The sequence below is a fragment of the Dendrobates tinctorius genome, unplaced genomic scaffold, assembly GCF_039654945.1.
Source record: "Dendrobates tinctorius isolate UK_male_01 unplaced genomic scaffold, ASM3965494v1 ptg000030l, whole genome shotgun sequence".
Taxonomy (NCBI): Eukaryota; Metazoa; Chordata; class Amphibia; order Anura; family Dendrobatidae; genus Dendrobates; species Dendrobates tinctorius.
Window position 1 is genome coordinate 26752201 of NW_027361698.1, and position 72089 is coordinate 26824289.

At 48.0% G+C, this 72089-nt stretch overlaps 1 protein-coding gene across 1 annotated transcript; it reads right to left on the reverse strand.

The window, feature by feature from the left end:
* Nucleotides 1-26160: 26160 nt before the first annotated feature.
* On the reverse strand, nt 26161-58854 carry OSTC (oligosaccharyltransferase complex non-catalytic subunit). The gene is made up of 5 exons (XM_073571979.1): nt 58701-58854; nt 58470-58627; nt 47188-47281; nt 34086-34283; nt 26161-31110 (listed from the first exon to the last, which is right to left on the reverse strand). The coding sequence occupies exons 2-5, from the start codon at nt 58606-58608 to the stop codon at nt 31092-31094; spliced, it is 450 nt and encodes a 149-aa protein (XP_073428080.1). The 5' UTR covers nt 58609-58627; nt 58701-58854; the 3' UTR covers nt 26161-31091.
* Nucleotides 58855-72089: the final 13235 nt, after the last annotated feature.

Sequence of the window (72089 nt, forward strand, 5' to 3'; positions counted from 1 at the left end):
AGTATGTCATCAATTTCTCTTACATTTAAAAAAAAACCAATAAAAGCTGGTCAATGGATGAGTCTGGTGGACGATTCTCCCCACAGCCGACATGTTACCAGCCCCATAGACTGTAAGGGCCAGTGAGAATACAGACAGCCCCCCTGGTACACACATGTGATGAGCCTTTCCTTCCCAGAGACTTCCTTACACCATTATCGGATCTGATCCAACATTCAGGTTTCGGCTGTACTGTAACTACTGGGGTGCAGTGGTGTTACATCCATAGTGGCGGATGACACGGCCGTGAGTCGTGGGGAGCGTCGGTTCTGTTCCCCATCACCCAACCATCATCACAATCTTACTGTTCCTGTCCCACCATTCAGCCTGCCCCGTGTGGGTCGCCCTCCCAGGGCTCCAGGGCTGTGGGGTACTTGGTACCGGGCTGGTCTCTCAGAGGGAGGTGTCACAGCAGCGGTGACCCGGTCCGTGGCCCTGGGCGCCAATGTAAAAGGGAATTAAGTGATGGAAATAAAGTTTGTGAGTGGATGATTCGTGACGCCACCTGTGGTGTTCGGCAAGGAAGGTGTTAAGCCAACACTGCAAACTGATCCTCTGGGACAGATGGTGTGGTGCAGCAATGATGTTGTAGCCCTCCACAGGCAGGGCTGTAGTCCCAGGGCAGTGAGGATAGGTGTTTAGGAAGAGGGTGCAGTGTCTGGCATAGAGATGTAGCAGTGCTGAAGATGTTGCAGGAAGCAGGCAAGGACACAACAGGGTGCAGTTTCTTTACCTTTACTTTGCTTGGTAAATGCAGTCCAGGGTCCAGATTAGATGGTACAGGAGCTGGTTAGCCTAGAAGCAACTCAGGAATCTCTCTGTGCAGATGGGTTGTGTAGTCTCCTTCCTAGCGCTTACTTGAGGGACATGCAGTACTGTGTTACACTGAAGTTCCTCCTTTTTGTTTCTTTTTAGATCTACCTCGTATGGCAGACAGCTGTAGCCTTCTATCTCTTCTTTTGGCTCACCCGTTGCTGTTGTGCCTCCGAGTCTTAGGTGGGAATAGAGCATTTACAGCTTCCTATTCCTCTGGTTTCTGTTGCAGCAACGTCAGTATCCATACAACCTTGGAGACCAGGCTCCAGATCATGCGCTATCACTAGGAGTGCGCTCTCTATTCTCCACTCAACCTCCAGCCTCTCTCTCCATGTCTACACACGTTGCCCTCCTCACACTAACTCCTAATTTCCCTTCCTGGCCCTCAGAGTGCACTCCTCCCCCAATTCTGGTTCAGAGCTCCCTCTGCTGGCCCGGAGTGGGAACTGTGTCTAGCCAGAAACGTATAAACAATGTTCTGTTGTCTGAACAGCACTCAATAAATCACCAGAGCACTTCAGCTGGATCATTTCTTCTTTAATTACAACTGTGTTGCATGTTATGGTTAACTGCTAGAGAGACCCTTCATTTCTTCCAAGCCTGACATCACCCTCTTTGTAGGAAGGCAATGCCACTGTGGCGACCATACTCCTGGGGGTGCCACATTCCCCCCTAGTGCAATTCAGTACTCCTGGACTGATAAAAAAAAAACATATGAACATGTAAACAAATGAACAATTTAAATGTACAAGATTTAAGAAAAAATTAAAAATTACAAAAACCAAAAGCTCCAAAAATAGTCCTGTGACGATTAGTCCATGTGTCAATGTCCATGGTCCATTCCTGGGCAAATGGTGAACTATGTACAAAAGAAGTTTTTAACCACACCTAGTCTTATGACCCAATTGTCCGTCAAAACAAACTGGAAAATTCAAAAAGGGGATTTCTTACAGTGTCTCTGTAGGCACCAAAACCTAAACGTTACATATATACATACAATTTCACATTTACATGAACGAATTTATACACGATATCTGAGGGGTGGAATACCTTGGGTACTACGGACAGACCTACGTAGCACTGGTGTTTTTGGGGATCTCACTGGTTGTCTGGTGCTAACCACTGGGGTAGTGTGTACTGTACTGGCTACAATACTGGTGGTTCTGCGTAGCACAGGGATACTAGATTTCCTAGGACCACTTCTACCCTCTGTGGGTAAACTGGGTAGTAGCTGTCTGCAAACTCTTAGACTCACCATGGGCATGACAGATTCACCACTGGCAAGGTGAGGATTCTCTGGCTCCACTGCTGGTGTGGCATCTGCTACCTGAACTTCCTGATTTTCAGAGTTCTCTTGAGTCACTTCTTCTTGTACTACCAGTTGGGGAAAGGTCAAAACTGGCACCACTATGGCATTATTGGCTCAAGTCCAATTTGCAGGGAATTCTCCAAGTACAGTGCTGACCTTTTCTTCTTCCTTTATGGGTTGGATGTTGTTTTGCTCTTCCATTCTTTCTTTTAACTGGTCAGGGCACAATTTCAAATGATCCCTTGATTCTGCTGCTGAGGTTTCTCCCCCATCCTTACTGATAAGGCACACCTTGGTGTTATCGACGTTTGATGGTAAGATGGTGTAGGGTTCAGCTTCCCATTGGTCATCTAATTTATGCATCCTCCTCTTCCTTTTTAGGACCTGCTCTCCTGGTGACAAGTGGACTGCAGGTGCATGGTGATTATAGTGCCTTTCTTGTTTTTGTCTTGCCTGAGCTAGACTCTTTTCTACACACTCTTGTACTCTTTGATACTGTTGCTGCCATTCTGTGTCCCAGTCAGCATCTGGTGATGTCACCTCAGGTGTAAGGACTCCCATATCCAAATCAATAGGTAGCTTACCAGGCCTCACTCTCATTAGGTAGGCTGGAGTGCAGTTGGTGGAATTCACAGGAATGTGGTTGTAGAGGTCTACCAGATCTGGCAACTTTTTTGGCCACAGATTCCTCTCTTCCAAAGGCAAGGTCTTCAGTAGGTTGATCACCTGGTGCATCTTTTCACACATGTCATTGGTCTTTGGATAGTACGGTGTTGTCCTGATCTTCTTGCAACCATACAAGTTACAGAATTCCTGGAACACTTCCGCCTCAAAGGCTGGACCTTGATCTGTAAGCACTCGCTCGGGATATCCGTGTGGTCGACAAAAGTGCTGTTGGAATGCTCTGGCTGCTGTCCTGGCTGTTTGATCCTTGACAGGCACGACTACCAGGAATCTCGAGTAGTGGGCAATGATGGTAAGTGTCACAGCGCTGTCCACGCGCGCTGTCCGGCGCGCTACTGCCCCTCGGCGCGTCCCCGCGCTCGGCCTTCGGCTCCCTCTGCGCCGGGTTCCTGCCCACGGCGCTCAGCCTCCTGGGTAGCTGATGCACTAGGCCCCGCCCCCAAGATGGCGGCGCCCACCGCTACATATGGCCGGCGTCAGTCCTGGTAAGACGCCTGAGTATCTCATGCGGTGACGCTGTCCGCAGCTTCGCTCTCTGTGTCCTCAGGCCCCTCTTGTCCTCTGTCCCTTCTGCCTGTTTTACCGTGGTTCCACCTGCCTAACCTCGGTCTGCTTTTCTGTGCTCTGCCCTCCCTGTCTCCCTGGTGCTTTCCCTCCTCTGTCCTGCTACCTACTTCCCTCTCCGTCTCGGTTATTTGCTGTACAGCTTGTATTCATTTGTTTGCTTCTTTACATCTACAGCCTCCGTTCCTGTGCGCCCCTGGGTCCCCGGTTCCGCACCCACTGGGTTACTGCCTCACCTTATACGCTGCCTCCTGTTCTCCTACCTCAGTCGTCCCTTTGGTTCCGGCTGTCGCGGCTCTATCCCCGGGAGGTCTGTCCCTAACACTCCCTGTATAGGGGGTGGTCCTCACCTGGGCACTCGCCTCTGGGGGCTCTGGAGCCGTGACCAAGAGGGTCCACTTCCAGGTACTCCTTTGCTTTTCCGCCACACCGTAACAGCATACTCAGGCCATGGACCCCGCCGGAGCCACGGCCGCTCAGAAGGAGTTAGTCTTTCTTCGGGAGAATCAGACGCGCATGATGTCCTTCATGAAAACCATGGACTCACGTCTGTCCGCTCTCCAGTCCTCTGACCCTGGTAACGCCACCCAGTTGGCTAGTCTACAACAAGAGTTGGCGCAGCAGCGAGACACCCAGTCGCATATCCTCAGCTATATGGCCTTGGTGGACGGTCGGTTGCTCGCCTTGCAGGCGGCCGCATCTGCTCCCCCAGCCACGGGTCCCCATCCTCCTCCGCGGTTAGCAAAACCTCCCCGATATAACGTAGACGCCAAGCTATGCCGGGGCTTTTTGAATCAATGCCGTCTCCATTTTGAGTTGCTGCCCCAGCAGTACCCCTCTGACCGAGCCAAGGTGGCCTTCATCATTTCCCATCTTGAGGGGGACGCGTTGGCTTGGGTCAATCCGATCTGGGAACACGATGACCCGGTAGTTACTCAGCTTTCCGTGTTTTTGGATATGTTTCGTCGAGTTTTTGACGAACCGGGCCGTTTAGCTTCTACCACTGAGGCTTTATTTAGCTTATGTCAAGGTTCTTTAACGGTGGGCCAGTATGCCATCCAGTTTAGGACTCTTTCTTCTGACTTAGGTTGGAATAATGAGGCCTTGATGGGCGCTTTTTGGCGAGGCCTCTCAAGTCGGATAAAAGATGAGCTCGCGGGTCGTGATACCCCTACAGCTCTCGAGGATTTGATCTCTCTAGCGACGCAAATTGACCTCCGCTTTCAGGAGCGTGCCAGGGAGAGAAGGGCTTCTCGTCCACTTTCTTCTATCCGCAGGCCACCCAGTCCTCGACCTAGGAGTCTCCAGTCACCTCCGACACCCGAACCTATGCAGGTGGATCGCCTGAAGCTGTCCGATCAGCGTCGTATTGAAAGGAGCCTCCATGGTCAGTGCTTCTACTGCGGTAGCGGTTCCCACCTCATCCGAACTTGTCCCGAGCGTCCGGAAAACTTCTCCGCCTAGGCCAGGTAAGAGAGGCCTCCCTAGGTGCACATGATACCTCTCTTCCTCTCACTTTGTCCGTCCTCTTGAATGTTGGTGGGCAGCGGGCTTCTCTGGTGGCCTACGTGGACTCGGGTGCCGCCGGGAATTTCATCAGGCTAGAGGAGGTTAATAAGCTGTCAGTTCCCGTCAGGCCCTGGAAAAAACCACAAATTCTCGCCTCTGTAGATGGTCAGCCCCTGCTAGAGACGTTTCGTTAATTACTCATGAAGTGGTATTGCAAGTAGGGGCGCTGCACAAGGAGAGGATCACGTTTTACGTCCTAGCAGGCATTTCTCACCCTATCCTGCTTGGTCTTCCTTGGTTGCGGCTACACGAGCCCATCTTAGATTGGCATAATGGTAACGTCTTGCACTGGGGGGAGTCCTGGCGGTCTCGGTGTCTGCTGCCGGTGCGTCCCGTAGGTGACCCCCGTCCTTTGCCTGTTCCCCCAGGATTGCCTCCGGTGTACCATGATTTTTTGGATGTATTTGACAAGAGGGAGGAGGAGACTCTCCCTCCTCACCGTCCCTACGACTGCCCCATCTAGCTCGTCTCTGGTACTACTCCACCTCGTGGGAGAATTTATCCCCTCTCTCCAGCTGAGACCCAGGCCATGTCTGAATACATCCAGGACAATTTGGCCAGGGGTTTCATTCGGAAATCCTCATCCCCTGCTGGAGCAGGCTTCTTTTTCGTAAAGAAGAAGGATGGGTCCCTGCGGCCATGCATCGATTATCGTGGCTTGAATCGTATCACAGTGAAGAATAAGTATCCACTACCTCTCATCTCTGAACTTTTTGATCGCTTGAAGGGGGCGCAAGTATTTACCAAGCTTGATCTTCGAGGGGCCTACAACCTGGTTCGGATACGCTCTGGGGACGAGTGGAAGACGGCGTTCAACACGCGGGACGGGCACTACGAGTATTTGGTTATGCCCTTTGGACTTTGCAACGCACCCGTGGTGTTCCAAGAACTCGTAAATGATGTCTTCAGAGATCTTCTCTACACCTGTGTCGTAGTCTATCTAGACGACATCTTGGTTTTCTCTTCTGATCTGGCCACACATCGCCGAGACGTCCGTCAAGTCCTTCTACGTCTCAGAGAGAATCATCTCTTTGCCAAGTTAGAGAAATGTCTCTTTGAGCAAAGGTCCTTGCCTTTTCTTGGTTTTATCGTTTCGGACTCGGGTCTGGAGATGGATCCTGCGAAAGTCTCGGCAGTTCTCAATTGGCCACGTCCTTCCGGAGTCAAGGCAATTCAGCGGTTTTTGGGCTTCGCCAATTATTATAGGCAATTTATCCCTCATTTCTCGTCTTTGGCCAAGCCCATCTCGGCTCTTGTCCGCAAAGGGGACGATCCCAACCACTGGCCCTCCGAAGCAGAGGCGGCCTTCGCGGCCCTGAAATCAGAATTCACCAAGTCTCTGGTACTTCATCGCCCAGATGCCAGCAGGTCATTTATCCTCGAGGTGGACGCATCCTCGGTGGGAGCTGGAGCAGTTCTCCTGCAGAAGTCTTCCTCGGGCCGCACCCTTACCTGCGGCTTCTTCTCCAAAGCTTTCTCCGCTCCCCAACGTAACTATGCCATTGGTGATAGAGAACTCTTGGCCAGTAAGATGGCTTTTGAGGAATGGCGTCATCTTCTCGAGGGTGCCCTCAATCCGTTCATCATTTTTACGTATCACAAAAATTTGGCCTTTCTTCAGTCCGCCCAAAGGCTCAACCCTCGACAAGCCAGATGGTCATTATTTTTTGAAAGATTTGACTTTGAACTCCACTTCCGACCCGGGGAGAAAAACATCAAGGCGGACGCTCTTTCACGGTCCTTCCAGTCGGTAGACAAGGAGGAGGGCCCAAACCATATCATTGACCCTGCCAAGGTCCTTACCGTGGCCCCAGTAAGGCTGATCTCCCCACCTTCTGGTAAGACCTTTGTTCGAAGTGGAGATAGATTAAAGGTTCTACGCTGGAGTCACTCTTCAAAATTCTCTGGACATGCCGGAATTAGCAAAACTCTCTCGCTGGTCTCCCACCATTACTGGTGGCCTTCACTTCGTAGAGATGTTCAAGATTTCATCGCCTCTTGTCCCTCTTGCGCCCGGAACAAGGTTCCCCGGCATGCTCCTGCGGATCTTCTGCAGCCATTGCCAATACCTGCAAACCCATGGACTCACATTGCCATGGACTTCGTCACTGACTTGCCTCCTTCGTCCAGATGTACGGTGATATTGGTGGTCGTAGATCGGTTCTCCAAGATGGCCCACTTCATCGCCCTACCTGACCTACCTACCGCTTCCGAGTTGGCAAAGATCTTCGTGCTTCACATTTTTCGCCCGGATTGGGTTTCCTCAACATATTGTCTTGGATCGAGGAGTTCAGTTTACGTCCCGTTTTTGGCGAGCTCTCTGTGGATTACTGAAGATAACGTTAGATTTTTCCTCAGCCTATCACCCCCAGTCGAATGGTCAGGTCGAGCGAGTCAACCAAGCCTTAACATCCTATCTCCGACATTTTTCCAATGCTCACCAAGACGACTGGGCCTCTCTCCTTCCTTGGGCGGAGTTCGCTTACAACAACCATCCTAGTGAAGCCTCCTCCAAATCTCCCTTTTTTGTGGCTTTTGGTCAACACCCAGGCATTCCTCTCCCCGTGCCCCCCACCTCGGGTGTGCCGGCAGCGGATTCCTTGTCCGTGGACTTCTCTCAGATTTGGAGGGAGACCAAAGGGGCCCTTGAGAATGCCAGCCTCAGAATGAAACGTTATGCCGACAAGAGGCGACTAGACGTTCCCCCGTATCGCCCTGGGGATAAGGTTTGGTTATCTTCTCGGTACATCAGGTTAAAAATCCCCTCCTACAAGTTAGGCCCACGTTACATTGGTCCCTTTGAGGTCTTAAGTCGGATCAACAACGTGGCTTACAAGTTGAGGTTACCCGCCTCACTTAAGATTCCCAACACCTTCCATGTGTCTCTCCTTAAACCAGCCGTGTTCAACCACTTCCATCCTGCACCCGCTCTAACCTCCCAACCATGTAGCTCGGATAACACCTTTGAGGTGAGGGATATTTTGGCTAGGAAGACTGTTAGAGGGAGAACTCTGTTTCTGGTTGATTGGAAGGATTTTGGCCCCGAGGAGAGATCATGGGAACCCTCGGAGAATATTGATGCTCCCCACATCATGAGACGGTTCCTCTCCAACATTAGGAGGAGGGGGCATAAAGAGGGGGGTACTGTCACAGCGCTGTCCACGCGTGCTGTCCGGCGCGCTCCTGCCCCTCGGCGCGTCCCCGCGCCCGGCCTTCGGCTCCCTCGGCGCCGGGTTCCTGCCCACGGCGCTCAGCCTCCTGGGTAGCTGACGCGCTAGGCCACGCCCCCAAGATGGCGGCGCCCACCGCTACATATGGCCGGCGTCAGTCCTGGTAAGACGCCTGAGTATCTCATGCGGTGACGCTGTCCGCAGCTTCGCTCTCTGTGTCCTCAGGCCCCTCTTGTCCTCTGTCCCTTCTGCCTGTTTTACCGTGGTTCCACCTGCCTAACCTCGGTCTGCTTTTCTGTGCTCTGCCCTCCCTGTCTCCCTGGTGCTTTCCCTCCTCTGTCCTGCTACCTACTTCCCTCTCCGTCTCGGTTATTTGCTGTACAGCCTGTATTCATTTGTTTGCTTCTTTACATCTACAGCCTCCGTTCCTGTGCGCCCCTGGGTCCCCGGTTCCGCACCCACTGGGTTACTGCCTCACCTTATACGCTGCCTCCTGTTCTCCTACCTCAGTCGTCCCTTTGGTTCCAGCTGTCGCGGCTCTATCCCCGGGAGGTCTGTCCCTAACACTCCCTGTATAGGGGGTGGTCCTCACCTGGGCACTCGCCTCTGGGGGCTCTGGAGTCGTGACCCAGAGGGTCCACTTCCAGGTACTCCTTTGCTTTTCCGCCACACCGTAACAGTAAGAGCATAAATGTAGCCTGAACGGCTTGGGACCAGCTTCACATGGTCCAGGGCGACCAACTCAAGTGGTTGTTTGGTTATTATTGGCTGCAAAGGATCTCGGTGGCTGTTACGGTCCTTTCTGCACAGGTTACGTTGTCCACACTCCCGGCACCAATTTTCAATAGCCTTCCTCATACCAGCCCAGTAGAATCTCTCTCGGAGCAAGGTCTCCAACTTCTTCCATCCGAAGTGTCCAGCTCCATTGTGGTATGTTTCCAAGACCATTGATGCTTCCCTCCTTGGGACTACCACTTGCCAAACCAACTCATGAGTGAGGGCATTGATACTCCTCCGACACAGCTTTCCTTCATAGATGAACAGCCGGCCTCTTTCCTTCCACAACTGCTGGGTTTCTTCAGGAGCATCCAACTCTGGGCATGAGTCAGCTTGTGACAGTAGCTCCTTCACCAGGCAGACTGAGGGGTCGCTATCCTGCGTTACTGCCCAGTCATGATGAGGCAATGGATTTAGGGTGGCCTCTTTCAAGCCAGACCGTCTGTTTCTCACTCCTTGGGCACGTTGGGCCGCAATTGGCCGGTGGAAGGCAGGTAACTCGATTTCTTCAAATGCCTCAGGGTCTTCTCCTGCATCTGGCAGACTAGGCATTCTGGACAGTGCATCAGCATTGGCATTCTTGTGCCCTGCTCGATACTTGATGGTGAATTCATAGTTAGACAGCCGAGCCATCCATCGCTGCTCCAGTGCACCTAGCTTGGCAGTTTCCAAGTGAGTCAAAGAGTTGTTGTCCGTGAAGATGGTAAACTTGGCTGAAGCTAGGTAATGCTTGAATCGTTCAGTCACAGCCCAGAATATGGCGAGGAACTCCAGCTTGAAGGAACTGTAGTTGTCAGGGTTTCTTTCAGTGGGACGAAGCTTCCTGATGGCGTAGGAGATCACTCTTTCTTTGCCATTCTGTACCTGTGACAGTACTGCTCCAAGTCCCACGTTGCTGGCATCAGTATACAACACAAAGGGTTGGTCATAATCTGGGTAAGCCAGAACTTCATCTCCTGTGAGAGCCATCTTCAGTCGAGTGAAGGACCTCTCCAGCTCTTCATTCCATTCGAATGTAGGACTCTGCTTTCTGGCCTTCTTGGGCTGACCCACCAGAAGATTTTGCATAGGAGTGGCTATCTCAGTGAAGCCTTTGATGAACCTTCGGTAGTAGCCTACCGGCCCGAGGAATTGACGTACTGGAGGTTGCTGGGCTTCTGCCAGTCCCGGATGACTGTGACTTTGTCAGGATCCGGTGCCACACCTTCTGCACTCACTACATGACCGAGGTACTGAACCTTGGGCTTCAGGAGGTGGCATTTGGAAGGCTTCACCTTCAGGCCAAAGTTGGACAAGGCTTCAAACACCTCAGCCAGGTGCTTCAGATGGTCTTCATAAGTCTTGGAGAAAACAATGACATCATCAAGGTACAACAGGACTGTCTCGAAGTTCTTGTGCCCAAGACAGCATTCCATTAGCCGTTGGAATGTCCCTGGAGCGGTGCAGAGCCCGAATGGCATGTAGTTGAACTCACAGAGACCCATTGGGGTGGTAAACGCTGTTTTCTCCTTGTCTGCCTCTGCCACGGGAAACTGCCAATACCCACTAGTGAGATCTAAGGTGGAAAAATAGTTAGCAGTTTTAAGTGCAGCTAATGACTCCTCAATTCTGGGTAATGGGTAGGCATCTTTATGTGTAATGCTGGTAATTTTTCTGTAATCAACACACATTCTCACGGTACCATCCTTCTTTTTCACAAAGACTATTGGGGCTGCCCATGGGCTACAACTGTCTCTGATCACCCCAGCCTCTTTCATTTCCCGCAACATACCTTTGGCACATTGATATTGTGTTGGGGGTATAAGCCGGTACCTTTCTTTAATGGGTGGATGATCTCCAGTGGGGATATGGTGTTGAACCCCTTTTGCCTTCCCAAAGTCTAGGGGGTGTTTACTGAATACCCGCTCATACTCCTGAGTCACTCGGTAAACCCCACTCTTTTGGTATGAAGGGGTGGAGTCAGTTCCCACCTGCAGCTGCTGACACCACTCTTCCAGCTGATTAACAGAGCCATTGTCCTCCGCCTGGTCGGATGAGACCAAGGGCTCTGCTGCTCGTATTGCATTGTTACTGACAGTAAGCAGCTTAGCAACTGTGGCATACCGAGGTATTGTGGCCTCCTCCTCCCCACAATTCAAGAGGCGTACAGGTACTCTCCCTTTGCGAACATCAACTACCCCTCTGGCTATCAGGACGGTGGGCCAGCTATCAGAGTTCTACCATTGCTTGGTAATCTTTTCCTCTGAGGCCTATGGCTGCCCGACGCCAAATCAACATTTCACATCTGGGGGGTATTGCAATTGGGAAAGAATCACTCACTCTGACGCTGCCAATTTCTCCGCCAGAGAGTTCTACCTGCTGTCTTTGCATCAGGGCCCTGATCTCCTTATGCAGGACTCGTTGTTCACTGGAACCAGCAGTCTCAGCCACCTGTTGCAACAAGACAATAACCTCGGAAAGACAATTTTCAATCACATTGGTACCAAGAGTCATCATTGGGTTACATTCTCGTCGATCAATATTTACAACTATCAGACCTTGAGATTTTAACTCTACTCGACCCACTTTAACAGAAATTTCTTTACATCCCACTTGTGGTAAAGACTGACCATTACTGGCATCTACTGTGAGTTCATCACTTGGGCCGCGAGTAAGTTCAGAATCAGCCCAATACTGCTTGTAAAGGATATAGGGCATAGTTGTCACCTGGGAGCCAGTGTCCAGCAAAGCGTTCATGGGGATACCGTCAATCACCACTGGGAGGACTGGCCTCCCTCCAACTTACTTGGCTCGCCAGTTCTTTGGGCCTTGTGGTCCTACTCCTGGGGGAAGGCCCTCTGCCCCTGGGGTTGCTCGTTTAAATAACAGAATCTTGAGATGTGGCCTGCCTTGCAGCAGCGACGACAGATGGGACGTCCGTCCTGGTCATAGCAATCGCTGACTCTCCCTCGGCGTGGCGTGGCGGGATCCTCTTCTTCCGTAGCCACTGGACATCCTCTGGACTGGAGGCCAGCTGGATCTTCTCCTTTGAGGACACCTGCATGGACTGCACAGTTTTAGCAAGTGCAGCCATACTTTTGGCCAGCTCTTGGACCTGAAGGCGCAGTTCTGTAGATGGATCATTATCCAGAGTCTGTGCTTCAGCCCCCACAGGGCTGGGAGGGAAAGATGCTGCTTCTTGGTGGTATGTGATCGCTGGGTGCCTAGGGGGCACTGGACAGCTGACATTTGCTTCATGCAGCACCCGGATAGCCCTGTCCTTGAAGTCTGCAAAGTCTAGGTCAGGGTTCTGTATTGCTATGATGCGCAGCTGTGCTCTGTGGGTACTGGATAGGAGGCCCTCAATAAATTGCTCCTTTAACAGTCTGTCTCCATCTTTCACACTGTCTGGGTGAATCTGCTTTATGGCTCGCAGCGCATCCTGCAGGTTAAGAGCATTGTCCCGTATACTGTCCTGCGCTCTCTGCTTACACCCAAAGAATCTCATTTTTATTTCAGCTGCAGTGCGAGTGTCAAAGGTGCTTCTTAGCTTAGCCTTTTAACAGTCTCTTTGTCAGTGTCCTGCCAGGCTTTTACTTCCCTTTGTGCTGCACCAGTTAGCTGCCCAATAAGGATGTTCACTTTTTGGTTTTCAGACAGAGGATACACCTCAAACAAACTGCACAGTCTCTCTTTAAGTTCACTCAGGGTATGTGACTCCCCTGAGTACTGCGGTAGCCAGGCTGCTCCCGGTATATAGGGCATGGACAGCGGCATTATGGGGACTGCTGCGGTGGGCGCTGATTCTTGTGGTGCTCTGGAGGCAGCGCTGGCTGCTGGATTCTGCAGTGCCATTGGAGCCGCAGCTACGCTGGCCCCTGCATCTTGCGGCGCTGTGGGGGGTGCGGTGGCGTCCACCGCTGCATCTGCTCTTGCCTCAGACATTCTCCTCCCCCCAGTAAATGTTTGGCCAGGCCCTGGGTTGCGCTGTCTTACCGGCTGCCGCTCTGCAGGCTGGATGATCGGGCGACGCCGGGACTGCAGGTCTCTGCTTCTCACTTCCCGCGCGCTGGCCTCTTCCCGCGCAGCACTTCACTTTTTCGCGCTTTTTGGCTGGCTCTGCCCACGACGGCCCGCCCCTTTGGCTTCCCACGCGCGCCAAGCGGCTGGGTAATGGCGGCAATTGCGCAGATAGTCTAAGGCACACAACACAGTCTCTGGCACACAGGACCCGGGGACACCAGGCTCTGTAAATCCTGTTTGTGACACCAAAATGGGTCGCCCGCCAGTGCTGTGGGGTACTCGGTACCGGGCCGGTATCTCAGAGGGAAGTGTCACAGTAGCGGTGACCCGGTCACATACAAAAACCCAGGAACACATATACGCAGAAGCGTCTTATAATCCAAGTTATTTTTCTTATATTGTTATTATACATATTGTGAGGCAGTGATCCGTGTTACAGGTAGGGGCTACTGTTTGTTCTCTCTGGGATGCTCACAGAGGGGTATGGAGGTCATGAGGGGGCATTACAGACGCAGGCGTAGCTATGATTGCAATGATGATGCAGTGACTGATGTCACAGGTAGGGGTCACTGTGTATTCTCCCCAGGATGTGCATGGAGGCGTATGAAGGCCGTAGGAGTGCATGGCAGTCACGGGCGTAGCTGAGACTGCAATGCAGACTGATAATAAACCGAAGTGTCAGTCTTGGAAATACTATTGTCCAAGACAGATATAGGGAAAACCTGCTCTGGAATTTTTGAAACTGACTGCGGTATGTTAGTGGAGCAGTCCATTTCATTTCCGGTCCGAGTTTTCCATATGGTTAAAGGCCACAGGATTCTTTGTTAAAATCCCTGCAGGAAAGGGTTTGGGAGTGTCAAGGCCCTGTCACACACTGATTTTGTGACGCCACAGCGATCTCACCAGCGATATCGCTGTGTGTGACATGGATCAGCGACCGACCCCACTGCCGGGTATCGCTGATCGCGCTCCATCATCCTGGGCCATTTTTGGATCGTTGGTCTCCCGCTGGCCAGCACGCATCGCTGCATGTGGCAGCGAGAGACCAGCGATCAGTGACGCTGGACACTGGTTTCCAATGTAAACATCGGGTATCTAAGAGCCGCGTGGCTCTTAGTTACCCGCTGTTTACCTTGGAAACCAGTATGCACGCTGGTTTCCAGGGTAAACAGCGGGTATCCAAGAGACCCGCGGCTCTTGGATACCCGCTGTTTACATTGGAAACCAGCTTGCTCGCTGGTCCCGATCGCTGGAGGGGCTGTCTATGTGACAGCTCACCAGCGATCAGCCTAACGATGTCCCAGTGATCCCATCCATGTCGGATCATTGGTGGGATCGCTGGAACATCGTTATGTGTAACGGGGCCTTCAGGGTCAGATTCAGTGTCCGGCTGGTGTTTGAAGGAGAGCAAGAGGCTCTGCGGAGCTTTGTCGATGTGCGGAGACACAGGACAGAGCAGAGCCAAACAGCGCTGTAGTCACCCACGGGAAATGGTCAGAGGAGGACTAGCGTGTTTAGTGGCCACAAAGCAGTGGAGTAAAGTTTTGAATAAAAGATGTGAGCACAGCTTGCAGCCGCCCACGGAAACTGGACACAGGATAGCCTGGTGTGGTTAGGGACTGTGATTTAAAGTCATGTACTATGTAGTGCTATGAACTGATGAGAACTGAACACTAATGAGATGCACTTGTGTGAATTTGAACTTTAATGCTGTGATGGTAACACATTAAAGAGACGTGTGTTTTAATTTTGGGGGTCACTGCCTCATCACTGTGTATGGTGCTACTGCTGCACTACAATATACATTGTATGTACATAAGTATAGGGATACAGAATTTTATGACATCCCATTCTACATCTATAGGCATTAATTAGGAGTTGGTCCCTTTAGACAAGATTTTGGAAGTGTCTCTGGGATTTTTTGTCCCTGCATTCAAATGAGTATTTGTGACGTCAGACACTGATGCTGGATGGCTGGTCCTGGCTAGCAATCATTATTATAGTACATGCTAACCGTGATGGATGGTATTAAAGTCCGGGCCCTGTGCAGCCAGTCAGTTTCTTCAACACCAAACCTTCCCCCAACCTTGCCTTTATGGACCTTGCTTGGTGCACTGGAGCTTAGAGTTATAGAATCATAGAATACTTGAGTTAGAAGAGATCTCCATCGTGTCCAGCCCCCTGCTCAATGCAGGATTCACTAAACCATCTCAGACAGATTTCTGTCCAGCCTCTGTGTGAAGACTTTCAATGAAGGCGAACTCACCACCTCTCGTGGCTGCCGGTTTCACTCACTGATCATCCTCACCGTCATAAAGTTTTTTATAATATCTAATCTGTATGTTCTCCCTTTCAGTTTCATTCCGTTGCTTGTTGTGTTTCCATGTGTAAATGAGAATAATGATGATCCCACTACACTGTGACATCCCGTCAATTAGTAGACAGCTCTTAAGTCTCCTCTTAGCCTTCCTTTTTATAAGCTAAACATTCCGAGATCATTTAACCGTTCCTCGTAGGACATAGTTTGCAGTCCACTCACCATCCTGGTTGCTCTTCTCTGAACTTGCTCCAGTTTTTAAATGTCTTATTTAAACTGTGGAGCCCAGAATTGGACACAGAATTCCAGCTGAGACCTGACCAAGGAGGAATAGTCAAACTGTGACAGACAATGGCCTTCTCCAAACTGTTCCTACAGTGTTGGAAGCATACATCTGTCCATAATGTATTCTATGTTGCAGAATTAAAGGGGTTGTCACAAAGTTCATTTTAATCATTAAATAATTATAATATAAATTATAATTTCCACAATTGGTTGTGTTTTAAAAAAAAAAAGTTTCTGTGCCGAGATAATCTTATAAGTGTGTCCCTGCCATGTGCTTTGTAATGGCTGTGTCTGACCATGCAGGAACATGGTCTGATCATACCACAGCTCCTTGGCTCCTGAATGAGGATGGGGGACCATTGATACCAGGATAGGGATGGGGGCCATGTATACCAGGATGGGGCCATATATACCAGGATGAGGATGTGGACCATGTATACTAGAATGAGGAAATGGGCCATGTACAGTGGGTATGGAAAATATTCAGACCTTTTTAAATTTTTCAGTATTTGCTTCATTGCAGCTATTTGGTGAATTCAAAAAGTTCATTTTTTCTCATTAATGTACACTCTGCACCCCATCTTGACTGAAAAAAACAGAAATGTAGAAGTTTTTGCAAGTTTATTTTACAAAGAGTGAAAAATTTAAAAGGGTCTGAATACTGTCTGTACCCATTGTATACAAGGATGAGGATGGGACCATGTAGAGCAGGATGGAAGTCCATGAATATTAGGCTGAGGGTGAGGATGTGGCCATGCATACCAGGATGGATGGGGGACCATGTAAACCAGTCTTTTACTAGGCATTGCTCCTACCAGCCAGTTTCCTACTCCACACTGATGAGGGGCAATACCCCGAAAAAGCTGTCTGTGGATGGATACCATGTTTTGGCATAGGTGGTTTCCTTCATAGGAGACTGCCCTTCCCGTGGTTGTTCCTTCCCGGGGAAAGACCTGGCTGGTCATTGCTTGCGTTGAGAAACATGTGATGGTGTCTCCGCGGCTTCTGTTTTGCATGTTTTGCATATTTCCCATAAGGGATGGGGGCAGTGCTCTAGAATCACTGCGTTGAGAAACACGTGATGGTGTCTCCGCAGTGTTGGATGTTGATCTCCATGAGTTCATTCATCCTCATTTTCACAGTCTTTTACTAGGCATTGCTCCTACCAGCCAGTTTCCTACTCCACACTGATGAGGGGCAATACCCCGAAACAGCTGTCTGTGGATGGATACCATGTTTTGGCATAGGTGGTTTCCTTCATTGGAGACTGCCCTTCCCGTGGTTGTTCCTTCCCGGGGAAAGACCTGGCTGGTCATTGCTTGCGTTGAGAAACATGTGATGGTGTCTCCGCGGCTTCTGTTTTGCATGTTTTGCATATTTCCCATAAGGGATGGGGGCAGTGCTCTAGATTCACTGCGTTGAGAAACACGTGATGGTGTCTCTGCAGTGTTGGATGTTGATCTCCATGAGTTCATTCATCCTCATTTTCACTGTAAACCAGAATGGGGATGGGGGCCATGCATACTAGGATGGGGAGGGGGCCACGTATACCAGGATCGGGATGGGGACCATGTTTATGAGGATACTGCTCTGCAATGTGACAAATTTTAAAGGGATAATACTGAAAAGACGTATTAAGAAAGATGGAGAAAAATGTGGGTATTCAAGCTGATATCGGACTCAGCTGCTGCAGCAAATCTGTGTGCCCGCTATTAAAGAAAATGACTGTTCACTGGACCACAACGGGAGGAGAAATATATAGAATAACAACCTCCTCATCTCCCTCAGTGGTGCTTGGGTGGCAGTGGAATGAGGTGGCCAAAGAGCTGATGGATGACTGGGACCACGCTACGCCAGAAAGGACTTTCGTAAGTAAGTTTCTCGCATCTCACACGGTTGTGTGATCCCGGCCTAAAGTGCATTGTTTAACCCTTTTTTTTGTTTTATCCCTCTTCACAGTGTACAAAGTCCGAACCCGTTGGTGTCCAATGAAGGATCGCTTCAACAAGGACCTCAGACAGGAGAACCAGGCTCGCAGTGGTGGTGGTGCAGCAAGGCTCAGGAAATATAAATACCACCATATGCTGGAATTCCTGAGGCCTGTCCTTGCTCAGAGAAAGTATTTTAGTGTTGTTTTCCATTGTGTCGTGTTCCCTAATCTGAATTTTTCTATTCCACAAGAGTTGGCGCTTGTACAATTTATTTTTGTGTGGTAGTAATGTTTGGCTTTTCTTTTCACAGCACCTGGAGCAGGACCCTGGAACTTGGTTCGTCCTCTAGAGCGGTCCTTCAGCGAACAACCTCATAGAATCATAGAATCATAGAATCGTAGAGTTGGAAGGGACCTCCTGGGCCATCTGGTCCAACCCCCTGCTCAAAGCAGGATTCGCTAAATCATCCCAGTCAGATGTCTGTCCAGCCTCTGTTTGAAGACTTCCATTGAAGGAGAACTCACCACTTCTCGTGGCAGCCTGTTCCACTCATTGATCACTCTAACTGTCAAAAAGTTTTTTCTAATATCTAATCTGTGTCTCCTCCCATTCAGTTTCATCCCATTGCCTCTAGTCTTTCCTTGTGCAAATGAGAGTAAAGTTGATCCTTCTACAATGTGACAGCCCTTTAGATATTTGTAGACAGCTATTAAGTCTCCTCTCAGTCTTCTCTTTTGCAAACTAAACATTCCCAAATCCTGCAACCTTTCCTCATAAGACAGGGTTTGCAGACCGGTCACCATTCTGGTCGCTCTTTTCTGAACTTGCTCCAGTTTGTTGATGTCTTTTTTAAAATGTGGTGCCCAAAACTGGACACAATATTCTAGATGAGGTCTGACCAAAGAGGAGTAGAGGGAAATAATGACTTCACGTGATCTAGACTGTATGCTTCTGTTAATACATCCTAGAATTGCATTTGCCTTTTTTGCTGCTGCATCACACTGTTGACTCATATTCAGTCTGTGATCTATTAGTATACCCAAGTCTTTTTCACATGTGCTGTCACTTAGCCCTATTCCTCCCATTCTATATATGCTTTTTTCATTTTTATTGCCCAGATGTAGTACTTTGCATTTCTCCCTGTTAAAAACCATTCTGTTAGTTGCTGCCCACTTCTCCAGTTTATTTAAATCTTTTTTAATAAAAAAAGATTTAAAAAAAAAAGTCCCAGCCATCCACCAGCGACGCAGCAAGTAGGCCGACGTCACAGGCTGAAGAACAGGCAGCTGGTCCATCATGTCTTCCCCTGTCCCAGGCCTCTTCTGCCTCTTTTTTTAATGTTGGCTCTTCCCAACAGCGGCAGAAGGCCTCGGACAGGACACTCATGCCCGAGTTTCTACACTTGAGCTCGGTTTTCCAGGATGGCATGAAGTCGATGATGGGATGGATAGACAGGATAGTGTTAGGAACTATGTTGAGACACTTTTCCAGTCTGTCCACCAGCGCCTTGACCGTCTGGAATCCGACATACAGAGGCCAGCACATCATTTTTTTTTACGGCTATTGAACGGGGCATGACGGAAAACCTTACACCTGAACTTCAGCTGAATGTGATGCAGGCCTGCAATGCTGTATATGTTCAGGCTATGCAGCAGACTCAGTTATACCCAATGGCACCGGTATTTCCCACTGTGCCACCAGTTACCTGGTTCACATCTCTACCGAGTTCTGCTGCATACCCTTGTATGGACACCACCATGCCCAGTCCTGCTGCACTCCACTACAGCGCCTCCACCATGCCGATTGCAGCTGATACTCACTTCACCACCATGCCTAGTCCTGCTCCTGCGCGGATACCCACCGCCACCATCACCCGGAGTCCTGCTCCTGCCCAGCCGTCCACCGCCACCAGCACGCAGGTTCCTGCTACGTCACGGCCGTCCACCAGCTTACAGATTACGAGTCCTGCTTCGTCCACCACGCCTTATCAACCCACTACTCCAAAGAGAAGAAGATCAAGCAGCCATCCAACACATGGGAGACAGAAAAAGAGGAAAAGGGAACAGAGGCGGGACAGGACAGTTGTGCTCCCTCCACCACCCTCACCTCCCAATGTGTCTGTTATGTCCAATTTGTCCCTCCCTTCTAATGTGTCTCTTCTGTCACATGTTTCCACTCCTAATGTATCCACCTCCATCCTTGATCTCCCAGACCCCACACGTCTATTAGACCCTTCCCCTGGAACCCCTTCAGCAGGAGTATCCACCCCAAGCTAATCCTCCTGTCTGCACACCCCCTGGTCCGTAACATTTCCCCCTCATTATGTAAAAAATAATTTTATTTTTTTCTGTAAATAAAAATGTTGCTGTTTGCTCCATATCACTGTTTGTTCTTTGTCTCTTTCGTCGCCGGCAACATACACCGTGCGCCATCAACACTACAAATCGCCGTATACACACACACTGTTTTTTTTCCACCTCATAGCTCCATGAAACAATTTTTTTCTTTTGTTACTGTGTCTGTCATGGAAAAGCTATGAAGTGGAAAAAAACATAGGCCTGATAATTCTCCCCCCCCAAAAAAAAAAAATATAAAACAACACAACTGGTCAGGGGTCTGCAATACTCACCTGCCCATGTGTCAGTACTAATAGGCTGTGTGCCCACGTAGCGTTTTTTAAGCGTTTCTGCAGCGCTTTTAGACAAGCGATTCTGCTGCAGAAACGCTTAAAAAAAGCATCCAATTGATTTTTAATGAAAAATGCAAATGTTGTTCCAATGGAGCATTTTTAACCGCTGCGGAATCGCTTAGCGATTAAAAACGCAGCATGTTCATTAATTTTGCATCAATTATGTGGGCAAAAATGCTTAGGAAAACGCATGCAAAAACGCTTGACAAACGCTTACAAAAGCGCGTCAAAAAACGCATGCGTTTTCCCGGGAGCAGGGTGTGCAATTCTGCTCAGGTTTATTCTGCTTCAGAATCGCTACGTAGGCACATAGCCTAACACTCAGCATGCTGTTTTTTTTTTTTGCATCCTGAGTGCAGTTGTTCTGACACAGGGCTGGTGAGTAAACATATGAGGTAGATTTCCTCCATCATCTCTTCAGTGTGCATTAATCTATTGGACTGTAGATTAATGCAGACTGAAGAGATGATGGAGCTCATGAGAACCAACCATAGCACTGACACATAGAGCAGATGAAGTGTAAAGCATGGGGAAATAAACAAAGTAAACAGGTGTTTTTATGTAACATAAAACATTTAAAATACAGGTAAACATTCAAAGGCCATAACATTACATACAATTTAAACATTAAACCATTGTATCTTGCCATGCCACACGTCCAACCTCAGAAACAAAGTAGTCCGCGAATATATCCCTCATTTCGGCAACTTCCCTTGTTGTCCTCAGAGGGTGATGCTGGTAATCTGGCAATGGGTTAGCAACAGGTTCGTCTAGTTCAAAGGATGGTCGCCAGAGGCATAGCTAGGGTTTCGGTTTAGGGGGGGCGAAACTTCTAAGTGGGCCCCTAACTAGGTAACTTTGATTACAACTCGGTGACGCCCCCTTTTAGTGGATGTAGGAGATGACTGCGCTGTTACTGAAAATAATCCCTATATAAACACCAATATTGATATTACCACCATATGGTCAGTGGTAAATACCAGTCCTACAGAACATATAAGTGATTACTGCACAGTTATAGTTGGTGACTTACCGCTGACGATCTTTCTGATGGAATCGTTCACTTTTCACGTCTTTTCCATCTGGCCCAGACCAACATGACAACTCCTCCAGCCAGGACTAGGCGACAGAGAATACGACGACACGTTTCATGTCTCATATTCCAGCTCCATCACCATCTATCCCCAACCTGCACAAACCCCTCATCCTGCTTATACACCAATACTGAGCCACTGCTGCCATATGTGTCTCTATTACTGCACCTGATACCCCAATACTGAGCCGCTGCTGCCGTATGTGTCCCTATTACTGCACCTGATACCCCAATACTGAGCCGCTGCTGCCGTATGTGTCCCTATTACTACACCTGATACCCCAATGCTGAGCCGCTGCTGCCGTATATGTCCCTATTACTGCACCTGATACCCCAATACTGAGCCGCTGCTGCCGTATGTGTCCCTATTACTGCACCTGATACCCCAATACTGAGCCGCTGCTGCCGTATGTCCCTATTACTACACCTGATACCCCAATGCTGAGCCGCTGCTGCCGTATGTGTCCCTATTACTGCACCTGATACCCCAATGCTGAGCCGCTGCTGCCGTATGTGACCCTATTACTGCACCTGATACCCCAATGCTGAGCCGCTGCTGCCGTATGTGACCCTATCACTGCACCTGATACCCCAATACTGAGCCGCTGCTGCCGTGTGTCCCTATTACTGTACCTGATACCCCAATGCTGAGCCGCTGCTGCCGTATGTGTCCCTATTACTGTACCTGATACCCCAATGCTGAGCCGCTGCTGCCGTATGTGTCCCTATTACTACACCTGATACCCCAATGCTGAGCCGCTGCTGCCGTATGTGTCCCTATTACTGCACCTGATACCCCAATGCTGAGCCGCTGCTGCCGTATGTGACCCTATTACTGCACCTGATACCCCAATGCTGAGCCGCTGCTGCCATATGTGACCCTATTACTGCACCTGATACCCCAATGCTGAGCCACTGCTGCCGTATGTGACCCTATCACTGCACCTGATACCCCAATACTGAGCCGCTGCTGCCGTATGTGTCCCTATTACTGTACCTGATACCCCAATGCTGAGCCGCTGCTGCCGTATGTGTCCCTATTACTGCACCTGATACCCCAATGCTGAGCCGCTGCTGCCGTATGTGTCCCTATTACTGCACTTGATACGGCAGCAGCGGCTCAGCATTGGGGTATGTGTCCCTATTACTGCACCTGATACCTCAATGCTGAGCCGCTGCTGCCATATATGTCCTTATTACTTCACCTGATACCCCAATGATGAGCCGCAGCTGCTGTATGGGTCCCTATTACTGCCCAATACCCCAATACTGAGCCGCTGCTGCTGTATGTGTCCCTATTACTGCACCTGATACCCCAATACTGAGCCGCCGCTGCAGCCGCATGTGTCCCTATTACTGCACTTGATACCCCAATGCTGAGCCACTGCTGCATGTGTCCCTATTACTGCACCTGATACCCCTTATACACACACGGCTCCGCTCCGCACTCCCTATACACCCACGTCTCCACTCCATATACCTTGTACACACGAAGCTCTGGTCCGTACACCTTGTACATACGCAGCTCTGCCCCGTAACCTTGTACACATGCAGCTCTGCTCCGTACACCCCGTACACACATGGCTCTGCTCCGTACACCCCTTACACACACGGTTCTGCTCCGTACACCCCGTACACACACGGCTCCGCTCCGTACACCCCATACACACATGGCTCTGCTTCGTACACCCCATACACACACGGCTCCGCTCTGTACACCTTGTACAAAAACGGCTCCACTGCGTACACCTTGTACACAAATGGCTCCGCTCATCCCTTACACACACGGCTCCGCTCCTCCGTACACCTCATACATGCATATCTCTGCTCCGTACAGACACACACGGCTCCGCTCTGCACACCTCATACACACACAGCTCTGCTACATCCACCCTGTAAACCCCTCCTGACCCCACACAGAAACTTCACCTCATCTAGCCAGCACCATGACAACCAGCACAGCAGTCCTGCAGCCACTGAAGCCCCTGATCATGTGACCCCCTGACTCCGCCTCTACTGTGACCTCATCACAGGTCCTGTGCTCACAGAATAGCCCAGGACGACATTGCTGGCTGAGAGATGGGGGGGCCCACTGCTGGCACGGGGCCCCCCACCACCTTCTCAGGGGCCCATAGCGGCAGCAGACTAGGGAGATCGATTCTCCCTGCTCTGCCGCAGAATAGTGGTGTAGTGTAGTGTAGCTCCGGTGGGCCCCCTCAGAGCACGGGGCCCGGGGCCACTGCCCCCCCCTGCCTCCCTGGTAGCTATGCTACTTATGGTCACTCTTTAGCCATTATGTAGTTGTGGAGAACCACACACGCCTTGGCCACCTCATCGACTGTTTGAATTTTAAGATTAATTGCTGTCCCTAGAATGCGCCATTTTGAGACAAGAATCCCAAAGGCACACTCAACAGTTCTGTGGGCCCTGGTCAGTCAGTAATGAAAAATCCTTTTTGTGTAGTTCAAGTCCTGACTGGATTATGGCTTGAGTAGGTTTCCACACATCTGAAAGGCCTCATCACCTGTTGTGAAGAGGTCATGGGAGGGGGAAATTAAAAGTATTGGTATACAAGCGTTGGCCCATGTCCGAGTTTTAAAGGTCTTGGACTCATTTCCATGGCCAAAAGAACCAATGTCCACGGCAATAAAACTACAGTCTGCAGCTGCAATGGCCATGAGCAATATAGAGAAGTATTTTTTTATCGTTGAAGTACTCGGATCCACTTCGAGAAGGTTTTGTTATCCTAATATGTTTCCCATCCACTGCTCCCACACAGTTGGGGAAATTACAAATTTCCCAGAATTTTTCTGCATTTTCCTGCCATATTTCCATGGTGGGTAGAGGGATAAATTCATGACGATGCACGTCGCACAAAGCCTGGCAAGTGTCCGCAACAATCCCAGGAAGGGTGGAAAGCCCTATCCGGAACTGGAAATGGAGCGATGATAGGTTTTTACAGAGCTCACTGAATAAGGAGTGGTAGGCTTCCCGGCTTTCCCGGACTTCAAGAATGGGGTGTTGCCAGAAGCGCCGACGTCGTCTTCTTCTCCATCTTTCTCTTTCTTGCTCACAAGCAAAGGGAAGAGCCAATTTTATATCTAAATCCAGTTTAAACAAGATACTCTCCTTGGGAATATCCATCTTGACACAGGATACATCCTCAAAATGTGCTGTTTTCAGCTCTACAAGGGTCTATATAACGAAATCCCATAAGACATGCCCATTGGGCGTGGCTTGTGACCCAGAATATGTCATGGTAAAATTTTTCCAAATGGGAAGCATGGGCATAAAAAACGCAAACACATGCAAAAACGCATGGAAATGCATAAAAACGCAACTTTTTTTGACGTCTAGCGAAAGATGACACAGCTAAAAACCGCTGCGTTTTTAGGCGTTTGCATGCGTTTTTGCATGTGTTCATGGTTGCGGACGATACACTGCGGACTCAACCGCAAATGTGAGCCTAGCCATAAACAAAAGAATATAACTCCAAATAAATCAAACTTCTGTGAAATCAAACTGTCCACCTAGGAAGCAACACTGATTGACAATCAATTTCACATGCTGTTGTGCAAATGGAATAGACAACAGATGGAAGTTATTGGCAATTATCAAGACACAATAAAGGAGTGGTTCTGCAGGTGGGGACCACAGACCACATCTCGGTACCAATGCTTTCTGGCTGGTTTTGGTCAGTTTTGAATGTTGGTTGTACTTTCAGTATAGTGTCCAGAGGCTGGAGGCGCTACCAGGAGACAGGCCAGTACACCAGGAGGCGTGGAGGGGGCCGTAGGAGGTGAGCAACACAGCAGCAGGATCGCTACCTCAGCCTTTGTGCGAGGAACAGGAGCACTGCCAGAGCCCTGCAAAATGACCTCCAGCAGGCCACAAATGTGCATGTGTCTGCACAGTTAGAAACCGACTCCATGAGGATGGTCTGAATGCCCGACATCAACAGATGGGGGTTGTGCTCACAGCCCAACACCGTGAAGGACGATTGGCGTTTGCCAGAGAACACAGTGTTTGGCAGATTTGACATTGACACCCTGTGCTCTTCACAGATGAGAGCAGGTTCACACTGAGCACTTTTGATAGGCATGACAGTCTGGAGACACCGCGGAGAATGTTCTCCTGCCTGCAACATCCTGCAGCATGACTGGTTTGGCAGTGGGTCAGTAATAGTGTGAGGAGGCATTTCTTTGAAGTGCACCACAGCCCTCCATGTGCTAGCCAGAGGTACCCTGGCTGCATTAGGCACCATGATGAGATCCTCAGACCCATTTTGAAACCACATGCAGGTGCACTGGGCTCTGGGTTCCTTTTGATGCATGACAATGCTAAACCTCATGTAGCTGAAGTGTCAGCAGTTCCTGCATGATGAAGGCATTGATGCTATAGACTGGCCTGCCCTTTCCCCAGACCTGTATACAATTAAGCACATCTGGGACATCATGTCTCGCTCCATCCACCGTCACGTTGCACCACAGACTGTAAAGGAGTTTGCGGATGCTTTAGTCCAGGTCTCGTAAAAGATCCCTCAGGAGACTTCCGTCACCTCATCAGGAGCATGCCCAGGCATTGTAGGGAGGTCATACAGGCACGTGGAGGCCACACACAATACTGGGCATCATTTTGACTTGTTTTAAGGACATTTCATTCCAGATGGGGTCCTCACACTCTCAACATTCCAATTTAATTTTGTGTGGGACTCCAAATCCAGGCCTCCATTGGTTAATAAATTTGATTTCCATTGATGATTTTTGTGTTATTTTGTTGTCAGCACATTCAACTTTGTACAGAACAATGTATTCAATGAGAATATTTCATTTATTCAGATCTAGGATGTGTTATTTGAGTGTTCCCTTTATTTTTTTGAGCAGTGTATATACAGGTGCATCTCACAAATTTAGGATATCATCAAAAAGTTCATTTATTTCAGTTCTTGAATACAAAAAGTGAAACTCATTATATAGATTCATTGCAAACAGAGGGATCGATTTCAAGTTGTTTTTTTTCTGTTAATGTTGATGATTATGGCTTACAGCCAATGAAAACCCAAAAGTCATTATCTAAGTAAATTAGAATACTTTATAACACTAGCTTGAAAAAATGATTTTAAAATCCTACATGTTGGCCTACTGAAATTTATGTTCAGTAAATGCACTCAATACTTGGTCAGTGCCCCTTTTGTATCAATTACTGCATCAATGCGGTGTGGCATGGAGGCAATCAGCCTGTCACACTACTGAGGTGTTATGGAAGCCCAGGTTGCTTTGATAGCTGCGTTCAGCTTGTCTGCATTGTTGGGTCTGGCGTCTCTCATCTTCCTCTTTACAATACTCCATAGATTCTCTATGGGGTTAAGGTTAGGCGAGTTTGCTGGACAATCAAGCACAGTGATACTGTTGTTTTTAAACCAGGTATTTGTACTTTTGGCAGTGTGGACAGGTGCCAAGTCCTGCTGTAGAATGAAACTTCCAACTGCGAAACCTCGTTGGCAGAGGGAAGCATGAGTTGGCTACAGGACTGTCAAGAGCAAGAGGACATGGTCTTGCCAGTGCTGCCACCTTATTTTCATCCTCATCAGATAAGGAGTTTAATTTGAGAAGTATTTGGACAACATTGAGCAGGCAAAGCGTTGCTACAGGGAAAAAGATTCCACTGCCATAGAAAACAGATTGCCCATATTCCAGCAAAAGTTTTCACTTGGTCCCAATGAAGTAGAAGAGTGCAACCATTCATCAAAACTGACTGTGCATGAGGCAATTCCTTTACACCCTGAAATTGTTAGGGATGTTGCCCATGTGGTTACAGCTTTGCCATCAACCTAAGTTAGTTAGTGTAGAGAGGTTGTTCTCTAATCTTAAAATAATTAGATCAGATTTGAGGTGATCTATGAAGGAGGACCTGATGGAGGAGCTGCTATTTCTCACAACAAATTCATGTTATTCAGTACGTTTTTGTTGAAAACTTTTTTTCCCCCACTTACTGCATAGTCACAGTTTATAAAAGTATTTTGTGTTCTAAAGTTGTATCCCAATAAATATATTTTATGCTCTAAATAGTTTGATTATTGAATTATAATGGTGATTAAAAGCCTGATGTTTAACTGATACATTACTGTAGTTAAATGGTAACATCAGCCATGTATGAGGGAGTCGGAGTCGTGAGTCGGAGTCAGAGAAATTGAGGAGTTGGAGGTTTGGATTACCACCTCCACAGCCTTGTTCACTGTCAAAAAGCTTTTTCTACTATCTAATCTGTATCTTATTTTTCTTAATTTTCCTTTTTAAGTCCAAAAATAATGTTAAAATATGCCTGACCTATGATCCCCCCCACGATTTACTGTTGGAAAACATTGTGTAGTAGCCCATTCCCATTATTAAAAGGATCCTCCAATATTAACCTAATGTATATAGACAGCATAGCTCTATTCTTCTGTGCCAGAGGTCAGGAAAGGAGAAAAATTTGCCCAGCAGGTGACCTGTGAAAGAACATAATGAGCAAAGCTGTAGGATGTAAAAATGAGGAATTTCAGGGCAAACTAATTAGCTGTACCATGCTCTCTTAGCCATGTCATTACCAATAATGGGAAGAAAATTAAATTTTTTACTTTTTCAGCACTTTTCGGAAACTCGTTAAGGTCTGCATAACGCTTGAATATTCCATGACTTGTGCAGTCTGTTGGGGAGCCCTGCTTGTAACTCTTGAGAAGCCTGTACAAGCAGTAATAACAAGCTGTAATAAAACATATAACATTTTATAGATTCTCCAGTTCAAAAGAATAGATTAAAAAAAGTTTCGTGCCACATGGACTTCTTTACCTCCACTGACGTTCCAACCCTGCGGCTTTATTGTCCCTTCCAGTAGCGTAGCTACCGGGGGGGGGGCAGTGGCCCCGGCGCTCTGAGGGGGTCCACTGGAGCTACACTACACTACACCACTATCATGCAGTAGAGCAGGGAGAATCGATCTCCCTACTCTGCTGCCCGGCCGCTATGGGCCCCTGAGAAGGCGATGGGGGCCCCCGATGCCAGCAGTGGGCCCCCCACCTCAGCCAGCAATGTCGTCCTGGGCTATTCTGTGAGCACAGGACCTGTGATGAGGTCACAGGAGGAGCGGAGTCAGGGGTCACATGATCAGGGGCTTCAGTACTCTGCTGTGCTGGTTGTCATGGTGCTGGCTGGATAAGGTGCAGTTTCTGTGTGGGGTCAGGATGGGTTCTGTGTGGGGTCAGGATGGGTTTACAGGGTGGATGTAGCAGAGCTGTGTGTGTATGAGGTGTACAGAGAGGAGCCGTGTGTGTAGGTGTACGGAGCAGAGATATGCATGTATGAGGTGTACGGAGGAGCGGAGCCGTGTGTGTACGGGGTGTAGGGAGCGGAGCAGTGTGTGTACGAGGTGTACGGAGCGGAGCCGTGTGTGTACGGGGTGTACGGAGCGGAGCCGTGTGTGTACGGGGTGTACGGAGCAGAGCCGTGTGTGTACGGAGCAGAGAGGTGTGTACGGGGTGTACGGAGCAGAGCCGTGTGTACGGGGTGTACCGAGCAGAGCTGCATGTGTACAGCGTGTACGGAGCAGAGCAGCGTGTGTACAGCGTGTACGGAGTAGAGCTGCGTGTGTACAAGGTGTACAGAACAGAGCCGTGGGTGTATAGGGAGTGCGGAGCGGAGCCGTGGGTGTATAAGGGGTATCAGGTGCAGTAATAGGGACACATGCAGCAACAGCGGCGGCTCAGTATTGGGGTATCAGGTGCAGTAATAGGGACACATACGGCAGCAGCGGCTCAGCATTGAGGTATCAGGTGCAGTAATAGGGACACATACGGCAGCAGAGGCTCAGCATTGGGGTATCAGGTGCAGTAATAGGGTCACATACGGCAGCCGCGGCTCAGCATTGGGGTATCAGGTGCAGTAATAGGGACACATGCGGCAACAGCGGCGGCTCAGTATTGGGGAATCAGGTGCAGTAATAGGGACACATACGGCAGCAGCGGCTCAGCATTGAGGTATCAGGTGCAGTAATAGGGACACATACGGCAGCAGAGGCTCAGCATTGGGGTATCAGGTGCAGTAATAGGGTCACATACGGCAGCCGCGGCTCAGCATTGGGGTATCAGGTGCAGTAATAGGGACACATACGGCAGCAGCGGCTCAGCATTGGGGTATCAGGTACGGTAATAGGGACACATACGGCAGCAGCGGCTCAGTATTGGGGTATAAGCAGGATGAGGGGTTTGTGCAGATTGGGGATAGATGGTGATGGAGCTGGAATATGAGACGTGAAACATGTTGTTGTATTCTCTGTAGCCGAGTCCTGGCTGGAGGAGTTGTCATGTCGGTTTGGGCCAGATGGAAAAGACGTGAAAAGTGAACGATTCCATCAGAAAGATCATCAGCTGTAAGTCACCAACTATAACTGTGCAGTAATCACTTATATGTTCTGTAGGACTGGTATTTACCACTGACCATATGGTGGTAATATCAATATTGGTGTTTATATAGGGATTATTTTCAGTAACAGCGCAGTCATCTCCTACATCCACTATTAGGGGGCGTCACCGAGTTGTAATCAAAGTTACCTAGTTAGGGGCCCACTCAGAAGTTTCGCCCCCCCCCCCCCCCCCCCAAACCCTAGCTACGCCTCTGGTCCCTTCCTTATGCTCCAATGATCAGGAGGTCACAAAGTGACATCACCTTGACCGATAGACATACAGATTCTTCTGTGCAAAGCTGTTATTCACTCCTGGCACATGTGCAGAACAAGTAATTTGCTTCCAACACATCAACCCTATAAAATCTAGTGACGTCCAAACCCCAAAACAGCAGCAGTGGAAAGAGCACAGTGGTCGAAGTGTCTCCCCTACAACAGCTTTTTCTACTGCACATGACCAAAAAATAGAGCAGGAGTTGCGCAACACTGGTAGACCGGAAACGGTTCTTCAGGAAGTGAGCAAACAGTTGAGGGAAGGTAATAAAAAAAATACAGTCACAAAATCCCTTTAAGCATTTGTTTTTCTACTGGACAACCCCTATATTTCAAGATCTCGACACAAACTCCAATTTGTGCTTACAATGGGGCTACAATATTTGCACGAAAAGAAAAAAATAATCATTTATTATGGGAGAATGGAACTGGAAATGCAGGACCAGCCGATCTGGTAGCAGGCACTTGTCATACTGCATAATAAATGGCTAATGCAATAATGACCGTGGAGCCGTAAGAGGCTGCATGGGTGGGCAAGAGATGGGTAAGAGATGGCTGGTGAGAAAAACTATACATGAAGATTCAAAAAGTATTCAATATAATCTTGCATTTCCTAAAATAACAGAAGAATATACTCTAACATGAATCAGGATGCAGTAAGGCCATGTTCACATTGCATTGTGGTTTTCTATGTAGAACGAAAGCCATTAAACAGTGCCTGAAGACAGATACCATCCGTTCCCAACAGACCGTACTTGCCTTATAATGGGATTCTTTCTGGGAAATATGAGGAAATGTGTAACGGAAGCTCTGAAAGGAGTCTCCAACAAATGTGAACAGAGTCTAAGCTAGAACAAACTGCATGTTCTGGACATATATAATATTATAGTCTCATAAGTAACAATATCCAAAGCTTTTAAACAAAAAAAAACAGTTTAATTCTGAACCAAAGACAAGAAAGATGTGAAAACCCATATAGAAAAATATTTTGTTATTGGCGAACAATGTCCTTGAGGAAAACCCTTCAGCTGTTCATGTATATCCAATTTCTATGTAGTTTTACAGCGTGGAGACTCTTTTCCTTCCATTATTACCGCTTTAAAAACTGCAAATCGAAAGTGCCGACATCACAGGAGTTTAGCCCATGAGGTATCCGCTGCAAGTAAAAAGAAAGCGTGTATCAACGTTTATTGCCAACAATAAATCACACTGTAATGATAACAAATGCCAACTTTACAGAAATCCAATGTATACAGCCATAGTGACTCGTGTAGACTACGGACTGTGGCATGTAAGGGGTTAATGGAGCAACTGCAGAATGTGTGCTAGAAGCACTGATTGAGGGAGACAAGGGATCACCACTGTGGTGAAGATGTACTGCCTCTTCACATACTGACGGAAAATTGCACATTCCAGGAGAAAGTGAAGGGCAGTACAATGATGGGGTTACCAAAAGTTTATTTTAATAGTAGCTAAAACAAAAAAATAAATTGGTATCACCATAACAGCTCTGACCTGCAGAATAAAGTTCACAAGCAACATTAACCACACAGTGGACAAAATAAACAAGTCACATTAAGGGTATGTGCACACGCTGTGGATTCCGCTGCGTTTCCGCAGCGGTTTTGGCCTCTGCGGACCCGCAGCAGTTTTAGCTGCGGTGTACAGTACCATTCAAATGAATGGTAAAAAAAAAAAACCGCTGTGTAGACGTTGCGGAAAAATCTGCGCGGATTTGCTGCGGTTTTGAAACCGCAGAAAGAATCGACATGTCAATTCTTTCTGCGGAATCCGCAGCGGGTTCCTTTCTCCACCATTGTGGAGATGGTGAATCCACAGGACCAAACCGCAGGCAAAACCGCAGGTCTTTTGACCTGCAGTTTATCTGCGGTTTTTGCAAAATCCGTGCGGATTAATCCGCAGCGGATTCCGCAGCGTCTGCACACAGCCTAAGGGTAAGTTCACACTAATGCGCTTTTTCAGCTTTTATTTCTGCATCAAAACCTAATCTCTTGGCAGGAAAGAAGCTGCAGAAAAAAAGGCAGGTTTTCCTTGTTTTTTCTGGCTGCGGTTTGGTCATGCTAGATTTGTCTCTTGTGCATGTTGATAAAGTTTAGTATTAAACTGGTAAGAACAAATATATTAAACTGATAAGAACAGATAAAGTTTAGTATTGAAAAAAAAAGTTATATTCCAAAGAATGAGGTTTTGGCACAAAAAAAATATTGCAAAAATGATACCTGTGTTTTTTCGCCACCCATTCAAGTCAATGGGTGAAAAACGCTGAAAGAATTGACATGCTCTATTGTCTAAAAAAACATGCAAGAGTAGTACAACCCTGCATAGACTGCCATTGTGACGCAGTTAAAAGGACCCTGTTTTTTTATGTTTCAACTAAGACCTGCACCTGCCTGTGCTACATTTCATAAAGTGGTATAAAACCTCCTGACTACCTCTGTATACCCCACAAAAACCTTTTGAAACCCTCCTGCGTACTATGTATATTCTGCTGGTTTGTTAAGCATCCTGGCTGAGCATTCTATCCCTCCTCCCAGCTTCTGATCGACGAGGATGACACCTAGTGAGCCATCCATCCTCATAGCCGGGTGAAATCTCATGCCTGGGCTAACATCGTTGGCTTGCGCCTGCGCAGTTTGCCCTGCCTTACTGTGGGCAGAACCTAAAATATAAGGGAACGTGCACTCTTATGCTTTATGCTCTGGCAACAGTAGGGCAGAGCGAAGTGCGCAGACGCGAGCCGACAATGTCTCTGCACAGGTGCAGAATTACGACCAGCTAAGTGGATGACAAAGGAGGCGCCATCCACTTCAATTAGAGCAAGAAGACGGCGATCAGAAGCTGGCAGGAGGAAAAGACACCTAATGGACCTAACCGGCAGGATTTACATAGAGCTTCAAAAAGTTTTTGGGGGGTATGCAGGAGGGAGTAAGCGGATTATATACCGCTTTATGCAATGCAGCACAGGTGCTGATTAACGTGCTAATCTTAGTTCAGATATGAAATCTGATGACAGGTTCCCTTTAAGTGACTACTACAGTTGTGGCCAAAAGTTTCAGACTGACATAAATTTCACAAAGTTTGTTGCTTGAGTGTTATGATATTTTAATAAAATATTTATATGGTTACTGAAGTACAATTCTAAGCATTTCATAGGTTTTTAAACTTTTATTGACATAACACATCAAGTTCATGTAAAGACTCAATATTTACAGAGTGGACCCTTATTTTTTTAAGACTTCTGCAATTCCTCCTGGCAGGCTAGATATCGGCTTCTCGGCCAAACCCTAGCGACAACCTATTCTTGTCTTGTCAGTGTTTGGAGTTTATCACTATTTTTGAGTTTTTGTTTGTCCACCCGCATTCTGAGGATGGATCACAAGTTCTCAGTGGGATTGAGATTTCCTATCCATGGACGTAACATTTCAATGTTTTGCTCATCGAGTCACTTAGTTTCCATTTGTGAAATGGTGCTCCATCTCAGTGGAAAAATGCATTGTTCCTTATCAAATTGTTCCTGGACCGTTGGGAGAAGTTGCTCGTAGAGGATTTTTAGATTCTTTTTCATTCAGATCAGTGTTCTTAGGAGCATGTGGTCATGTACAATCCTTGTTTCAGTATGATGGAACTCCATGTCAGAACGCAAAGATAATAATGTGAATTGGTGAACAAAGATTTTGCATCAACGAACAGAAAACCCTCCAGATCTTCATCCCATTGAGAACCAGTGATCAGTCCTCAAAATGCAGGGGACAAAATCACAAAAATTGTGATAAATTCCAAATCACTGAATGGGTGACCATCATTCAGGTTGGGGCCCAGACATCTAGCATGCCAGGGGGAATTGCAGAAGTCTTGTAAATGAAGGGTCAACACTGTAAATACTCAGTCTTTACATAACCTTCATGTATGTCAATAACAGTTTAAAAACTTCTGAAATGAAACATCTGACAATGAAGCAGCAAACTTTCTGAAAACCAAAATTTGTGTCAGTCTCAAAACTCGTGGCCACGACTGTAGCTGCAGCACATGTACAGGCGACGTACTGATTTTTGAATAGTATAACCCTTTAAATGCCAATTAATTTTTAATTAAAAAATGACTGCTACTTACGGCAATTTCATCCTCATGAAGACTCTGGCCATGAAAAAGCTCAGGAGAACACAGACAAACCCAATAAAAAGCAGAAGGAATCTGTTCAGCTTGGGAATATTCGGTGCATTGGACCTATCAAGGATTATAAAGCCTAAACCTCCCATTGTAAAAAGGAAGCTCGAAGCCAGGCCTTCCATTATATATTGGCCATTTACCCTGTAGGGGGAAAAAAATGTTACACATTATTTTTACTCTTATGAAATAACTTGTTTGACTTATGAAGAGATATATTTTTATTCAGCTGTGTTGGATGTTTTTGAAAACGCAAAAAAAAAAAGTAACAACGTATATGAATTCTCTGCACCGGATGGAAAAGTCTTCACATTAGCTACATACTATAGTCACCACACTTACACAGCACATGCACAGATATTTACAGTAGTCACAGCTACAGTGCTCTGCATAAATGAGTACACCCCCTTTGAAAAGTAAAATTTTTAATCATTCTCTCAATGGAAAAAAAAGAGCAAAATCCAAAATTTTTAAAAATAGAAAATTTTTAACTCATAACATTTAAGGTTAATAATATAACTTTCATTACAAAATATTCAAAATTACTGAAATTATTTGAGGCAAAAATGAATACACTTCACATCAAAAACTACTACATCTAGTATATTGTATAACCTCAAGTCTTCTAGACATGGAAAGAACGTGTTTGTCACATATTGCAACATTATCTTTTTACATTCTTAAACAAACTATTTTAAAGGGAAATTGTGACCATAGAAAAAACGTTATTAACCTGCAGATATGGAGTTGATCTGCAAGTTAATTGCGTTAACCTGCCCAGCGCCCGCACAGAGCCGAATACAGTGAGGAGAAAATTAATTATTTGTTCCCCCCAAGCAGGCTTCTGCTTTAGCTAAGGCGGCAGTGCCAGCGCCGATTCAGTCACCGCTCTGAGTATACAGAGCGGCAGCTGTAACCGTCCGACGGCCCTGACTCATAGTCGACCCAAATGCAGAGTGTGTCAGTCAGGACTGGCGGCGCGGTTACAGTGGCAGAGAGCACAGGTTGACAGTCTGACATTATACTACTAAAACCAGACTACCACTGGAAGAAGGAAGTGCCGCATCCCTCCGGCAGCACCTTTTCCAGCAGTTAGAACAGATTGGTAGCCAGGTATTAGTAGTATAATGTAGTATACGGATGGCACTCACCGGTTAAAATCTTCTTTATTCCAATACTTTAAAACATCGGCATAGGGAGGATGGGAGCGGGAGTGGAAATGACAGTCGTTTCGCGCTGCAGTAGCGCTTCTACTGATCTCACCTATGCCGATGTTTTAAAGTATTGGAATAAAGAAGATTTTAACCGGTGAGTGCCATCAGTTTTCTTTTTTGGTGTAGCCACTGTGACTAATTGCTTTGGAGTGGCACCCCAGTTTATGGAGCACTTCTCATAGTACGCATATTTGCAGTACCAGCTTACACAGCTATTTGTGCAATGAATGAGCTTCCCGGCTGTGCGGATTAACACTGTGTTGGAGTATAATGTCAGACTGTCAACCTGTGCTCACTGCTCGTCAACTACTGTCACCGCTCCCCTCTGAACACTAAGCAGTGATAGGGGGAAAATGTATCCCAAAGTACAGCTCTGATCAAAAAAAAAAAAAAATTAAAAATAGAATTAGACTTACCGGTAATTCGGTTTCTAGGAACCTTCCACGACAGTCACCTTGAAGGATGTCTTCCCGCCATAATGGGGGACAGGAAACACAGAGAGGTTAAATAACCCTCCCCTTCCTGCTACCTCCAGTGTTTTTTCTGGACATACTAGCATGAAGAGTTACCGCCAATAGAGCAGGAATCGTCCAGTAAAGATATTAGATAGGGAGGGAAATGCGTGCTGTCGTGGAAGGTTCCTAGAAACCGAATTACCGGTAAGTCTAATTCTATTTTCTCCAGTCACCTTCCACGACAGTCACCTTGGAGTTATACCAACAATAATTTTTAGGGAGGGACCACGGCTTGCAGAACGCGTCTGCCAACTGTTAGATCCCTATTAAAATTCAGTCTGTAGTGTCTGGTAAAGGTGTGTACAGAGGACCAGGTGGCAGCTCTGCATATCTGCTCCGATGACGCGTTCCCTCTTGCTGCCCATGATGTAGCGACTGATCGAGTGGAGTGGGTCTTCAGCATCTTGGGAGGAGATCTTTTGATGAATATGCCAGGGATATGGACTGCTTGATCCAACTTGCTATTGTGTTTTTTGCTGCCTTCTTTCCCTTATTCCGTCCTGAATATTGAATAAACAGGTTCTGGTCGATTCTCCAATCCTTGGTTAGTTCAAGTTAATGGAGAACCACCCTGCAGACATCCAGGGTGTGGAACTTTTCTTCCTTTGTATTAGAAGGATTTGGGCAAAATGAGGGCAACACAATATCCTGACCTCTATGGAAGTCTGACACCACTTTGGGCATAAAGAAGGGGTCTAGGCGCAGTACTATACTGTCCGAGTTGAGCAGGAGGTATGGTTCTTGTACCGATAGGGCCTGTACTTCCCCTACTCGTCTAGCAGTGGTGATTGCTACGAGAAAGACTGTTTTGGAAGGGGTCAGGGACCTTAGGTAGACACCAGAGAATTCTTCCATATTTTGCCGTATATTGCATTTGTTACTGGATTTCTACTTTTTTGAAGGGTCCGGATTACCTCATCCGATAGCCCTTTGGCCTTCAGAATGTTGGCCTCAATAACCAAGCTGCTAGATTCAATTTGTTCGGGTTTAGGTGCAGTAAGGGACCCTGGAAAAGGAGGGTTTTTTTGGGGTAGAAGCAAGGGACCTTCCAGGGCCATGTCCAACAGGGCGCTGTACCAGCTTCGCCCTGGCCACATTGGAGCCACCAGGATTGTCGTGACCCTGTCTGATCGGATTTTCTGCACCGTCCTTGCTAGCATAGGGATCGGTGGAAAGGCATAGGCCAGTCTGTAGACCCATGGATGGGCGAACACATCCGTCCCCTGGGCTCCGTACGTGGGACCGAGGGAGAAACAGGTTGCTGTTTTTGCGTTTTGAGCATTCGCAAATAGGTCGACTTCTGGATCTCGAGGTCAGAGACTGGAAGACCTCCTGATTCAGACACCACTCTCCCAGATGGACGTCCTTCCTGCTTAGCAGGTCCGCCTGGATGTTTTCCAACCCTTTCAGGTGTACCGCAGAGATGGATAATAGGTGCTTTTCTGCCCAGAGGAAAGACAGTGGCAACAGGAATTTCAGACTGCCATACTTCGTACCCCCCTGGTGTCTGAGATATGCTACTGTGGTTACGTTGTCGGAATAGATCCGAACGTGATGGTTCTGGGTAAGGGATGAAGCGGCTTTTAGTGCTTCTTCCACTGCCTTCAGTTCCCTTAGATTCGAGGATCTGGTTCTTATGTTCTGGGACCATCGTCCCTGGAAGTAAGACTCCTCCACCACGGCTCCCCAACCTCTCAGACTTGTATCGGTACAAAGTATTTTCAGGGGGAGCTGGTCCCAGTTTATTCCCCGTCTCAAGTTCCGGTAATTCAGCCACCACAAGAGGGCCGATTTTACGTGTCCTGGAAGTGGAATCCTTTTTGACAGATTGTTTTGATACTTCCTTGCATTTACCAGGACGTATAACTGGAGGATTCGCTTATGTGCCTGTGCCCAGGATACCGCCTGAATACACAATGTCAGGGACCCCAGGATAGACATGGCGTCCCTCAGAGTGAGTGCCCTTTGTTCTCTGAACCGGATAACTCTCTGACGAAGGTCTGATTGACGATCCTCGGGAAGAAAGGACATCTTCTCTTCCAAATCTAAGAGGATCCCCAGGAATTTTTTCCCTGGGGAGGGATGAAGGTCCGACTTCTGGAGATTCAGGATCCAACCTAGGGATTCGAGGATCTGCAGGGTCTTTGATACGTCCTGGTTCAGCCGGGATACCAATGGAGCGACAATGAGCAGATCGTCTAGTATGGGACAATGCATATTCCCTGAAGACTGATAGAAATGACTGCTTCCCTCATAATTTTCGTAAATACTCTTGGTGCCAGGGATACGCCAAATGGGAGGGCGTTGAACTGGAGATGGCTGATCCCCTGGTTGTGAGAGACCGCGAACCTCAGGAACTTCCTGTGATCCAGATGAATTGGGACATGGTAATAAGCGTCCCTTAGGTCTATCGTAGCCATCAGCCAGCCCTGCCCAATAAGAGGGATTGACGATTTTACTGAATCCATCTTGAACCTCCGGTTTCTGATGAAGCGATTCAGGGGTTTCAGGTTTATGATAAGCCTGTGATTTCCGGAGGGCTTTTTCACCAGGAATAGGCGGGAGTAATGTCCCCTGCCTATTTCCTGTTGAGGTACGTATGAGATTACTCCTTCCCGTAATAGATCTTCTATCTGAAGAAGTAGAATCTTTTGGAGACTTGGGGACTGTGCAGGGGTGACTCTTAAACAGTGGGGGGGGGGGTGTTCGAACTCCAGTTTCAGCCCAAATTGTATAGTATGCAGGATCCACTGGTTCGAGGTCGTGGCCTGCCATTGGGCGAAAAACTGAGTAAGTCGACCCCCTCCGCTCCGGGGAGTCACTGTTTGTCCAGGGGTTGCTGTTGCTGAGGGACAAGGATGGTCTTCCCTCTACCCCCCCTTTGGGTAGCTCCATCGCCCCGTCTTGCCTTTCCCTCTGAACTCCTTCTGGGAGGACTGCTCTCGTAGGGGACGAAAAAAATTGTCTCTTGGCGACTCTCTGCTCGGGTAACGATTTCTTTTTGTAGGAAGCCTTCTCGAAGATGTCATCCAAGACTGGCCCAAACACGTGGTGCCCCTGGAAGAGAATGGCACAGAGTTTTGTCTTAGAGGTGATATCACCTCCCCATGACTTCAGCCAAAGGGCCCTTCCAGCCGAATTTGAAAGGACTAAGGACCTTGCTGCTACCCGCACCGTCTCTCCCAAAGCATCGGCTAAAAGCCTGTTGCTTTTTGGAGGAGGGGAAGGGAATCTAAGATTTCCCGAGAGGTGCTCCTCTAACATACGAAGCCAGAAGAACAACGATCTGGCGACGCAAGTAGAGGCTACATTTGCTTTGAGCAACTCGTAGATGCTTCCCAGGATTTTTTAAGGTAACTTTCTATTTTGCGATCCATTGGATCCTTCAACTGGGAAGAGTCCTGGAAATGAAGGGATGTCTTTCTAGTCACTTTGGAGACCTGAACATCTATTTTAGGGATTTCCCAAATAGAGTTGTCACCCTCAAGGGGAAAGCGGTTTTTTAGTTCTGAGGGTACACCAAGTGCTTTCTCAGGGGAGGACCACTCCAGAACTATCAGATTTTGGATGTTTTCGTGAACTGGAAAACCCTTCCTACCTCTGGGTTTCAGCCCCCCAAACATCTCATCTTGGACTGAGAGCTTCACCTCCTCCTCCTCAACCCCCATGGTATTTCTCACCATGGAGACCAACTCCTCCATATCCTCAGAGGAGAAATAGTATTTTTTTGCGTCGCGTTTGGAGGTGGATACGGAGCCCTCATTTTCCCAAATGTCCTCTGACCTCGAGGTACGGACTTCTCCCGAATCTGAATCGGCTTCTGTAGGTGCCCTTTTCCTCTTTTTTGGGGGAGGGCCCTGGGTCACCGGGGTCTGGGCCACCATGGAGGTCTGAACCTCCTGCTTAATGAGAGTTTTTATGCTGTCAAACAGGGAGGGCTGTTCGGTGCGCAGAATGTTTTGCGTACAAGGTTGGCATAGCTTCTTTTTATAATCAGAAGGAAACCTGGCACCACAGATACCACACTTGCGGGAATTTCTTGGGGCAGAGGCCTTGTCTTCCTGCAAGGAGAGAGAGGAGGCTTGCTCAGACCTGTGCCAACAAAGCTTGACAGTTAAGGGACCGGCCCTGCTACTCACAGTAGGAGGGGGAACGCTGGGCTCCGCAGATGCAGCTGTCGAGGGTTTGTCACGGTACAGACACACTGCACTTACCTGGAGTCTGTGGCCCCATTATATGGGTGTTGCAGTGTCGGTCATTTCGTGCCTCTCCATCCTCCTGGTCCGTGGGGAGGAACCTGTCGCCCGACCCCTGCTGCTATTGCGTCCCCCGGGTGCCCGGCGCGCGATCCCCATCCAGGGAAACACCGCAGGACGCGAACCGGAAGTGCGCACTGACGTCACTTCCGGTTGGGAGCCTGGCCCCTCCGACGCACGCGGATCCGATACAGCAGCGTTGGAGGAAGCTGAGGAGCTAGCAGGAGGACCCCGGCCGCACTATACCACCCCGCTTTACCCCGGAGGGCGTGGGAGGGGCGGACAAGTCCCGAGTAACACCGTGAGGTGGAGAAGGGAGTAGCGACATGGAGGAGAGGCAAACCCCCCGACCTCGGCTGCCCAGCGCTGTATTTAAGAGCTCCGCTCGCACGGCAGCCCCTCTGTAACCTCTTCATGCCCCACTGGGGGACAGGAAAAACACTGGAGGTAGCAGGAAGGGGAGGATTATTTAACCTCTGTTTCCTGTCCCCCATTAGGGCGGGGAGACATCCTCCAAGGTGACTGTCGTGGAAGGTGCCTGGATAAATGGCACCTGGCTCCAACCACTGCTGTGAACCGGATAGCCCAGGGGGCCTGCCCAGTTCACAGATGAGGCAGCCACATTGTAGGTAATGCAGTCAGAATCCTACCGAAATCTCCTGCGGTCTGAGGCTGCTGTATTTGCTGTAAGGCCCCACATTCAAATGTTCAGTTTTTTACCTCCGTATTTGTAAGCCAAAACCAGGAGTGGGTGATAAATACAGAAGTGGTGATGGGTTTCTATTATATTTTCCTCTGATTGTTCCATTCCTGGTTTTGGCTTACAAATACTGAGAAAAAAACAGGATTTTTGGGTTGCTTACCGTAAAATCTGTTTCTCGGAGCCTTCATTGGGGGACACAGAGACCTTGGGTGTATGCTGCTGCCACTAGGAGGCTGACACTATGCACAAAAAAAGATAGCTCCTCCTCCGCAGTGTACACCCCACCGACCGGCAGAGAATTCCTCAGTTAGTGAGAAAGCAGTAGAAGTAACAGAATAGGTTGACAACATAAACAACTCAACTGTAACCATTCAACCAAAGTAAGAACAGGAGCTGTAAAACATGGGAGGGTGCTGTGTCCCCCAATGAAGGCTCCGAGAAACAGATTTTACGGTAAGCAACCCAAAAATCCTGTTTTCTCGTTCGCCTTATTGGGGGACACAGAGACCTTGGGACGTCCCAAAGCAGTCCCTGGGGTGGGAAACAAACTTCCATCAGGCCAGCGGACTCACCACCGCGGCCTGCAGAATCCGTCTACCTAGGCTGGCGTCCGCCGAAGCGTAGGTGTGGACTCTGTAGAATTTCACAAACGTGTGAACCGTTGACCATGTTGCAGCTTTGCAAAGCTGCAGTGCGGAAGCTCTGTGGCGCACCGCCCAGGAGGCACCCACTGCTCGAGTAGAGTGGGCCCTGATACCCGGAGGGGCTCCGCGACGCTTAACACGGTAGGCTTCCAGGATAGCCGATCTGATCCAGCGAGCAATGGTGGCTATTGACGCCGGGTGACCTTTCCGCGCTCCATTAGGGATAATGAAAAGAGACTCTGTCTTTCACAAGGAAGTCGTCCTAGACAGATAGACTCTTACCGCCCTAACCAGGTCCAGCTTGTTCAAGGACCGCTCTCGGGGATGAGTTGGATTCGGACAAAAGGACGGGAGCACCATATCCTCGTTGAGGTGAAACGAGGACACCACCTTCGGAAGGAACGAGGGCGGAGGCCGCAGAACTACCTTATCCTGGTGGAGAACCAGAAAGAGAGAGCGGCACGAAAGAGCTGCCAATTCCGACACGAGCCGGACGGAGGTGATGGCCACCAGAAAGGCTACCTTCCAAGAAAGGAGAGAAAGGGAAATATCCCTGAGGGGTTCAAAGGGCGGACCTTGCAGAACCTCAAGAACCAGATTAAGATCCCATGGATCCACGGGCGCCCGGTACGGCGGGACCGTGTGAGCCACGCCCTGAAGAAAGGTCTTAACCTGAGGACGGGAAGCCAACGTTTTCTGAAACAGAATGGACAGCGCCGAAACTTGACCCTTCAGGGAACTGAGGGCAAGCCCCGCATCCAATCCTGCCTGAAGAAACGCTAGGACTGAAGGGAGCGAAAAGGACATGGGCGCGACGTCATTGGTCTCACACCAAGTGAAATAGGCCTTCCAAGTACGGTAGTAAATCTTGGAAGATGATGGCTTTCTGGCTCGGATCATGGTCTGAATTACGTGGTCGGAAAATCCTGCTCGTTTCAGAACCTCGGTCTCAACAGCCACGCCGTTAAATTGAGCGGCCGAGAATTGGGGTGGCAAATCGGACCCTGAGACAGCAGATCTGTTCTGTCTGGAAGCTTCCAGGGGGCGTCCGCGAGAAGGTTGACAATGTCCGCGAACCAAGACCTTCTGGGCCAATTCGGGGCGATGAGAATGACCGGAAGTCCTTCTGCCTTGATCTTCTTCAACAGCTTGGGAAGAAGAGGCAGAGGAGGGAACAGGTAGGGAAGTTCGAACTGGGACCAAGGAAAGGCCAGGGCGTCGGCGCCCACTGCCAGAGGGTCCCGACACCTCGACACGAATTGTGGGACTTTCCTGTTGAGGCGAGACGCCATGAGGTCTACATCCGGGGTTCCCCACCGAAGGCAGAGCAGATGAAACACTTCCGGATGTAGGGACCATTCTCCCGCTGCGAGACCCTCGCGGCTGAGAAAATCGGCGGCCCAGTTGTCTACGCCGGGAATGTGAACCGCGGAAATTGTCGGGACGGAAATCTCCGCCCAACGAAGACTCTTGGACACCTCCGCCAAGGCTGAAACACTCCGTGTTCCCCCTTGGCGGTTGACATATGCCACCGCTGTGGTGTTGTCTGTCTGAATCCGTACCGGCAGTCCCTTGAGGAGCCTTTCCCAGTGGACCAGAGCAAGATGGATCGCTCGAATCTCCAGAACGTTGATCGGTAGCGCTGATTCCCGATCCGACCATCGACCCTGAACAGTGTGGTTGCGGAACACAGCACCCCAACCGAGGAGACTGGCATCTGTGGTTACTATCTGACAGTGAATGGGAAGGAAGGATCGACCCGATAGAATGAGAGGTGACGACAACCACCAGTTGAGAGACCGCTTGATCCGGTAAGAAAGATGGACAGGGCGATCCAGGGACCGAGGCGACCTGTTCCATTTCGACAGAATGGCCTGCTGGAGAGGCCTGGCGTGAAATTGGGCAAAGGGAACTGCCTCTATCGCCGCGACCATCTTTCCCAGGACCCTCATGGCTGTACGGAGGGATGGGAATCGCGAGGTCTGCCGCGATCGTACTTCCTGCTGCAGAGAGAGAATCTTTTCTTGTGGGAGAAAGACCCTTGACCGACGAGTGTCGAACAGAAGACCTAGAAAGACCAGGCGTTGGGTAGGAACCAGACAGGACTTTTTCCTGTTGACGATCCACCCGAAATTGGAAAGAGTGTCCAGGACGATTGACAAACTTTGGTGAGCCTGTTGGAATGAGGGAGCCTTGATCAGAATATCGTCTAGGTACGGGAAAAGAACGAGGCCTCTGACTCTCAACAAAGCCATCAACGCAGCCATGATCTTCGTGAAGACTCTGGGAGCGGTGGCAAGACCGAAGGGCAGTGCGACAAACTGGTAGTGGTGCTGTCGAATCGCAAAGCGCAGGAACTTCTGATGTCCGGAGAAAATTGGAACATGTAAATAGGCATCTTGGATGTCTATTGAGCACATGAATTCCTGCTCCTCCATGGAGGCGATGACCAAGCGAAGCGACTCCATGCGGAAGAGGCGAAGGCGGACCCTCTTGTTGAGCAGCTTGAGATCCAAGATGGGTCGAACTGCGCCGTCTTTTTTCGGCACTACAAACAGGTTCGAGTAGAACCCCGTGAAGCGCTCCGATTCGGGAACGGGCACAATCACCCCGGAACTGAGGAGAGCGGCGATAGCTGTAGAGAACCCCGGGATCAAGGCTGGATCCTTTGGAGGCCGGGATTCGAAGAAACGATCCCGTGGGAGAGAGACGAACTCTATCTTGTATCCTGAGGATACGACCTCCCTGACCCAGGCGTCCTCCACGGCGGCCAGCCAAACGTCCCTGAAGGAAAGAAGTCGACCTCCCAATTGGAAAGGCCCTTCGCGTGCCCGATGATAGTCATGCTGAAGTAGACCGTCCAGATCTAGATCTGGACGGTCTGCCCTGGGAGGAGTGGGGTCGCCAGGAAGGAGTGGGTCTGAAGGAAACTTTCCTTCTCTCCTGGCGAGCCTGCGGTCTCTGTTGGCTGGAGGAGTTGTCCGCCGTATTGAAACAGCGGAAAGTCCGAAAGGGTCGAACTGACGCCTTAGTGGGGGTCTGCGAGGCTTGGACTGAGGGAGGAGTGAACTCGTGCCTCCGGTGGCGTCCTTAATAATCTGGTCCAATTGGGACCCAAAGAGGCGCACCCCCTGAAAAGGCAGGTTAGTGAGGGACTTTTTAGAAGACAAGTCCGCTTGCCATGCATTTAGCCAAAGTGTACGTCGAATTGCAATAACGTTGCTTGACGCCTGAACTGCACAGGATGCAGCATCCAAGGAAGCGGAGAGAAGATAGTCCCCAGCATGGGAGATCTGATTGGCGAGATTGGCCAAATGCTCCGGTTGCGCCTTATCTAAGATGCCCTGCCGAAGGTCGTCTGCCCACGTGGCTATGGTCTTTGCTGTCCAGGATAAAGCAAAGATTGGACACACCGCCGCTGAAGCCGCTTCAAAGGCAGACTTCGCCAGGGATTCTATAATCCTGTCATTAGAATCCTTTAGGGACGCCACGCCTGAAAGCGGGAGAACCGTGTTATTGGATAGCCTGGACACGGGCGGATCGACCGAGGGAGAGGCCGACCAGTTGTCCGTGAGCTCCTTAGCAAAGGGGTAGAGTATGCCGAGACGTTTTCCTCTTTGAAAGCGTCTGGTCGGATCCTCTCTTTCCTTGGTAAAAATTTTCCCAAACTGGGAATGGAAAGGAAAAACCCTGGAGGGAGTTTCTGCCCGTCTGAACGAAACCTCCTGATCTGAGGATTTCGCAGGGGAGTCAGCAATATCGAAGGTATGATGGATCGCAGCAATGAGGTCCTGCACTGTGACCTTCATGCTTGCATCCTGGTCTGAATCCAGCTCTAAAATCCCCTCAGATGACCTGTCCGAAAGCGCTTCCCCTGACTCGGGAGAGGAGGCCCGAGAGGGAGACTGGTGAGAAGGGCTATGCGGTGAGATGGGACTAGGAGAGGATTTGGAATCTTGCCTGGGTCTTTTGCGACTACCGCTGGCTGATTCAGATGGAACAATTTGGGACCTGCTTGGCCCTGCTGAAGAGTCCAGGGGCAACTTATCAAGAACGGCCACCAGGGACTGAGACACCCTGGTGAGGTCTGCCACTGATTGAGATAGCGAGGAGGCCCAGCCAGGCATGGGGGGCTCACTCTCACCTGGGGCCGCAGATGGCTCCTGGACGGCGTCAGGCTGAATTGGATTGCTACAATCCAGGCAGAGGGGAGTGGACTGGCCTGAGGGAAGTTTGCGATTGCACGAAGAACATGCAAAGTACTTGACTAAAGTGCAGGGGGGGGCGGTAGAGCGGGTACGATCAGACTTAGACATAGTGAAAAGCTGAGGTAATGCCGGAAGGTTGGGGGACAGAGGGCGGAGAAGGGTCAGTCTGCAGTGCAGAGCTACTCACGGTCCGGTGTCCCCAGAAGCGATGCTCTGCGACCTGTCAGTGGATGCAGGTCAGAGCGAAATTCGGCCGACAGACCTCCTGAAAAAACCAGCTGGAGAAGATGCTGTCCAGTGAGGAGCTGGTGCCCGGCTAACAGGCTGAGAAAATGGCGCCGTCCTGAGAAAAAGCGCGCCTTAGGAGAGGAGGGAGGGCGGAGCACCTCGCAGGGTTAAAATTTACCGCCCTCTAGCCAATAGCAGGCTGGGCAGGTGAAGGACAGGCGGTGGGAGGGCCTGGGAAGAGCGGGAGAGAAGCCCGCTTAGAAGAAAGGGGCGGGGGGCGTGGCCGCGACGCAGCGGTAGGCCCGAACTGAAGCCGGGGCCTAAATTAGTTGCGGCGGCCGCCTGTCAGCAGGGGGTCGGCGCGGAGGTCCGAAAAAGTGGGACGCCGCAGTCGCAAGTCGCTCCCAATGGGAAAAAACCCTGTGCTCCCTGTACCCAGAAAGGGGGGAGGGAAGGGGGGGGATGCCCAGCAACATTGAGCTGCCTATAGCCTTGTGGCGACTGCGAGCGACCGCAGCGCCTACCCCTGTGACCATTGAAGAGGTGACCGTCGGGAATGGGCAGCAGGTAAATAAATATGAAGCCGGGGCCTAATACTCACCTATCCACGATCCGTTACCTGTCTGAAGAAGTCTTGCGTCTCATCCAACCGACAGGCTCTGGTAGGCGAGTGGGAGGGAGACTGGCGACAAGGACCCCTGGAGTCGCTGGCACGTCTTGGTGTCGGCGTCCGTCTGGCTGGTCCTGCCGCGGAGAACTGCAAGGATACGGGGTGGCAGTACACGCCGTACTTGCAGACTCCATGTGGGAGTACAGATGCGACTTTTCACTCTGTATCCCTCCGTAGAACCTGAAAAGGAACGACGCACGACGAGGTAGATATGGGTCTAATAAAAGACCCGTGTCCACCTCCTACTGACACTAAGCTAAAATGAGTAATTCTCTGCCGGTCGGTGGGGTGTACACTGCGGAGGAGGAGCTATCTTTTTTTGTGCATAGTGTCAGCCTCCTAGTGGCAGCAGCATACACCCAAGGTCTCTGTGTCCCCCAATAAGGCGAACGAGAAATGTTGATTCTGAAAGTAAGGTATTCTGATAAATCTGTTGGGGTGTACTCATTTATGGGACGCACTGTATGTACTATAAGCATTAACTGTGAATATTATGCTTCCTTTGAGCGCTCATTTTGCGCTCACCTACAAAGCCTAGGTTACCTCCTTCTGGGGTAATATGAAGCTTGTCATGACACAATCCCATATAGCCTGAATTTAGATGTCTCACCTGTAGGCCAAAAAAGCCACTGGTCGCTGGTGACCATGCTCATCCGTCATTGAGCCGACGCTGGGTGGTTCCACAATTACATCATAAATTATCCCTAGATGAGAAAAAAAGGTTCTGTTAATGATCAAAACCTTCCAATATTACACTTAGGCTGAGTTCACATGTGGCGTTTTTTTCGCGCTTCCGCGGCGGTTTTAACCACGCGATTTTGCCGTGAAAACGCGAATAATAAGTATCCCATGCATTCCTATGGGATTCCGCAATGCTGTGCTAATGCTGCGGTTTTTACCGCGGCGGAATTGCTTTCCGGTAAAAACCGCAGCATGCTCATTAATTTCGCGGAATCGCGGCGATCCTGCACCAATAGGAATGCATTGCTCTGCTTACTTTCTGCATGTGGCTGTGCACACCATGTGAGAAGTAAGCAGAACATTTGCGGATGGTACCCACGGCCCGGAGGAGAGGAGACTGTCCTCCGGGCTTTGGGTACCATATCCCTGTAAAAAATAGAATTTAACATAAAAAATAATGTTATTCTCACCTTCCGACGTCCCGCACAGCCTTCCCACCTCTCTCCACGCTCCCGGTCCCAGTAATCCTTTGCGAGTGATGACGTCCATTCTCGCGGTCATCGCGAATGACCACGAGACGTCGCGATCCCGCGAGAACGGACGTCATCGCGGTAATTCACGCAAAGGACTACTGGGACCGGGAGCGTGGAGAGAGGCGGGAAGGCAGCGCGGGACGTCGGAAGGTGAGAATAACAATTTTTTTTATTATTTTTTACATGCTATCTTTTACTATTGAGGCCGCATAGGCGGCCTCAATAGTAAAAAGCTGGTCACACTCGTCAAACACTATGTTTGACGAGTGTGACCAACCTGTCAATCAGTTCTTCAAGCGATGATCCAGATCGCTTGGAAAACGCTAGCAATTCTGCAAGCTAATTCCGCTTGCAAAATGCTAGTTTTTCCGCGGGAAAATCGCGGGAATTTAAAATGCAATTTTCCCGCGGAATGGAATTCCGGAATTCTCGCTGTAATTTCCCGGAGAGTTCCAGTACGTGTGAACTTAGCCTTACTAAGCAAAATAAAAGCACATTTACAACTGTGACTCTAGCTAAAGGGTTTTCCAAGCATAAAATACGGTATGTTGCTCCCTAGGCCAGTCAGTGTGAATAGAGTATTTCTCAACCACTTCTTTAACTGCAGCAGCGATGGAACAACTACAGTACACATGGTCGCTGCAGTCAATCACTGGGCTTAGCGTTCTTCTGCCAACTAACAACAGCCAATCATGTGTGCTGTAATCATTACATCAACACCGCAGCCTGTCAAAGACTGTCTGCAGCAGAAGAGAATTCCCCATGCTGGAGAAGCAGTGTGTGAGTAGCATTCACAGAGTAATTTGTAACTTTGGTAAGCCTGAATAGCTGTTAAACAAAATATATATATATATATATATATATATATATATATATAATATTAATAGTGATCGGGGGTCTTCGGTTTGTTGGCATGACAACCAAAGGTCTCAAGGAGACCTCTAAGGTTGTTGATGCCGGATTTCTATGAGTGCCACCCTGTGGTCGGCGCTGATAGCAATGCAATAAATCTGCTACATAGAGGCGATCTGAGCATCGCCTCTATGTAGCAGAGGCAATCGAGTTGTGGCAGCTTCTACGCTATTGAAGCATGCCAAAAAGTTAAAAAAAAAAAAAAAAGTTTTTAAAAATATGAAAAAATAAAACATTCAAATCACCCCCATTCAAAATAAAATAAAAAAACAGACATACACATTAGGCATTACTGCGTTCAGAATCGCCCGATCAATAAAAAAAGATTAACCTGAATGCTAAACGGCGCAGTGAGAAAAAAAATGTAAACAGAATTACGTTTTTTTGGTCGCCGGAACATTGCATTAAAATGCAATAATGGGCGACCAAAAGATCATATCTGCACATACATGGTATCAATAAAAACGTCAGCTCGGCATGCAAAAAATAAGCCCTCACCCGACCCAAGATCACGAAAAATGGAGACACTACAGGTCTCGGAAAATGGCACAATTTTTTTTTTTTTTTTTAGCAAACTTTGGAATTTTTTTACCACTTAGATACAAAAGAACCTAGACATGTTTGGTGTCTATGAACTCGTAATAACCTGGAGAATCATAATAGCAGGTCAGTTTTAGTAATTCGTGAACCTAGCAAAAAAAGCCAAACAAAAAACCAGTGTGGGTTTGCTCTTTTTTTGCAATTTCACCGCACTTGGAATTTTTTTCCCGTTTTGTGTTACACAACATGGTAAAACCAATGGTGTCGTTCAAAAGTACAACTTGTTCCGCAAAAAATAAGCCCTCACATGGCCATATTGACAGAAAAATAAAGTTATGGCTCTGGGAAGAAGGGGAGCGAAAAACGTAACCACAAAACCAAAAAAGTTCTGGGGTCAATTAGAGAGGTAGCACAGAAACCAAAGGTAACCATAAGGGAGCTGAAGAATTCCCAAGCAAAGACTAGAGTATCTGTCCATACGACCACAATAAGTCGTACATTGCATAGAGGTGGCCTTTATGGAAGAGTGGGCTGAAAAAAGCCTTTACTTACACACAAAAATTGTAAAGCTCATTTCGAATTTTCCAAAAGACATGTGGGGGCTTCCGAAATGTATGAGGAAGGTGATGTGGTCAGATGATTACAAAATTTAACTTTTTGGCTACCAAGGTAAACACTGTCAGACACCAAATCAACACAGCTCATCACCCCAAAAACACCATCCACACAGTGAAACATGGCAGTAGCAGCATCATGCTGTGGGGATGTTTTTCGGCAGAAGGGCTAGGGAAATAAAAGGATATTCTTGAGAAAAACCTGTTTCAGTCTGTCAGTGATTTGAGACCAGGCGGTAAGTTCACCTTCCAACAAGGCAATAACCCAAAGCATACCGCTAAAGCAACATTCGAGTGGTCTAAGGGGTAAACATGTAAATGTTTTGGAGCGGCCCAGTCAAAGCCCAGACCTTAATCCGATAGAGCATCTGTCGTCAGACTTGAAGATTACTGTTCACTAGATGAAACCCTCTAACTTGAAGGAGCTGGAGCAGTTTTGCCTAGGAGGAATGGGCAAAAAATCCAATGGGAAGATGTGGGAAACTCAGAGACCTATTCAAAGCGACTTGCAGCTGTAATTGCTGCCAAAGGAGGCTCAACAAAGTACTGACTTTAGGGGAGTGAGTAGTTATGCACACTGAAGTTTTAAGTTATTTTGTCCTATTTGTTGTTTGCATCATAATAAAGAGAAAAATAAAGGTTCACAGTTGTAGGCATGTTTTTTTACACGAACTGATGCAAACCTTCAAACAAAAACAGTGAAATTCCAAGTTGTGACGTAGCAAAACAATAAAAATGGAAAGGGGGGGGTGGTGAATACTTTCTCAAGCCACTGTATCTGCTGCCATAGAGGTAAACTGCAGCTAAATAGCCTTTAAATCACATGTAGTTGTGTTACTGAAGCAGCGGCTACAGGGAGAAAATGAAGGTTTATTCTCCCTGCACCTGCTCGTTTCTAGTCATCAGGGTTGTGCAGAGAGGTATTACAGCCACTGCTAACTATACAGTGAGAGCAGCTGTAATCAGGGCTGTGGAGTCGGTAAGCCAAACCTGCGACTCCGACTCCTCAATTTCCCTTCCACCGACTCCACGATTCCGACTCCAACATATATTGCTTATATTTAAGTGAAACATTTATGGTAGTACAATGTGAACATCAGACATTTAATCATTTTTATGATACAATAAAAGACATTTAGATAGAACATAAAATATATTTATTGGAATACAGCTTTAGAACACAAAACTGTAATAAATTGTAAATATGTAATACACTACGTAATATCGATTACACACATATATATATATATATATATATATATATAACACTATGTAATAAACTATGTAAGTGGCAAAAAATAGTTTTCAACAAAAACATACTAAATAACATTTGTGCAGTCTATGAATTTGTTCTAAGAAATAGAATTGCCTCCATCAGATCCTCCGGCATAGATGACCTCAAATCTGACCTAATCATTTTAAGGCCAGAGAACAACCTCTCTACACTAACTTGGGTTGGAGGCAAAGCCGTAACCACATGGGCAACATCTCTAACAATTTCCAAGTATAAAAGGAATTGCCTCATGCACAGTCAGTTTTGATGAACGGTTGAATTTTTCTTTGAGAGCAAGTGAAACATTTTGCTGAAACATGGTCAATCTGTTTTCTATAGGAGACGGAGTGAAATCTTTTTCCTTGCCGCAACGCTTTGCCTGCTCCATATCATCCAAATACCTGTCAAAGTCAAACTCCTCATCTGATGAGGATGAAGATATGGCAGCAGTAGCACTGTCAGGACACAAGTCCTCTGGCGCCTGGCAGTCCTCCTGTAGGCCACTCATCCTAACTGCTACCTCAGTCAGAGCTTCTTTTCCTTTAGTAAGCTGTTGATCATCAAGCAATATACGATGACTTGGGTCCCCATAAACAGCTGCCAGAAAAATTTTATTTTCCAATAGCTGTGTCTCTCTCCATTTCATTGAAGCAGAAATGCCATCTGCGATTAAATCTCCTCTTTGGGACAGGCAAAATAGCAAGTTCTTCCACTCCCTTATGAAAATGCCAGGAGTTAAATCCTCAGCTTGTAATTTTTTAGTCACGGTAAATAGGTGATTATGCAATTCCTTCAATTCAGCCACCTGTGTCCATTGACCTTCATTTAGGGTTACCTGAGGGTTCGCCATATCTATAAGAAACGGTTTTAGCCAGGATCAAAACCTCATACTGTTCAGCAGAATCTCATACTGCACACCTCATCTGCTGCAGAACCTACACTTGAAAATAAAGCCTGCACCTTAAGATTATTATTTATTGTTATAGCGCCATTTATTCCATGGCGCTTTACAGGTAAGGAGGGGTATACATAAAAACAAGTACAATAATCTTAAACAATACAAATCATAACTGGTACAGGAGGAGAGAGGATCCTGCTCGCGAGGGCTCACAATCTACAAGGAATGGGTGATAATACAGTAGGCGAGGGTAGAGCTGGTCGTGCAGCGGTTTGGTCGATCGGTGGTTACTGCAGGTTGTAGGCTTGTCGGAAGAGGTGGGTCTTCAGGCTCTTTTTGAAGGTTTCGATGGTAGGTGAGAGTCTGATATGTTGTGGTAGAGAGTTCCAGAGTAGGGGTGATGCGCGAGAGAAATCTTGTATGCGATTGTGGGAAGAGGAGATAAGAGGGGAGTAGAGAAGGAGATCTTGTGAGGATCGGAGGTTGCATGCAGGAAAGTACCGGGAGACGAGGTCACAGATGTATGGAGGAGACAGGTTGTGGATGGCTTTGTATGTCATGGTTAGGGTTTTGTAATGGAGTCTCTGGGCAATTGGGAGCCAGTGAAGGGATTGACAGAGGGGAGAAGCTGGGGAATAGCGGGGGGGACAGGTGGATTAGTCGGGCAGCAGAGTTTAGAATAGATTGGAGGGGTGCGAGAGTGTTTGAGGGGAGGCCACAGAGCAGGAGGTTGCAGTAGTCAAGGCGAGAGATGATGAGGGCATGGACTAGGGTTTTTGCAGATTCTTGGGTGAGGAATGAACGGATTCGTGAAATATTTTTGAGTTGAAGTCGGCAGGAAGTGGAAAGGGCTTGGATGTGTGGTTTGAAGGAGAGATTAGCATCAAGGATTACTCCGAGGCAGCGAGCTTGTGGGACTGGGGAGAGTGGGCAGTCATTTACTGTAATTGATAGGTTCGTAGGGGGGGTCACGTGAGATGGGGGAAAGATGATGAATTCTGTTTTGTCCATGTTGAGTTTCAGAAATCTAGTGGAGAAGAAGGATGAAATAGTGGACAGACATTGAGGGATTCTGGTTCGTAGGGAGGTGATATCTGGTCCAGAGATGTAGATCTGTGTGTCATCAGCGTAGAGATGATACTGAAAGCCATGAGATTCTATGAGCTGTCCCAGGCCAAAGGTGTAAATAGAGAACAGCAGGGGCCCAAGGACTGAACCTTGTGGGACTCCGACAGATAGGGGGCGAGGTGAGGAGGTGGTGTGTGAGTGGGAGACGCTGAATGTCCGGTCTGTTAGGTATGATGAGATCCAGGATAGGGCCAAGTCTGTGATGCCGAGGGATGAGAGGGTCTGTAATAATAGGGAATGGTCCACTGTGTCAAAGGCAGCCGACAGGTCCAGGAGGAGGAGGACAGAGTAGTGTCGCTTGCTCTTGGCGGTTAAGAGGTCATTGGTGACCTTAGTAAGGGCAGTTTCAGTGGAGTGGTGTGACCGGAAGCCAGATTGTAAGCGGTCGAAGAGGGAGCAAGAAGAGAGATGGGAGAACAGTTCAAGGTAGACGTGTTGTTCCAGTAGCTTGGAGCCGTAGGGGAGAAGTGATATAGGGCGATAGCTAGATACAGAGGATGGGTCAAGAGAGGGCTTTTTGAGGATAGGTGTGATGGAGGCATGTTTAAAGCTTGAGGGGAAAACACCAGTTGTTAGTGATAGGTTGAAGAGATGGGTTAGGGTTGGGATGAAGACTGTGGTGAGGTTTGGTATGAAGTGGGATGGGATCGGGTCGAGTGCACAGGTGGTGAGATGTGATCTTGAGAGTAGAGTGGAGAGTCGATCTTCTGCAATGGTGGAGAAGTTGGTTTTGAAGGTGGAGGGCTGGGAAGTCGGGAGGAAGGGTTCTGGGGGTTGTTGACCAAAACTTTCTCTGATGTTATCAATCTTCTGCTTGAAAAATGAGGCAAAGTCTTCAGCTGAGATGAGTGGGGAGGGAGGAGGTGCTGGGGAGCAGAGGAGAGAATTGAAGGTGTTGAATAACTGTTTAGGGTTGTGAGACAGGGAGGATATGAGAGATGAGAAGTAGGTTTGTTTAGCTGTGGCGAGTGTGGTCTTGAAAGTAGTGAGGGACTGTTTGAATGCGATGAAGTGCTCGTTGGATTGGGATCTTTTCCATCTGCGCTCAGCAGCCCTGGAAGCTCGCCTCAGCTCTTTGGTCAGGCTGGTGTGCCAGGGCTGTCTGTTGATTTTACGAGCTTTGGTATGTGTAAGTGGGGCAGCGGATTCCAAAGCTACAGCTATTGTGGTGTTATATAGAGCGGCAGCGTCATCCGCATTGTGTAAGGAACTTATATCTGTGAGAGGGAGAAGGAATTCAGAGAATGAGTGTAGGTCAAGGTGTTTAAGATTTCTGCGAGGGTGTGAAAGTTTGTGGGGTGGGGATTGTAGACATGGAGTGAAGAGGGCAGAGAATGTGAGAAGGTTGTGGTCAGAGAGAGGAAGAGGTGAGTTAGAGAGGTTAGATAGGGAGCAGAGGCGGGTGAAGATGAGGTCCAGTGTGTGGCCATCTTTGTGGGTGGCTGTAGAAGACCATTGAGTGAGGCCGAAGGAGGAAGTGAGAGATAGGAGTTTAGTGGCAGCTGAGAGGGAAGTGTCAATGGGGATGTTGAAGTCGCCCATGATGATAGTAGGGATGTCCGCGGAAAGGAAATGAAGTAACCAGGTGGTGAAGTGGTCAAAGGTGGTGGTGGCTGGCCCTGGGGGGCGGTAGATGACAGCCAGTTGGAGGTTGGAGGGGGAGTAGATGCGCACAGAGTGCACCTCAAAGGAAGGGAGGGTAACAGAGGGTGGCAGTGGGATTGGGGTGAAGGAGCAGGTATCTGACAGGAGAAAACCAACTCCTCCGCCATGTTTGCTGCTGGGGCGGGGGGTGTGAGAAAGGTGGAAGCCACCATATGAAAGTGCAGCAGGAGAGGCTGTGTCAGAAGGGGTGAGCCAGGTTTCGGTGATGGCGAGGAAGGAAAGTTTGGCAGTAACAAAAAGATCATGGATATAGGAAAGCTTGTTGCAGACAGAGCGAGCGTTCCACAGAGCTCCTGTTAGTGGGACTGGGGAAGCGGGGGCTGGGTGAATGGGTATAAGGTTGGAGAGGTTACGGAAGGTTGTGATAGAGCGTGGATGGGAGGTAGAAATGACTGTGGGAATGTGGTGAGGAGGACCAGGATTTGGGGAGATATCACCAGCAGTGAGAAGGAGCAGAGAAAGTGTTAGCAGGTGGGAGCAGGAGAGGGAATGAGGGGGCTGTCTGTGTTTGGAGACAGAGGATTGTATGGTAAGGAACAGTTTTGAGGCGGAGGTGAGGTGGATGGGGAGGATTGAAGAAGAGATGAACAGTTCCTTACTAGGAGTAGGGATTAGGGGAATTAGCAGAAAGTGAAGGATTAAGATGTGGTGAATGCAGTCTATTTATTCCAACTATCAATTGATGTTGATGTGTTAGGCCTCTTTCACACTTCCGTTTTTTACAATCAGTCACAATCCGCCAGGTTTTGAAAAAAAACGGATCCTCAAAATTTTTTTGAGGATCCGATTTTTTCCCATTGACTTGCATTAATGGCGGATTGTGACGGATTGCTGTCCGTTGCATCCGTTTTTTGTGAGGATCCGCCAAAAGTTGCTGTCCGTCACCATCCTCAAAAATTTCAAAACGGAGCTTGTAACGTTTTTTTCTCTGGCGGATCCTGCAAACACTGATTTAACCCGAATTTCTTTCTGGGTGCCGGACAAAAAAAAAAAAAAAAAATTATTCTCTCTCTCTCTCTCCTCTTCCCGGCCAGCGATTCCTTTAAATTTCTTCATTTTCAGGATCCGTCTGAAAACGGATCCTGTGCCATCCGTTCACATCAGTTGAGAAAGGATCCGCTTGTCCGCCTTTTTGGCGGATTATAACTGATGCAAAAAACTGAAGTGTGAAAGAGGCCTTACTGAAGACGAGCAATGCCTGTCCTGGGCGTCCTTTTTGGTAGCTATGAGGTGTACCTGACTGGTGCTAAAAAAAAAAAAAAAAAAAAAAAAAGGAGTGTTAAGGCCCAGTCACACATAGCGATCTCGCTAGCGAGATCGCTGCTGAGTGACAATTTTTGTGACACAACATCGATCTCACCAGCGAGATCGCTGTGTGTGACAGCGATCGGCTCCCCCTGCCGATATCACTGATCGCTGCAGGAAAGGCCAGGACTTTTTTTTGGTTGGTCTCCTGCTGGCCACCACGCATCGCTGCGTGTGACAGGCGGGAGACCAGCGATCTGCTGGTAACTAATGTACACATCAGGTATCCAAGGGACGTGCGTCCCTTAGATACCCGATGTGTACGTTAGTTACCAGCGCGCTGATGCAGGGAGCTGGAAACTAACGTACACATCGGGTATCTAGGACGCACGTCCCTTGGATACCCGATGTGTACATTAGTTACCAGCTTCCTGTATCAGCGTGCTGGTTACTAACTGCACAGCGACGCCGGGCGTCGCTGTGCTGATCGCTGGTGAAGCTGTCTATTTGACAGCTCACCAGCGATCACATAGCGATTCACCAGCGATCCTGACACATTGATATCGTTGTCAGGATCGCTGGTGAGTCGCTATGTGTGACTCCAGCCTAAAGGCCCTTTTACATTTAGCGATGCACCAGCGATCCGACCCGGTCAGGATCGCTGGTGCATCGCTAAATGATCGCTAGTGAGCTTTCACACAGAAAGATCTCACAGCGATGCTGCAGCGACGCAGCGCACGATACTCACCTTTCACACACAGCGATGAAGACGTCCTCCCGCCTGCGTCCACGCGTCGCTCGTCTCACACAGCAGGAAGCTGACGACGAGAAATGGAGCCGCGCGATCAGCAATGGACAGCGGGGGAGCCGGTCGTAGGTAAGTATCACACATAGCGATATCGCTAGCAATATCGCTATAACGTCACAAAACCGGTGACGTTTTAGCGATATTGCTAGCAATATCGCTTAGTGTAAAACCCCCTTTAGTCTGTGTGCTACCCGGCTTTCATTCTTTTTGGTACAGATAAGATATGGATAGACAGATATGGATAAATGGATAGAGCAGATTTCTAATCTGCTTTTGCTATTGAAAACATTATCTATGAGCTCAAAAACCTTTCAGGTGATGCGGTTTTTTTAAAAAGCTGATCTGCTTTTGCAGCTGAAAAACGTATCCTCAGAAACCGCAGCCAAAACGCTGTGTGTGAATATAGCCTTAGATCAGGAATAGAACAGCCATTTATAGGACATTTCATAACTTTCCCAAATTCCTATGAAAAAATATTCAGCACATTCTGCATTGAACTACTGCACCCAATTTATTATATATTTTAGGAGTCGGACCATTTTATACCGACTCCACCTCCACAGCCCTGGTTGTAATCACTCGCCAGCACCCTAACACCCTGGTCTACACACGTTACAGAGCAGACTGTCAATCAAGGTGCTGGGATAGTGATTACAGCCACACTCACCGTATAATGAGCGCAGCTCCCTGCACCGCCCTGACGAACGGACGCACTTTCAGCCAGGAACACAGGATTTAAAGGCTATTTACCTGCAGATTAACCCCCTCAAAGACGTGCTGTGAACCAGGCCTTAGGGTACCTGTTTGACACATTTGTGCACGTAACCTGTAGATTTTTTTTTTCTCTCCTGTGTTGCAAGCAAAGGAGCCTCCCTTGTAAGCTGTATAGTAAAGACCTAACAAGCACAAGCTCCTTATCTGGGAGACCGGCGACCTCAGATGGGCAGAGATCTATGCACAGAGCAGTACACTTCTGCATGCACATATGCTGATTAAGCATTATAAGCAGAGATGTCACCTCAGACCACAACTATCCTCCTAACAACAATGCTGTTCCTTTGTGATCGCTCCTGGAAATGAATGAAATGACTGACACCTGGGTTGTAAGCAGGTGATTGGAGCATGTCAGTGTGCAGGGACAGCCCCACTGGTAAGGACACGCTGTCATGTAGTCACGTTCTACGGGACACACCCGCCATGGACGTGCCATGCTTCTCTCCTCTGCCGTCTGTGTGACATTACACCTTGTTCTGTGCCATGCCACCTGACATATGCCCACACCACACAGCTCTGGGGGCCCTGGGTAGATTCCTGGATATCAGTCAGGGCTGCATCGCTATGGGCATGGCTCAGACAGAGGGAATGGCGTCTCAGAGTGTGGTCATATGTGCTGGCGTTTGGCGATCAGTGGTGCCCTCCAGCGGATGGGCACGGACCTGCACCCCGGACCACCATACACACCTGAACGTGGGAAGAGGACCCTCCTGTGAGGTGTGTGTGCTAGGCAGCTGCCGTCCCCCGCAGAGCACGGGGCGTACACCCCCGTATAAGTCTCAGGTCAGCGCCTCCCCCCTGGGGTCCCCCACACCACTCACCTCCAGTGATGAGGAAGTAGGAGACCACCACCATGGCGTACACCGTCATAGCGGAGGGCATGTGCAGCCACGAAGGCTTCTTCAGCTTCAGGTTCGGACATTCCAGCACGGTGAATGGTATTCGGTACAAGCTCTCCATGCTGCAGCCGGACAGCTCCCTGCAACACACAGGCACTGAGGAATGGCGGCCACGTACACAGCACGGGCAGAACCCGGGATACAGACACCTACCTCCAGCGGTGACGGCACCGGACCTGCACAGGCCTGACGTGGCGGCGCAGCCGGAGAGGGGCGGGCACCGGAAGCGGTCACTGAGGCCGGAGGGGCGGGGACACAGGGAGCAGTCATTGCGGACGGACAGGAGAGGGTGGGGACACAGGAGAGAGACGGGAGCGAAGGGACCAGTCACTGAGGCCGCAGAGGGGCGGGCACGCAGCCAGGCTGGGAAGGCGGCCCTGTATGTGCACAGCGCTCCTCTACCCTGGTGACTATAGTCTGGCGCCGTGTGGCTGTGACAGGACCCTGCTGGCTCCCCTTCACCGCATACCACTGCATTGTGTCCTCCGTTCTCCACAGAAGCCTATGGGAGTTAGGTGACCGGCTGGGCGCACAGAGAGCAGCCACCTGTCCATTCATTCTATGCGCTTTTCTGTATTGTGTGTTTTCGTGTGCGAAATTCAAGCACTTTCCAAGCGATTTGAAACATCGCTTGGAAAGTGATTGACAGGTTGGCAACACTCGTCAAACATAGTGTTTGACAAGTGTGACCAGGTTTTTACTACTGAGGCCGCCAATGCAGCATCAATAGTAAAAGATAGAATGCCTTCCCGGGCCTCAGCGATGCTCCCGTTCCCAGTAATGCCTTGCGAGACCTGTATCGTTCTCGCGAGATCGTACGTCATCACAGGTCCTTGCCGCAAGGCATTACTGGGAACGCTGAGGCCCGGGAAGGCTGCGCTGGATGCCAGAAGGTAAATATACCCCGATTTTTTTTTTTTTTTTTATTCCTTTTTTTACAGGGGTATGGTACCTAGGGCCTGGAGGACAGTCTCCTCTCCTCCACACCGTGGGTACCATCCGCACATGAGCCGCTCACTTTGTGCATGGTGGGCATAGCCACATGCGGGAAGTAAGCGGATCTCATGCATTCCTATGGGTGCGGAATCGCAGCAATACTTTTCGGAATTGCGGCGATTCCGCAAAAAGAAATCATGCTGCGTTTTTTTCTGCAATGCGATTCCGCCACGGAAAAAATTGCAGCATTAGCACAGCATGTGCGGAATGCCATAGGAATGCATGGGGTACGTTCTGCTTTTTAAGCGCTTTCACAGCATTTTCACGGCAAAAATGCTTAAAAATCGCAACGTGTGCACACAGCCTAAAAGTTACAATAAAAAAGATATAAAACCGTCTGCGGAGAGCGGCATGATTAGGAGAGGGCTCAGCTGCTGCAGAAGGCGGTAATCACATCCGGCTCATGGTTCTACCCTAGGCCCCTGGAGAGGCGATTACTTGTTTTACTGGTTGTACCAGCCAGGGCTGCCACTAGGAATTTCAGGGCCCCATACTGACAAAATTTTTGGGGCCCCCTTGAGACCCTGCCCAGGCTCCACTCCAGCCTCGCCTCCACCCCTCGAACTGTACACAGTCTCACCGCTCTCTTGGAAAAACTCCATTTCTCTCCATTCACATATTAACAGTTCCCATCACCAGATCATGCATATAGCCAGCAGCTTTTGTTTTGGCCAAAAGATTTTTTAAGCCACCACCACAACAAGGTAGGCACTTTTGGCCGAGCCCTACTCTAACCTATTAATCATTTGTTAAAATATCCAATACAATTTTGGTATATTTTAAATTATTTTTCAATTTTTGAAATGACCAATAATATCACATACGAGGGACAAATACCACCACACCATTACCAGACACCATATTACCACCACATAGTGACCTATAATACCACATACAAGGAACAAATACCGCCACACCATGTCCAGACGCCATATTACCACCACATAGTGACCTATAATACCACATACAAGGAACAAATACCTCCACACCATGACCAGACTCCATATTACCTCCACCTAGTGACCTATAATACCTCATACAAGGAACAAATACCACCACACCACATATTATCACCACAGTGACCAAATAATAGCACATACAAGGAGTAAATACCACCACACCATAACCAGACCACATATTACCACCACATAGTGACCAAATAACAGCACACACAAGGAGCAGATACCCCCATACCATGGCCGGAAAACATCACCACATAGTGACTGAATACTTCAAAACTGATCAGTAATAAAAAAAACCAATACTAATATCACCATAAGTGCCATTATACACAGGCGATCTGTACTTAGTATGCAGTGTCTGTGTACAGGTAATACAGTGATTACCTGTGAAATTATACACAGGAGCTCTGTATACAGCATCAGTGTACAGGTAATACAGTGATTACCTGTGAGATTATACAGTACACACGAGCTCTGTATATAGTATACAGGTAATACAGTGATTACCGGTGACATTATACACATGAGCACTGTATATATTGTACAAGTTATACAGTGATCAATGACATTATACACAGGAGCTCTGTATATACTGTCAGTATATACTACAGTGATCAGTGGTGACATTGTACCCAAGACGCTGTATATACTATACAGTGTATCGTGTCAGTGTACAGGTAACACACTGACTCACCAGTGATGTCTCTAGGTGAAGCCCTTCATCTTTGCTTTTCATCTTCATCCAGCACAAACCACCATCACTTCTTACAGCCAAGGTTTGTATCTTCAGGAAATAACACAGTTATCTAGAACACCGCTTGCAGAACACATTACTTAATTTTTTCCCAAATTCTACACTACACCAAATGAAGAAAAAAAGTGACATAGTGTCGCTCTGCACAGTAAAAGTACAGCCCCCCCATTTAAAACAGTATTCTCAAAAAATAAAACAAATACATGACTGCATAATAATATCCCTTAATTAGCCCCTATGGTAATAATATCCCCCATCCTGGTCCCTGTGTGTCTCATTCCTGGCTCCAGCCATATGTTCTCCCATCCTGGCCCCATATATTCTCCCGTGCTGCCTTCATGAGTATCCATTCTGCCCACATGTGATGTCTCGTGATCCTGCCCCATATGTTCCGTGATCCTGCCTCATCTGTCCCGTGATCCTGCCCTATCTGTCCTGTGATCCTGCCCCATCTGATCTGTCCCGTGATCTGGACCCATCTGCCCCTTGATCCTGCCACATTTGCCTCGTGATCCTGCCCCATCTGTCCCGTGATCCTGCCCCATCTGCCCTATGATTCTGCTCCATCTGTTTCCATTGTATCCATCCTGCACCATGTGTCTCCATCCTGCCCCATGATCCTGCACCATCTGTCTCCATCCTGCCCCATGATCCTGCCCCATCTGTCCCCATCCTGCCTATTTAAAACAGTATCCTCAAAAAAATAAAATAAATACATGACTGCATAATAATATCCCTTAATTAGCCCCTATGATAATAATATCACACATCCTGGCCCCCCGTGTGTCTCATTCCTGGCTCCAGCCATATGGTCTCCATTCCTGGTCCCATATGTTCTACCATCCTGCCCTCATGAGTATCCATTCTGCCCACATGTGATGTCCCGTGATCCTGACCCATCTGGACCCATCCAGCCCGATCTGCCCCGTGATCCTGAACGCAGGTTTAGTTTCTGCATCGGCAAAATCCTGCCGCTGGGGCCCGATGACCAGACAAGACAGGACCCGATAAAGGTCCCCTCTGTTCATCGGGCCCCATACACCAGTCAGGGCATTAATGCCCTTATGGTGGCCCTGGTTCCGGCCATACCAATAATAGCTCAGCGGCTTCAAATAAACTTGTCCAATGCAATCACTTTCCAAATGTGCTCACTGCTCATTCTCATGGTGATCTGCTGTGAAGACACTGAACTTGGACTGCTGTGACCTCATTACTGGCATTTTCCCACGGTACTGAGGTCACAGCAGTTTAGCCCGGCCACGAGAACAGCTTCAGTGAATAGTGGTGATGTCACTGATGCTGCGCTCCCTCACAGCCTGACCCCCGCTGAACTCAAAATGAACTGGCATTTTACCATGGTATAGAGGTCATCGCAGTTCAGGCTGTGAGGGAGCGCAGTCAGTGAAGTCACTGCTAGGCACTGAGGCTGCGCTAGCAACATCTCATTCACCAGTGGTTTTTCAGCCGGGACAGTCGCATCTTAGCACCGTCCAGGTTGAAAAATGTATATCCCCCAGATATCGTTTACGGCTTGGGACACAACAGACAGGTATGGTATATTGTTGCTTTTTTATTTTATATTTATTACAGGAGAATGAGGGCTTTGCATGGATTAGGTGTGGTTGTAAGTATGGTTTAATTAAGAATAATAAAGAAGTACAGTATGTGTCTATTTCAAATAAAGGATTTTTAATGGGTGTCTGTGTTTTCTTTACAATTTTTTGATTATGGGGTTAGTAATAGGGGCGTCTCTCCATTACTAACCTCGGGGCTTGATGTTACCTGAAAGGTGACATCAACCCCCCCAACTATTACCCCACAAGCCACCACTACAGGGCAGTGGGAAGAGCAAGGCTATGTGCCAGAATTGGTGCATCTTAGAGATGCGCCATTACTGGGGAGGCTGAGAGCTGATGTTTTTAGCTGGAGGGGCAAATATCCATGGCCCCTTCCTAGGCTATTAACGTCAGCCCTCAGCTGTCTGCATAGCCATGGCTGGCTATTAATTATAGGGGGACCCCACACCATTTTTTACCGTAAAATCTTTTATTCACAAAATACATGTCCAGAATTTTGTACACACACTATACTAATTGTATTTTTCACTGACATTTATATATCTACCTATTCTATATGGATTTACTGTATGCAATCCATCTCTCCTATCTTGTTGTCTCCTGCAGTGATTTAACAGAAGCCGACAAATGAATTACCGGCTATTCTATCTAGCTCTCTATGAAATATAAAGATATACATATACACATATATATATATTGTGGCAGGGCTAAGGGTCGTGTAATTGATGGGAGATATGTGCCTCATAAATGGCTTGTCTCTATAATGTAAGGCATAAGTAAAGGGTACCAGATATTATTATTATTGTTGTTTGAAGGACCTGTGGTGAGGTCACAGTCAGGTGACCAGTCAGCTGCTGGATTCGTGGGTGTGGCTACAGCCTTATAATGTGGCCTGCTCCTGAACCAGGTAGCTGTATGTGGGGAGGACTACACCTCCCAGCATGTGCTGAGACTCGCGGTCTGAGTCTGCAACCACGGACGTTTATGTTTTTGTTTGCATAAGCTAGAGGCTATTCTTGGTGACACGCTGTTTGATGGTTTATGACAGAAATAAACCGCATGCTCTGTTGAAGAACCTGTCTCCTGATTGTCTCCCGCTGCACCTTAGTGCGTCCCATCCCTACAATATACAGTGGGGCAAAAAAGTATTTAGTCAGTCAGCAATAGTGCAAGTTCCACCACTTAAAAAGATGAGAGGCGTCTATAATTTACATCATAGGTAGACCTCAACTATGGGAGACAAACTGAGAAAAAAAAATCCAGAAAATCACATTGTCTGTTTTTTTTTCATTTTATTTGCATATTATCGTGGAAAATAAGTATCTGGTCAGAAACAAAATTTCATCTCAATACTTTGTGATATATCCTTTGTTGGCAATGACAGAGGTCAAACGTTTTCTGTAAGTCTTCACAAGGTTGCCACACACTGTTGTTGGTATGTTGGCCCATTCCTCCATGCAGATCTCCCCTAGAGCAGTGATGTTTTTGGCTTTTCGCTTGGCAACACGGACTTTCAACTCCCTCCAAAGGTTTTCTATAGGGTTGAGATCTGGAGACTGGCTAGGCCACTCCAGGACCTTGAAATGCTTCTTACGAAGCCACTCCTTTGTTGCCCTGGCGGTGTGCTTTGGATCATTGTCATGTTGAAAGACCCAGCCACGTTTCATCTTCAATGCCCTTGCTGATGGAAGGAGGTTTGCACTCAAAATCTCACCATACATGGCCCCATTCATTCTTTCATGTACCCGGATCAGTCGTCCTGGCCCCTTTGCAGAGAAACAGCCCCAAAGCATGATCTTTCCACCACCATGCTTTACAGTAGGTATGGTGTTTGATGGATGCAACTCAGTATTCTTTTTCCTCCAAACACGACAAGTTGTGTTTCTACCAAACAGTTCCAGTTTGGTTTCATCAGACCATAGGACATTCTCCCAAAACTCCTCTGGATCATCCAAATTCTCTCTAGCAAACTTCAGACGGGCCCGGACATGTACAGGCTTAAGCAGTGGGACACGTCTGGCACTGCAGGATCTGAGTCCATGGTGGCGTAGTGTGTTACTTATGGTAGGCCTTGTTACATTGGTCCCAGCTCTCTGCAGTTCATTCACTAGGTCTCCCCGCGTGGTTCTGGGATTTTTGCCCACCGTTCTTGTGATCATTCTGACCCCACGGGGTGGGATTTTGAGTGGAGCACCAGATCGAGGGAGATTATCAGTAGTCTTGTATGTCTTCCATTTTCTAATTATTGCTCCCACAGTTGATTTCTTCACTCCAAGCTGGTTGGCTATTGCAGATTCAGTCTTCCCAGCCTGGTGCAGGGCTACAATTTTGTTTCTGGTGTCCTTTGACAGCTCTTTGGTCTTCACCATAGTGGAGTTTGGAGTCAGACTGTTTGAGGGTGTGCACAGGTGTCTTTTTATACTGATAACAAGTTTAAACAGGTGCAATTACTACAGGTAATGAGTGGAGGAAAGAGGAGACTCTTAAAGAAGAAGTTACAGGTCTGTGAGAGCCAGAAATCTTGATTGCTTGTTTCTGACCAAATACTTATTTTCCACCATAATATGCAAATAAAATGAAAAAAAACAGACAATGTGATTTTCTGGATTTTTTTTTCTCAGTTTGTCTCCCATAGTTGAGGTCTACCTATGATGTAAATTACAGACGCCTCTCATCTTTTTAAGTGGTGGAACTTGCACTATTGCTGACTGACTAAATACTTTTTTTCCCCACTGTGTATATATATATATATATATATATATATATATATATATACACACACATACACACACCTATTCTATGTGTATATATCTATTCTACCTATTCTATTTTCATAGAATCATAGAATCGTAGAGTTGGAAGGGACCTCCTGGGCCATCTGGTCCAACCCCCTGCTCAAAGCAGGATTCGCTAAATCATCCCAGTCAGATGTCTGTCCAGCCTCTGTTTGAAGACTTCCATTGAAGGAGAACTCACCACTTCTCGTGGCAGCCTGTTCCACTTATTGATCACTCTGTCAAAAAGTTTTTTCTAATATCTAATCTGTGTCTCCTCCCATTCAGTTTCATCCCATTGCTTCTAGTCTTTCCTTGTGCAAATGAGAATAAAGTTGATCCTTCTACAATGTGACAGCCCTTTAGATATTTGTAGACAGCTATTAAGTCTCCTCTCAGTCTTCTCTTTTGCAAACTAAACATTCCCAAATCCTGCAACCTTTCCTCATAAGACAGGGTTTGCAGACCGGTCTCCATTCTGGTCGCTCTTTTCTGAACTTGCTCCAGTTTGTTGATGTCTTTTTTAAAATGTGGTGCCCAAAACTGGACACAATATTCCAGATGAGGTCTGACCAAAGAGGAGTAGAGGGAAATAATGACTTCACGTGATCTAGACTGTATGCTTCTGTTAATACATCCTAGAATTGCATTTGCCTTTTTTGCTGCTGCATCACACTGTTGACTCATATTCAGTCTGTGATCTATTAGTATACCCAAGTCTTTTTCACATGTGCTGTCACTTAGCCCTATTCCTCCCATTCTATATATGCTTTTTTCATTTTTATTGCCCAGATGTAGTACTTTGCATTTCTCCCTGTTAAAAACCATTCTGTTAGTTGCTGCCCACTTCTCCAGTTTATTTAAATCTTTTTGAAACCTCTCTCTCTCTTCTCTAGTATTAGCTATCCCTCCTAGCTTTGTGTCATCAGCAAATTTAATCAGTTTACCCTCAATTCCTTCATCTAAATCGTTGATAAAGATGTTGAACAATACAGGGCCCAGGACAGAGCCCTGTGGTACCCCACTTGAGACATTCTTCCAACTGGATGTGCAGCCATTTACGACCACTCTTTGGGTCCGATCACTAAGCCAGTTATGAATCCACCTAACTGTTGCCTTGTCCATTCCATACTTAGTCATTTTTTCAATAAGGATTGTATGAGAGACTTTGTCAAATGCTTTGCTGAAGTCAAGATATACTATATCTACAGCATTTCCTTGATCCACCCAATCAGTGATACCGTCATAGAAGGAAATTAAGTTAGTCTGACATGACTTATTAGTTACAAACCCATGCTGACTCTGTTTGATCACTTCATTCTTATCCAGGTACTGACATACATGTTGTTTAATAATTTGTTCAAAGATCTTTCCTGGTATAGAAGTCAGACTCACCGGCCTATAGTTGCCTGGGTCCACCTTCTTCCCCTTTTTGAAGATAGGAACAACATTTGCTCTTCTCCAGTCTTCTGGCACTTCTCCTGTTCTCCAAGAATTTTCAAAGATTATGGAGAGGGGTTCAAAAATTTCTTCTGCTATCTCCTTCAGTACTCTGGGGTGTAATTCATCTGGACCTGGAGACTTGAATTCATTTAGTACACACACTATTCTAACTTGTCACTCTGTGATTATACTGTATGTGGCAGATCATTTGCCGGCTTTTAATCTATCTAGCTATATATCTCTCTATCAATATTGTGATAAAACACTCCGGGATCGCCTTTGCTGGGGTCAAAGGTCACGTGCGTTCAGCATGAAACTCAGGCGCAGAGCTGGGATACGGGTGTAACTGACCCTGGGTCAGGTTTATTAACGGTGAAAGCAATGCAAAAGGAAATAAAACATAAAACAAATCCTTGCCTGTCCGGCACTAACTAAACAATGGACAACCTAACTACCAACTGGCGGGCTTCTCCCGTCCAGCCAAACCACAGTTGCAGTGGGCACTGCTTCCACTCACTTGTGTCTCTCACACAGACAGGCTCTCTGTGTTCCCAGGCTGAGACACTCACACAACTACCTGGCATCCTTTTATATCCACCTCCCATTATTCATTAGCAAGCAGGTGCGATACTGACCAGACTAGGCCACATAGGAAAGGAATCTGGGCGGTGCTCCACCGTAAAAGTGTAGGCCTGCAGGGCAAGGAACCACCGGGTCACCCGGCTATTCCGTTCCTTGTTCAAGTGCATCCACTTGAGAGGGGCATGGTCAGTGATCAGCCTGAACTTTCGGCCCACCAGGTAATATTTGAGGGCCTCTAGAGCCCACTTAATGGCGAGGCACTCTTTTTCTACGATTGCATACCTTTGCTCGTGTTTATTCAGCTTCCTGCTGAGATAGAGGACTGGGTGTTCCACTCCGTCCCTCACTTGTGAGAGTACTGCCCCGATACCGGTATCAGAGGCATCCGTTTGTACCACAAACTCGCTGCGGAAGTCCGGAGTCACCAGTACGGGCTGAGAGCAAAGTGCCCGTTTTAGGCTATGGAAGGCTTCTTCAGCCGCTAAACTCCATTTAATCATGACGGAGTCTTTCCCTTTTGTAAGATCCGTCAGGGGGGTAGCGATGGCTGCAAAATTGGGTATGAACCGGCGATAATAGCCGGCGATCCCCAGGAAGGCTTGCACCTGCTTCTTGTTGACAGGTTGTGGCCAGTCCTGAACCGCCAGAATCTTATCAACCTGGGGTTTAACAACACCCCTCCCAACTACATACCCCAAATACCGGGCTTCTTCTAGCCCGATGTGACATTTCTTGGGGTTCGCGGTTAGACCTGCCTCCCACAGGTCGTCAATCACAGCTTGTACTTTCTGGAGATGAGTCTCCCAGTCCAAGCTGTAAATGACAATGTCGTCCAAATAGGCCGAAGCGTACTGCCTATGTGGCCTCAGGACTCGATCCATCAGTCTCTGGAAGGTCGCCGGTGCTCCGTGCAGTCCAAACGGCATATACACATACTGAAATAGACCCTCTGGGGTAGCAAATGCCGTCTTTTCTCTGGCAGCCTCCGCCAGAGGGATCTGCCAATACCCCTTTGTTAGGTCTAGGGTCGTAATATACCGGGCTTTTCCTAACCGATCTATTAACTCGTCGACCCGGGGCATAGGGTAGGCATCAAATTTTGAGACCGCATTCAGTTTCCTGAAGTCATTGCAGAACCGGATGGTGCCGTCCGGTTTAGGAATTAGCACAATCGGGCTGGACCAAGCACTGTGCGATTCCTCAATGACACCTAAGAAATATAGCAAAAAATGCCAATTTTTGGTCAAAAATGACACATATATCTCACCCCAAAACTTATATGTCTATACAGCAGTAAGTGAGGTTAAAAAATAACTTTTAATATGTAACTTAAAAGCTCCAAAACGATAATGTCACCAATAGTGATTAAAAGGATGCCAATAAATGGGTAATCCCTAAGAAGAGATGGGAACACCCAAACGCATCAATCAGGATATAAAACGTTGCTAATGTATCATATCAGGCAACAATTTATAAACGGGATACAGCATTTAACAGTTAGCACACAATGCCATAACCAAATGCATATATGTCTATTGTGTTTGGCTAAACCACAAGAGGTTTATAGCCACAAAATACTAGAAGGTGAGATATATAAAATAGGAACGATCTCACCGGTTTTTGCAGACGGCCAGGAGTCTCCAGGGATACTCTGTGTACACACAGGGAGGTAGCGATAGGAAGACAATACCCTGTCAAATCCCTCAAAAACTAGCCATCATCTGATCCCCAGACTCCTGCCCTTACAAGGGCAGTCCACAGCTCACCCTATATTGCACATGCCCTGCACTTTCCCTTAGAAGAGCGTCCCAACGCGTTTCATCCAAGTAAATCTTCAGGGGACTAACTTGTTGCAAAGTGCCATAGTGCTAAAGCTCAAAACATGGATCCTTCCACTATAAATGCTGTCTGCTGTCTGCAGAGAGTGAAGGACAAAGGGCATATTTATATGGTAAACCATCAACACCTGATGCCACAATCAAAAACACACTCCCATATATGATTAATCAAACATCGGTCATTAGGCGGTTCAGCATCTGTGGAACGCACGCCAAGGTCGGCGCTAACTCCGCCCATACCAGCCTCACAGGAATCAGGCAAATCAGAAAGTAGAAAAAATGCCCCACTTCCGGTTGGACCACCAAGATGGAGGAGTGCCTCACTTCCGGTGACGTTCATCTAGAGGCGGGTTGCCTCAGAAACTAATACCAATGACATATCTAGAGGCGAACCGCCACAGATGTAAATGCCACCGTTCCGGTCAGTGGACATACCGCAATAGTGCCCCACTCTCGGTAACGCTTCATCTGCGGTATCGCTAGTCAGCGAAAAAGGCGCCTGATCGGCGCTAACTCCGCCCACAGCGGTGTCACCGATATCAGGCAAATCAAAATGGAAGAAGGATACCACACTTCCGGTTGAACCACCAAGATGGAGGAGTGCCCCACTTCCGGTGACATCGCCTCAGATGCAAATGCCACACTTCCGGTGACGCTTTTAAAACGTGAACCGCCACAGATGCAAATGCCACACTTCCGGTCAGCGGACATATTAAGATAATGCCCCACTTCCGGTAACATCTCATCTGCGGCGTCGCCTGATAATCCTGTCAGCAAAAGTAGCGCTTAAACGGCGCAACCGCAAGAAGGAAAATACTTTCCAAGAGGCGTCACAAGGGCGCCTAATGAAGGACAGTGGTCCAGCTGGCATCGAAATTAGGGAGTAAGTGTAATATGACATGTCATAATAGTTAAATGACAACAGGAGATGAATGTATACATACACTTGCAAAACCTGAAAATAGGTGACTAATTAGTGATTATAGGCTTAATAACATTCCTACATATAGATCAAAAGAGGAAAAGAGGAAAAAGGGAGGAAATCAAATAAAACAATTATAATTAATTTGTTCATTGAGGCCCTTAGGTACCACCGTATCAAGTAGAAGATCCATTTTGCCTCGCGTTGCAACAGCAACCGGTCCCAGTTACCCCCTCTCTGTGGCTTAAAGACCCTATCAATGGCAGTAAAGCTGAGGTGCGCAATCTGACCTTGATGTACACCATGAACATGTCTGGCAATCGGCGTATCCCTTTTATGTGTTACATCTCCCACATGTTCGCCAATCCTCCTCCTAAATTCACGGATGGTCTTGCCGACATATTCCAATCCGCATTTACAAGTAACCTTATAAATGACACCCTAGGTGCTACAATTCATGAAATATTTAATAGGATAATTTTTCCCAGTCACATTACTCACAAAATTCTTACTTGCCCCAATGTGTGAACAAGCCACACAATGACCACATCTAAAACAACCTGTGACATCACTGTGGAGCCATGTTCTATTCACAGGGGTGGAAAAATGGCTGTGCACTAGTCTGTCATTCAACGACCATGCTTTTCTATATGTGATCATAGGGGAATCACTCAAGTAGGGGGAGAGATCACTGTCCATCTGTAAGATCGACCATTGTTACTTGATAATATTCCTCACAGGGATTGCACCATTATCATAAGTTGTGATAAATCTAAGGGTATCATTCTCCATAGGTTTCTTGTTATTAGTGTTCAATAGTTCAGAGCGCATACGACTTTTTGCTCCTTGATAGGCCTGTTTTAACACCTTTTTGGGATAGCCCCTATCAAGGAATCTATCCCTTAAGTCCTTAGCTTGGGACTCAAACGTCGACATGTCAGAGCAGTTCCTCCGAATTCTGAGATATTGTCCCTTAGGGATAGCTTTCTTTAAATGCTGGGGGTGATGACTCCCCCAGTGTAATAGGGAATTAGTAGAGGTGGGTTTTCTATACGTTGATCTCCCCACTTCTCCTTTCTCATTTTTTTCAATCAGGATATCAAGGAACGGCAATCTTGTTGTCTCAAAAACGGCGGTAAAAAACAGGCCCATATCATTGTGATTGAGACCAGCCACGAATTCATCAAATTCATCAGCTGAGCCACCCCACACAATGAATATATCATCTATGTACCGTGTCCATAACTCAGGGACACGGCACATAGAAGAGGCTTCATCTAGTTCACCACCAAAAACCAGAGTCTCTTCCCACCAGCCGAGGAGGAGATTCGCATAAGCCGGTGCACAAGGGCTCCCCATAGCGGTCCCCCTCAGCTGGTGGTAGACCCTGTTGTTGAAGACAAAGAAGTTTCTGGTTAAACAAAACCGAAGGAGCTCCAGTATAAAAAGATTATGTTCCTGGAATTGACAACCTCTGGTATTCAAGAAATATCTAACCGCTTGCAAACCATGTACATGCGGAATAGATGAATACAACGCCTCAACATCTATACTTGCCAGAGAAGCTTTGGGGTCTACAGTAAGCCCCTCTAAGCGACGGAGGAGGTCCGGTGTGTCCTTAACAAAAGACTGTAACGAAGAAACAAAAGGGGACAAAATCTGATCCAGATAAATCCCTACATTCTGACAGAGAC

Coding starts and splice junctions, on each gene's coding strand:
- OSTC (XM_073571979.1), bottom strand. CDS start 58,608: ATGGAGAGCTTGTACCGAATACCATTCACCGTGCTGGAATGTCCGAAC. Junction 47,282..58,469: donor CTACTTCCTCATCACTGGAG/GTGAGTGGTGTG, acceptor TTTCTCATCTAG/GGATAATTTATGATGTAATT. Junction 34,284..47,187: donor GTGGCTTTTTTGGCCTACAG/GTGAGACATCTA, acceptor TTCCCCCTACAG/GGTAAATGGCCAATATATAA.